Source organism: Acomys minous, assembly GCF_964271855.1.
Source record: "Acomys minous genome assembly, chromosome: 9".
NCBI lineage: Eukaryota > Metazoa > Chordata > Mammalia > Rodentia > Muridae > Acomys > Acomys minous.
Window position 1 is genome coordinate 81,086,264 of NC_140490.1, and position 52,665 is coordinate 81,138,928.

General features: G+C 57.8%; 2 protein-coding genes across 6 annotated transcripts; both read right to left on the reverse strand.

Annotated features, from left to right (window-relative positions):
• Positions 1-4,566: 4,566 nt before the first annotated feature.
• Positions 4,567-26,096, reverse strand: ATP8B3 (ATPase phospholipid transporting 8B3). Of its 5 annotated transcripts, none has more exons than XM_084795479.1 (28): positions 25,948-26,096; positions 23,988-24,043; positions 23,487-23,578; positions 22,167-22,280; positions 21,180-21,278; positions 20,878-20,939; positions 19,747-19,819; positions 19,582-19,652; positions 19,212-19,294; positions 17,756-17,914; positions 17,316-17,404; positions 16,756-16,946; positions 16,400-16,608; positions 15,902-15,933; positions 15,654-15,810; positions 15,264-15,452; positions 15,064-15,176; positions 13,616-13,705; positions 13,370-13,481; positions 12,648-12,723; positions 12,447-12,546; positions 11,970-12,336; positions 11,651-11,874; positions 10,673-10,756; positions 8,490-8,729; positions 6,540-6,678; positions 6,198-6,328; positions 4,567-5,443 (listed from the first exon to the last, which is right to left on the reverse strand). In XM_084795479.1, the coding sequence occupies exons 2-28, from the start codon at positions 24,031-24,033 to the stop codon at positions 4,856-4,858; spliced, it is 3,930 nt and encodes a 1,309-aa protein (XP_084651605.1). In that variant the 5' UTR covers positions 24,034-24,043; positions 25,948-26,096; the 3' UTR covers positions 4,567-4,855. The 5 variants fall into 5 exon arrangements, with proteins under 5 accessions (XP_084651605.1, XP_084651604.1, XP_084651603.1 ...); XM_084795478.1 differs by having other exon boundaries at positions 13,586-13,705; XM_084795477.1 differs by having other exon boundaries at positions 13,616-13,750.
• A 2,424-nt stretch (positions 26,097-28,520) lies between these two features.
• On the reverse strand, positions 28,521-48,250 carry REXO1 (RNA exonuclease 1 homolog). Its single transcript, XM_084795487.1, has 16 exons — positions 47,565-48,250; positions 36,900-38,638; positions 36,000-36,101; positions 35,233-35,446; positions 34,001-34,164; positions 33,573-33,704; positions 32,756-32,879; positions 32,032-32,145; positions 31,752-31,889; positions 30,939-31,052; positions 30,562-30,635; positions 30,237-30,347; positions 29,836-29,951; positions 29,614-29,752; positions 29,413-29,533; positions 28,521-29,329 (listed from the first exon to the last, which is right to left on the reverse strand). The coding sequence occupies exons 1-16, from the start codon at positions 47,722-47,724 to the stop codon at positions 29,241-29,243; spliced, it is 3,651 nt and encodes a 1,216-aa protein (XP_084651613.1). The 5' UTR covers positions 47,725-48,250; the 3' UTR covers positions 28,521-29,240.
• Between the last annotated feature and the right edge of the window lie 4,415 nt (positions 48,251-52,665).

Sequence of the window (52,665 nt, forward strand, 5' to 3'; positions counted from 1 at the left end):
GAAGTGAGAAGATGAAGTTGAAAACTGCTTGCTCCATTGTTTTGCCAAAAGAAAAAAAATGTACAATGGGGAAGGGTCAGAAGCAAGGGGGTGCCCCTACCCCACTGCTCAGCCCTCCCCTCTGAGTGACATTTCAAGACTGGCCTGGCAGCCAGGTCCCAGGAGGCTGCCTCTCCGGCTTCCCCTCTGGGTTCAAGATCCTGGGAAATCCCCTTCTTCTGAACCCCACCCTATGGCTGCTTCCCACGGAGGGGCCCCCCTGTTTCCCTAGAGAATGCAAGAGAACTTTCTAGTGAGAAAAGAAAAAGGAAAGCGCCCCCATCCTGTAAAGGCTACCTCATTGAGCCCACGCTGTGATTCAAAAGATCACGTCTGATACCAAAGATTTCCCCCACCCCAAGGGTTTGTGCTGGAAGCCAGGGTGTCCCCACCCCCACCCTGTGGCTGTTCCCCACCCCAGAGAGAGAGAGAGAGAGAGAGAGAGAGAGAGACAGGAGGACAGCGAGGTCGGCGAGTGCCTTTTTATTGAACCAAAGACGTGTGTAGAGTGTCCTCTGTCCCCGGTGACTTGCTGCTCTGCCATGGGAGCAGCTCAGCTCGGATGGATGCTTCTAGAGCCTTCAGGTGTGAGGCAGAATGCTCAGAGTGAAAAGAGTCCCCTGTTCCTACTCATCAAGTGACAAGTCTCCCCCGACACAGTGGCACACACTGGCAGGTACACACACACACATGCACACACACGCACACTGGCAGGTACACACACACAGAAACACTGGCTGGTACACACACACATATACATGCACACACACTGGCAGGTACACACACACACACACACACACACACACACACACACACACACACACGGCTGGAGAGACAGCTCAGGGGTTAAGAGCATAGGCTGCTCTTACCAAGGGCCCAGTCTGGGCCTCAGCACCCATGTGGAGACTTCCAACCATCCTTAACTCCAGTCCCGGGGCCCTGAAGTCCTCACATACACGATTTTAAAAAAATGTTTGGGTTTGGGTTTTTTGTTTGTTTATTTGTTTGTTTTTTGTATTTTTGCTTTTTAGGACAGGGTTTCTCTGTAGCCCTGACTGTCCTGGAATGCACTCTGTAGACCAGGCTGGCCCTTGAACTCACAGAGATCCACCTGCCTCTGCCTCCTGAGGGCTGGGACTAAAAGTGTGCGCCACCACCACCCCGGCTAAAAATAAATCTTTTGTTTTGTTTTTTCGAGATAAGATTTCTCTGTGTAGACTTGGCTGTCCTGGACTCACTTTGTAGACCAGGCTGGCCTGGAACTCACAGCAATCCGCTTGCCTCTGCCTCCTGCGTGCTGGCAAAATAAATCTTTTAAAACAAACTAGCTCTCATTTGTCAAGACTGAGGTTCCCTCCTCCCCTTAAATCCCAGCACTCAGGAGGCAGCTGTGGCACACCCCTTTAGTCCCAGGGCTCAGGAGGCAGAGGCGGGTGGATCTCTGTGAGTTCACAGAGTGAGGCCCTGCCACAAAAGATCTATGAGTCAGTGACAAGTTAGAAAACATCACACACACACACAGACACACACATACATTTGTAAATTTGTAAGACAGGGTCTTGCTATATAGCCAAGGCTAGCCTGCTCCTGTCTTAGTTTCTTGAGAGCTGGGATCACAGGGAGATGCATTGTCAAGCTGGTTTTCTCTGGCTATTTTGTTTTGTTTTGGGTTTTTTGTTCGTTTTGTTTTGTTTCTGGTGGTGATGGGGATGGAACTTAGGATCTAGCACAGACCACGCCCCCAGCCCCTCACTAGGGGATTCTAGGCGGGGCTCCACCCTGCCCACGCCCCCAGTCCCTCACTGGGGGATTCTGGGCGGGGCTCCACCATGACCACGCCCCCAGCCCTTCACTGGGGGATTCTAGGCGGGGCTCCACCCTGACCCACGCCCCAAGCCCATCACTGGGAGATTGGGGGAGCTCCACTTCTGAGCCACCAATGGAACCTTTTCAAATACCATCATATAGGCGCGCACACACCCACACACAACACACTCTCTCATACACAACATACACACACACACTCTGAAACACAACACACACACACACACACTCAGACAAGGTCAGGGTCTTCTCCAGACCCAGATGGAACCCCGTCCTGCCCCTCTGTCCCACACTACTGTCCTTTCCTACCAAAGCCCCTGCCCTCCACAGGGAGCCCACAGCCCAGCACAAGTCCTTTTAGCCTTTGACAATTCTCTCTGAAATACCTCAAAATATTTAATGTATAGTTTATGTGCTTAAAAAACAACAACAAAAAAAAAAAACCTTAGCTAGTTTTGGGATTATGTGACTCGAAGCTTTATACCGTTCAATTATAATTTTGCAAATAATGGCATGTTTATCTCTGACCGGTTCCGTGGGAGAGACGCATCGAATGTCAGGGCAACGAAGCCAGTGGTCCCCGGGAGGGCGAGTGGGACCGGTGGCCTTCCCAGATTTCCTATGTACAACTCTCTTAGGAAAGAGAGAAAGGCGTGTGACAGCTGTACCTTTCCCTGGCTTGTTCTGTTCCCTCGTTTTATGGAGTCGTGTCTTCTGAGAGTATTTATGATTCTATGTGTTCTGTGTTCAAATGTAATTTAAGAAAAAAAAGAAAAATGAAAAAATGAAAACCAAAGAGGTAATGGACCTTGATTGACACTTGGTGACTTACCTGGGGGGGGCACGGGGTGTCACGGCCACGGGTTGTACTTCGTGAGCCAGCTGGCCTGGCCTGTGGCCCTCTAGGCACCTCTGTTTCTGCCCTGCTCTGTGTCCGGTCAGATGACAAGGTCGCGGAGCAAGCCAGACCTGCACGCCAGGCCTGCGCACTGTCCACTCTGCTCCTCTCTCAAGCCCCGCCCTGTGTCCGGCCTGGCTGAGGACCATGCGCCCACTTTGTGGGATCTGGGACAGATGTGGGTGACTGCCCACCTCTGTGGACTCCTTGCCCCAACTCCCACACACATGGCTTTCACTTCAGCATAAACTTCCTAAGCATCTTCAAAACTGACAACCAGGAAACTTATGAGTGAAGACAGGAAGTGGCCTTGGGTGCACCCCAATTTTCCCAGATACCAAGAGCCTTCCCAAGGCCCACTCGCCTCTCCTGGGATACCCTCAGTCATGGGGTCGTCCCTGAAGAATGACTTCGTGCCCCCTATAGTGGGGAAAGGTGGCTGCAGCCAGTTTGTGAATCCTTGCACCCCCTCACCTCCTGTTCCGCACCCCCACCTCTGCCCCAACCCAACCAGGTCTCAAGGTCGCAAGCTAAGAGCTGGTTTTGAAAGGCAGGTCCCAGCCAGGTGTGGTGGCGCACACCTGTAATCCCAGCACTCGGGAGGCAGAGGCAGGCAGATCACTGTGAGTTCGAGGCCAGCCTGGTCTAGAGTGAGTCCAGGACAGTCAAGGCTACACAGAGAAACTGTTTCAAAAAACAAAACAAAACAAACAACCCCCCCCCCAAAAAAAAGAAAGAAAAGAAAGGCAGGTCCCATGTAGCAGGCTTGGGATGGAGGGCTAGAAGGGCTCCCAGCTGCAGGACTGCACCCCAAGGTGCTGGGGAGAGTTTGCCTTGGTCTCTCAAAATGGTTTCAACCAAAGTTTAGCCACCAGGTCGGAGGGCTTTGGTGGGCGCAGGTGGAGCATCTCAGCCAGGAGTGGCGTGAAAAACAGAAATAGGGCTCTTTCTGGGATCAAAGGCTCCAGACCCCAACTGGAAGACTGAGGGGCAGCCCTCCCCAGCCCCCCTCCCCCGTGACAGGCTTAAAAAGCTAAAGAGAGCTAGAGGAACCTGTCTGTATCGTTAGCCACCGCCACACTGGTTTCCTTCCGCAAATAAGTTCCTAGTCACCCACTGTATGCCTGCGCTGGGCTGTGGACCAGTGCAGACAGGAAAGGGCAGCACAAGGCAGGAGGGGTGGGCGGTGGGGACACGGGCCCGTCTCCCCTCCCCCACTCTACCTTCCCCAGGGGTCAGGTCAGGGCTGTCAGCCAAGCCTGAGATGCAGGCGCATCAGCTCTTGCTTCTAATGGCTCCAGTCAGTGTTTCAGTGGAGGTGTGGCCTGGAGGAAGGTGCAGGCGGGTGTTGGGGTGCAGTTGAAGCCAAGGCAGGGGTGGGGACATCATGGCAAAGGTAAGTAGAGCCTGGGCTCTTCCTTCTCTTTCTCAAAAACAATGAAGTAGTATGCACTTAGAAGAAAAAGGGACAAAGCTGGGCATGGTGGCGCACGCCTTTAATCCCAGCACTTGGGAGGCAGAGGCAGGTAGGTGGATTGCGGCGAGTTCAAGGCCAGCCTGGTCTACAAAGTGAGTCCAGGACAGCCAAGGTTACACAGAGAAACCCTGCCTCAAAAAAAAAACAAAAACAAAAACAAACAAAAACAAAAATAAACAAAAAAAAAGAAGAAGAAAAGGGACAAAGCCAACAAAAAAATTCTCCTGCAATTAAACTCCTTGACCATAGGGGGCAGTGTTGGGGCGTGGGTTTGCTTTTGTTTTTGCTACCCTGGCTTCCCCAAAAGACAAACCGGAGTGAGCCCACAGAAGGCCTGGGGCCAGAGGGACCCTGTTTTATTAGGAAAAGGCAAGGACACGCCCCCCTCTTGTCTGTGGGTGCCGTTTGTTGACTGGCCATGCTGGCTCCTGTAAGGCGCGATTCCACTTGAGCTGTGTGGACAACCTGGCAAGGCGCTGACACCCACTTCACGTGTGATGCTGCCCGGCTCCACCTCAGGCCTCTCTGCTCACCTCCAGGTGGCTTCTCTACAGTCCTGGATGACTGGGGACCTCCCAGCGCCGCGCTGGGGCCTCTGGTTCACTAAAGCTGTGGCTCTAGTGGTTTGTGGGGACTTCCAGGAGGCTGGGAGAGACGGAACCCTTCCAGGGGGCACCCCTCCAGGACAAGGACCTAAAGTCCAAGCGTTCCGGCTGGCTCACCAGCGTGTAGTGGGACGGCACGGTGTGGAAGGTCTGGTCTTCAGAAGAGGACACCTGAAGTGACCCTAAGGTGGCACTTGTGCTGGCAGGGACCTTCTTAATGCCGGGAGCATAGCTGTCCAAATGAAGAGTGGCCTGCTCCTCCACTGTCTGGGTGGCCACACTGTGGACTTCCTCCTGGGACCCACTCCCAAAGCGCTGAAGTCTCTTCTTGGCCAAGAATGAGATCCTACGTGGATTAAACAGCGAATCCTTGCGCAGCGAGGGTAAGTCTTCCTCAGATTCATTCTGGGACTCCCCGCCTCTGTCGCCTCCGTCCAGCTCCCCCGTCGGCCTGCGGAGGATGGTGCCCTGGGTAATGAGACTCGCGTAGCCCTCTCGGTGGGAGAAGGCATAGCTGGACCGGCGAGCTGGGATCCCGCGACGAAGATGCCTCATGGCTGGCTCAATGGCCACCTCTTCGCTGGGGACCTCCTCTTCCTTCTGCAAGTTAGGGGCATTAGGGTCCCCTGCACACGAGGGAGCTTCTGCCAACACTGGGATCAACCAGCTGATGTCTTGGAAACGGATTCTGAGCCAGCATCAGCGTCCTTCACTAAGGGGCCCGGGAGAAGGCTGGGTGGGGAAGGACACTTGCAGCCAAGCCTGATGGCCTGAGTTCAGTTCTCTGACCTCCACAAATGTCCCATAGCATGAACCGCCACCATGCTCACAAGCCCTACCCTCACTACATGAATAAAGAAATGTCAATTTTTTTTCCCAGACAAGGTTTCTCTATGTAGCCTTGGCTGTCCTGGACTCGCTTTGTAGACCAGGCTGGCCTCGAACTCACAGTGATCCGCCTGCCTCTGCCTCCAGAGTGCTGGGATTAAAGGCATGTGCCACCACGCGCATCTGGAACAGTGCTCTTTTTTGGAGACCTCGGTGCAGTCCAGCACATGGATGGGCCACGTGTATCGGAGAGGTCCATGGATGGAAATAGTGGGGCGGTTTCAAAGTGCTTCCAACTTTCTATTTTGCCTAGACTATTCCAAACCCGCCTTCCTGCCTCCCTGGGCTCTGAGCGACACAAGGCAGAAACCCACTGTGTCAAGGAGTATCCTAGTGCTTAGGGACTTGGGCCCCTGAGGACATCGGGAGGCGCCAGGGACCTGCATCCATTCATTGTCCCCAGGGCACAGTGTCTGTGATGGCTGCAAGGGGCTGGGTGGGAGAGCTCTCCAGCTCTGCCTCTCACCTTGGGGCGTAGTTTCAAGACGACAGTTCTATGGATTGTGCGGCAGGCCAGGATGGGCAGCGTGTTCAGGGTCACGTTGAGTAGGATTACCAGCAGGCTGTAGGGCTGGCTGAACACGTTGTAGTCAGCAACTGCGGATGAAGCGGAGCACGGGGAGGTTGGCGCCGGCCCCCTTCCCCTCCCACAGCCTCCTCCCTCCTCCCTCCTCCCTCCTCCCTCCTCCCTCCTGACGCTGGCAGATGCTGGCTGCCACCCTCCTGCTACCCAACAGGTCATCACCTCCTGCACACGCCCCTGACACACACACACACACACACACACACACACACAACGGAAGCTCACACAGGAATGGGAAGGTCTTTGGCGAGATCTTGTACAACCACAGGCTCTGAGTGAGGCTTGTCATGAGGACGTACGAGCCGAGACTGAGCACAATGCTGCCCACGCACAGCAACGTCCAGTACTTAATAATAAGAGTGACCTGGCAGAGGACCGAAGAGAGGGCAGCGATGAGACATGAGAGGCAGGATGCAGAGCCCAGGGGCCGCGGAAGAGAGCCCCTCAACGAAGTCTGTGTGTGGGTGCAGTGTGGGAGGACCAGAGTTCTAGTCTCCAACACCCACACGGAGGCCGAGGGTACAACTGTGCGTGTCTGAACCCCAGCACTTGAGGGCAGGGATGCCTGGTGGACCGAAAGATCCTTGGAGCTTACCGGGCAGCCCAGCCTAATTAGTTGTAATTTCAATGGGAGAACCCGACTCAGAAAATTAAAGCGGAGTCCTGGGGAGATGGCTCCAGAGACGCTGTGTAAACCTGAGGACCTGAATTCAAATCCCCAGCATCCATATAAAGCTGGGTGTGACACCACACACCTGTCACCTCAGCCCCCTCTGGGTAGATAAGAGATAAAGACGGAATCCATAAAACCCCGTGGCCAGGGAGCCCGCTGTTCCATAATACCCCATCCCAGATTAAAACATGCCATCCTCACTGGGCGTGGTGGCGCACGCCTTTAATCCCAGCACTCCGGAGGCAGAGGCAGGTGAATCGCTGTGAGTTCCAGGCCAGCCTGGTCTACAAAGCGAGTCCAGGACAGCCAGGGCTACACAGAGAGACCCTGTCTCAAAAAACGAAAACCAACCAACCAAACAATAACAAAACCACGCCTTCCTCAGGAAGCTTCTTAAGCAGGAAAGTTAAACAACACAAAGCAGCCCCAGGAAGTCCCTGAAACTCCAGTTTCCCTAGGCCCCTCCCTGCCAGAGTGAGCAGCACAAGCCTGAGTCCCCTCAGGAAGCTGAGCTGCAAAAAATGCTGAGATCACCCAAGCTGCCTGGAGGAGGCTCCGACCAAAGGACACTCTGCAGCCTGTGCCATGGCCTGCAAGCTGCTCAGTGCGCCCCATGCTGTGGAGGACTCGGTGACTCGGCTGTCTTTGAGCCATTTCTGCTCCTGTAAGTAACCCCAACAAAACTCACTGGTGCCCCACACTGGACTTTGGCGGTGCGTGAGCTCCCTGGGTGCGGTGAGTAGATGGTGTTGTGTCTCCCCAGAAGTCTTGTCACACAATGGCAGCAGTGAACGAGACTCTCCCTCCGCAAAATCAACACCATCTTACTTCCAAGGCAGCTGTGTGTGCAAACTCACACCTTTAACCCCAGCTATCTGACAGCAGAGGGCAGGCAGGCCTTTGTGAGTTTAAAGCCAGCCTGGTCTAAGAAGAAAGGTGTGTGTGTGTGTGTGTGTGTGTGTGTGTGTGTGTGTAGAAAACAAAAACCCCAACCAGACTTTTAAAAGGGGGCCTGGAGAGATGGGTGCTCTTGCAGAGGAGCTGAGTTCAGTTCCCAGCACCCAGTCAGCTGGCCACAGGGACCTGTAACTCCAGAACACACACATATACACAGTTAAAACAAATCTTTTTGTTTTGATTTGTTTTTTTTGTCTTTTTGTTTTTCAAGACAGTGTTGGACTCAACTTTGTAGACTAGGCTGGCTTCAAAATCACAGATGCACCTGCCTCTGCCTCCCAGAATTCTGGGATTAAAGGCGCCACCACACCCGGCCCAAAACAAACCTTTTTGAGGAGATAGAATAAAAAGTCAGGTTGGGGCAGTGGTAGCACACACCTTTAATCCCAGCACTTGGGAGGTAGAGGTAGGTGTGGTCTACAAAGCGAGTTCAGGACAACCAAGGCTACACAGAAAAACCTTGTCTTGAAAAACAAAACAAAACAAAAAAAAGTCAGTGTGGGGCAGAGGCCTCCTTGTTTCTCAGGGGTTGTGGCCCCACCTACCTCCAGGGTGACGGACAGCAGGCCAGATAATGCCACCAGTACCCCAAAGGACTGGTAGTCACTTGAGCTGCCAAACTTGGACATGTCGTGACAGGCCAGAAGCGTTATGAAGAAGTTGATGAGGGAAGTGAGGGTGCCATGGCCGATAGCTTGCAGGAAGATGCCATAGTTGAACAACTCCTCTTTCTGGCCGGCCATGTACAACTCAGGCATCTTTAGGCTCTTCTCAGCAGTCACATCCTGGACAGGAGGCGGAGGCTCTAAGGGGAGTCTGGAGGTGGGGGAGTCTGGAGGTGGGGGGTCTGGAGGTGGGGAGGTCTGGAGGTGGGGGGTCTGGAGGTGGGGGAATCTGGAGGTGGGGGGTCTGGAGGTGGGGAGGTCTGGAGGTGGGGGGTCTGGAGGTGGGGAGGTCTGGAGGTGGAGGGGTCTGGAGGTGGGGAGGTCTGGAGGTGGGGGGGTCTGGAGGTGGGGAGGTCTGGAGGTGGGGGGGTCTGGAGGTGGGGGGGTCTGGAGGTGGGGGGTCTGGAGGTGGGGGAATCTGGAGGTGGGGGGTCTGGAGGTGGGGGGTCTGGAGGTGGGGGGTCTGGAGGTGGGGGGTTTGGAGGTGGGGGGGTCTGGAGGTGGGGGGTCTGGAGGTGGGGAGGTCTGGAGGTGGGGGAATCTGGAGGTGGGGGGGTCTGGAGGTGGGGGGGTCTGGAGGTGGGGGGTCTGGAGGTGGGGAGGTCTGGAGGTGGGGGGGTCTGGAGGTGGGGGGTCTGGAGGTGGGGAGGTCTGGAGGTGGGGGGTCTGGAGGTGGGGAGGTCTGGAGGTGGGGGGGTCTGGAGGTGGGGGGTCTGGAGGTGGGGAGGTCTGGAGGTGGGGGGGTCTGGAGGTGGGGGGTCTGGAGGTGGGGAGGTCTGGAGGTGGGGGGTCTGGAGGTGGGGAGGTCTGGAGGTGGGGGGTCTGGAGGTGGGGGGGTCTGGAGGTGGGGAGGTCTGGAGGTGGGGGAGTCTGGAGGTGGGAGGTCTGGAGGTGGGGGGTCTGGAGGTGGGGGGTCTGGAGGTGGGGAGGTCTGGAGGTGGGGGGGTCTGGAGGTGGGGGGGTCTGGAGGTGGGGGGGTCTGGAGATGGGGGTGTCTGGAGGTGGGGGAGGTCTGGAGGTGGGGGGTCTGGAGGTGGGGGGTCTGGAGGTGGGGGGGTCTGGAGGTGGGGGGGTCTGGAGGTGGGGGGGTCTGGAGGTGGGGGGGTCTGGAGGTGGGGGGGGTCTGGAGATGGGGGTGTCTGGAGGTGGAGGTCTGGAGGTGGGGGGTCTGGAGGTAGGGGGGATCTGGAGGTGGGGGAATCTGGAGATGGGAGGTCTGGAGGTGGGGGGGTCTGGAGGTGGGGGAGGTCTGGAGGTAGAGGGTCTGGAGGTGGGGGAATCTGGAGGTGGGGGGTCTGGAGGTGGGAAGGTCTGGAGGTGGGGGGGTCTGGAGGTAGGGGGGTTGCAGGTGGGGGGTCTGGAGGTGGGGGAGTCTGGAGGTGGGGGAGTCTGGAGGTGGGGGGGGTCTGGAGGTGGGGGGGGTCTGGAGGTGGGGGAGTCTGGAGGTGGGGGGGGTCTGGAGGTGGGGGTATCTGGAGGTGGGGGGTCTGGAGGTGGGGGGGGTCTGGAGGTGGGGGAGTCTGGAGGTGAGGGCTTAAAGAGCCTGAGCATTATGTGACATACATTCAAACAAAACAACCCAATTTTCCTTTTTTTCTCTCTCTCTCTTTTTTTTGAGACAGGGTTTCTCTGTGTAGTGCTGGCTGTCCTGGTATTCTTTGTAGACCAGACTGGCCTTGAACTCACAGAGATCTGCCTGCCTCTGACTCCTGAGTGCTCGGATTAAAGGCGTGTGCCACCACACCCAACAACAACCCAATTTTCTTCCCACCAACAAAGGAAAAAAAAAATAGAACTAATGGGAGGTGAAATTGTCCTCAGTCTCACTGTTCTAGAATGTTCCCTGTGGTCCTCTCCCCCAAAGGTATTCCCCCCTGACAGGGTTACTCTGAGTCACCAGTAGAAGGGACAGCAGGAAGTTCCCTCTGGTCCCCCCTCTCCACAGCAGATCTGGTCCTCGGAGTACAGGACTCTCTCCAGCAAGGGGGCCCCCTCCCACAGACCCCCACAAGACAGAGCTCTGGAAAGAACAGATAGCATGCAAAACACCACATCCCACTCACCTGCTCAAAGAGACCAATGTACAGGACTGGGAGTGTGGAGTACAGCAGGTTAAAGAGAGCCAGGAACCAGCCTTCATACAGGGGCTGCAAGGGAGGGGGCACCCTGAGGACGTCTGCTCAGGAGCTGAGGCAGCCGGCTGGGGCTGGCCAGGATGGGCCACAGCAAGGGTAGACATGGACATTTGGTACTTGGGAATGTGGGGGACTTTTGAGATGCTAGGAGCAGGCGGAAAATATAAGCTTCTAGAATTTCCTAGGACAGCATCAAGTTTGATTCAGACTAAAGGAGCTAGTGGTTCAAGGGCTAGGCTAGACCCAGGGATGGCTGGTCCCACTCATCTCACTGAGCTAAAAAGCAGCCATCAGGAGCCTACTGCGCAAGCGCTCTGGGATCTCCAGCTGGGCTATAATTGCCGAGCGCTCACCTGGGTTCCACACCCAGCACCACCTGTACGGGGCAGGAGAGTCCCGAGGGTCTGTGCACAGTAGGCCAGCACTCCACACCGAGGGTCTGTGCACAGTAGGCCAGCACTCCACACCGAGGGTCTGTGCACAGTAGGCCAGCACTCCACACCGAGGGTCTGTGCACAGTAGGCCAGCACTCCACCAGCTGGGCTACAGCCTCGGCCACTCATGCTATAGTTCCGACCCAGGCTCTAACTACTAACCTAGCTTTGTTGTTGCTGTTTGGTTTTTCGAGACAGGGTTTCTCTGTGTAGACCTGGCTGTCCTGGAACTCAATCTGTTAGATCATGCTAACCTAAGATTTAGAGATCTGCCTGCCTCTGCCTCCGGAGTGCTGGGATTAAAGACGTAGAGGTGTGTGCCACCCAACCCGATCTGCTCGGGTGGTCCCTGACTAGTGGCAATCCTCCTGCCTCAGCTTCCCTAGGGTTGGGATGACAGGCATGCAACAACCCAGCCAGCTTTAAGGCCAGCCTCTGGGCTGTTCCCAGCAGGCCTCAGGCCCCCACACACCTGCGCAGAGAAGCCGTTGAATAAGGAAAACCATATCTGGGCCATCATGCTGGCCACCGTCTTGTAGAAGAAGTAACGCAGGAACTTGCAGACGCGCATGTAGGACCAGCGCCCGTGCACAAGGAGCAGCCGCTGCAGGTAGCAGAACTGGGCCAGCACGTAGTCGCTGTTCTGAACGGCCTGCATGCCCTCCTGACCCGCCAGCCCCACGCCGATGTCCGCAGCTGCAGGGGCCACGGCAGCCCGCGTCAGCCCTCCGGGATCCGATCCCCGGACTCCTGACTCCCCGCCCTGACCCAGCCACAGGCTCGTCACCCACTCTTGATCATGTTCACGTCGTTGGCTCCATCCCCGATGGCCAGCGTCACCACCTGCTGGTATTTCTTCACCAACGCCACCACCAGAGCCTTCTGCTTGGGGGTCACCCTGCAGCAGATGACAGCTTGGCACCTGGAGGCCAGGTCTACAAAGGCTCTCTCCCGTCGCACCTCCGGGCTCTCGTGGATCTTGCTGGCGGCTGACTGGGACGGTCCCCGGGAAGGCCCAAAGTTTTTCCAAAACTGTGAGATCCTCCGCGCCTGGAGAAAGTCCATGGGGGACATACCCTGCTCCTCGGTGACCTCATCCACAACTGCGTTCTGGACCAGGGCTCGGGGCTCCTTGCGCAAGGACAGAAGCAGCTGGTCCTGGGTGTCAGGGGCTTGAGTCACTAGGCCTGCATCGCCATTTCTTGGCCATGTCCCCAAGCCCGGGTTTCACCAACCGGTCTGCGCACTTCACCCCCAGTGACACTCACCAAGAATTCTCCATTGATGACCAAGGCTATGTTGTGGTGGGTCATCACCTTGAACTCCCTCTGTTGGTCTATTCCCTTACAGTAGTTCTCCAGTAAAAGACTGCGGGGGGGGGGGGGAACACATGGGATGGATGGGATGGCGGCCCTGTTGTCCCGCCCATGGGACGGTGTGAGAGGGTACCAGGGAGGTCACCTGCTTACTTGATGTCCTTATCTTCCAGAATTAACATGTTCTCCGACAGCAGCTGGCACGCGAAGCCGATGTTCACCGCGGTCTCTGCAAACCCAGCCACAACACAGCGTCTCGGATCCCGGAGCCCCACACACCCGGAGGCCTCACCCACCACTGAGGCCTCATCCCTTACTGCCGCCTTTCTGCGGCCGGCCGCAGTGATTGGCCCGGAGCGGCCATGTGTCATAACCAGGCTAGCCAATCAGAGGTGGCCCTGGGACGGGCTTGCTGGATTTGGGGGGTCTGAAGGAGATAGGGGAGCGCAAGGTGGGATGGAGGCTGGGGTCTTGGGGCCCGCCACATTTTGAGCAAACAACGAAAATGTCCTATTTATTTCAAAGTCAGAAGAAGAAAAAAAAAAAAACAAAGAAAACAAAACAAAAATAACCAAAATTTAAAATCTCACAAATTGTCAAAGTGGGCCTATCTATACCATGGGTGGGAGGGAGGCCAGGACATCCCCTCAGCTCTGACCAGGAGGCCAACCGGAGGTCACCTCTAGGCAGGTGTGTCTCCAAGGATGTGAAGGGGTCCCCACCCTGCTGCGTGATGGTCACGATGAATGCAGGAGCGCAGGGGTTGTGCGTGACATGTGCCCCGCTCCTGAGGACAGTACTGAGGGCCTCGCAGCTAACGGGGCAGCGCTCCAACTGCGGCTTTCATTCCGGTGCCGGCAGAGCCGGGGACCCACCTGGCTTGTCCCCGGTCAGCACCCATATTTTAATGTTCCCCTTCTTGAGGCATTTGATGGTCTCAGGAACGCCGTCCTGCAGTTTGTCTTCAATGGCCGTAGCGCCCAGCAGCTAGGGGAGGCGAACACAGCAGATTCAGACACCCAGGCCCAGATGCAAGGAGGCCGCTGGCTTGCGGGTCCCCACGCCGCCCCCTCCCCCCCCCACCCACCCACCTGGAGGTTCTGTTCCATCTTATTATACACCTGGTGCAGGGCCTGCGCGCGGTTCTGCAGCAGGAGGGCGGCCTCCTGGTGCTCCGGTTCCCACTTTTTGTAGGCATCCTCCGACACCTCCTTGTAGGCCAAGCACAGGGTGCGCAGGGTCTGCTCTGCAAAGGCCTGTGGCAGCCCAGCTATGAACAGCCCACCCTGTCCTCAAGGTCCCCAGAGCTACAGCGCCCTCATGCCCTGGACCTTTGTACCAGCAGCAACCTCTCCACTACCACCCTCCCAGTGCATGGCTCAGTCGACTCTTTCTTGACTTGATAGCCTGACAGCCAGGCTAGTCTGAGCTCCTCATTCTCCTGCCTCAGATATCCAGTGCTGGAAAGGCAATTGTGTGTGTGTCTACTCCCCAGCTGCTCAGTGGACTCTCAGGCCCTCAGAGTTGGAACATGTTCATTCCCGGAGGCTGGGGGTCTGGGGGTCCCAGAGGCCAGGGGACCAGGGAAAATGGGGCCGCTTGCTTCTCATGTTCCTCTATCCTGCTATGGCCCCAGAGTTTGGACCATGCTGTTGGCTTACAGGGGTGCGGTGGGGTGGGAGGTCAGGCTTGATTGTCACACCAGGTCTCCAGAGGGGTGGGTGCCTTGAACAGGCTTGTGTGCATCACTGGACCTCAGTTTACCCACCCGCTCCAATGGGGGACTGGTCCATTGGACTGAGCCCCTGGACTTTGGGTCTTCTGCATCCTGGACCCCTTCTCCCCACAGCAGAGAAGGGCACCCAAGAGCCCTCAGCAAAGCCTGTGGACGGACGGACAGACGGACAGGGACACACACACACACACACACACACACACACACACACAGCAGGACAGTGGCACCCCTGGAGGTGAGGATTATGCCTGAGACTTGAGGAATAAAAGAAATAGCAGTCAGCCGGGCGTGGTGGCGCAGGCCTTTAATCCCAGCACTCAGGAGGCAGAGGCAGGCAGATTACTGTGAGTTCAAGGCCAGCCTGGTCTACAAAGTGAGTCCAGGACAGCCAAGGCTACACAGAGAAACCCTGTCTCAAAAAACCAAAAAAAGAAAAAAAAAAAAAAGAAATAGCAGTCACCAGGTGCCCACGGTCTGCCAGTCGCCCGAGCTCAGAGAATGTGGGGTTGGCAGGACAGGGAGGAGACAGGGAGACCCCACTTCATCCATAGAGAGAAGTCTAAAAGGGTCCCAGAGCCCAGCTGCAGCTGGGGAGGGTCAGGTGAAGGGGCATCCAAGGTCAGAGCCCACCCACCCTTCGGGTGTCCCTGTGTGTAGTAGAAAAACACGGCAGAGTTCATCTCTCAGCTTCTGTGTAGGGGATGGGAGTGGAACACGGGCAAACATTTCGCATGATGAACGACCTGCCCAAATGTGGGTGCCTGCCTCTGTCAACACAAATGCGCAGTGGGGCCCTTCCACCCCTCCCACCCCCGCCCCCAGCCGGAGACTCACAGCCAAGACTTCTTCTGTGGTGGTCTCTATGGCACCCTTCTTATGAAGACGCTCCAAAATTACTGTGTCAGCACCCTTCGTGTAGAGGCAGATGGACCCCTCTGGCTTCCGGACTGTGGGGTGGAGGAAGATAAGGTCCTGGTGTCCCCATGCCCACTGCTGTGAGGCACAGGAGCATCACGGAGGGGCCTGGCACTCACCCAGTACGGACATCCGTTTGCGAACGCTGTTGAAATCCATCATGGCCAGAACCTGGTAGACCCGCTCCTCCCCCAGCTCCACCAGGGTGATGGTGTCCTGGGTCCGGGACAGAAACACGTAGCCAAAGTTCCGGGCAGCGGTGACCAGTGCCTCCTCATCAGGGGAGGCGGCCTGGTACAACAGCTGGTCTGACAGAAAAAGGAGGTGTGTGGGTAAGAAGGGGCGGCAAGCCACCTCCTCCCGGCACCTTGCCAGCGGCGGCAAAGCCTAACCCCAGCCTCTGGGGTGGTGGAAAGACACAGCCCCTGGGGACTAACAAGCCCCAGCGGCTGGGGTGGTGGGCCCCTGGGTGGCATGAGGAGAGCCATCTTTAGCGCCTGGCCACTCACCGTCTTTCTCCTGGACCATGACGGTGTGGCAGAGGGCCAGCAGGCGCCAGAACTCTCGCACTAGCCTGTCCTCCTGACTTCGCACGATGGATTCCAGCTCCTCATTGTAAAACTGGAATTTGCCATCAGCAAACAGGTTCCAGGCGTACGGGTTGGGCTAGAGGACGGCAGGGTACAGGGTCAGGCACCTGCCACCTGCCACCAAGCCCATCCAGGCCCAGCGGCCAGGCAGGGGCCACACGGCTCACCTTCCGGAGTGTCCCGTGTTCATCATCTGAATCTGGGGAAAGAAGCCGCTTCAGGATTCAGCTTTCCCGCAGGGGGCCACAATGAGGGATCCCCAGAGCCGGCTTCCAGGGGACCCCACATACTATCAGAGCTTGGGACCTCAGGGATGGTGGTCTGTATCCAGGTGTCGATCCCCCAGGACAACCTCATGACCTCACAGGGGTGGGGGGTGGGGAGGGCCATGGGTGCTGGGGGGGGCAGGGGTGCTGGGGGGGGTGAGGCAGGGCAGGGGTGCTGAGAGTGGGGGGGCAGGGGTGCTGGGGGGTTGGGAGTTGCAGGGGTGCTGAGAGTGGGGGGCAGGGGTGCTGAGAGTGGGGGGGCAGGGGTGCTGGGGGGTGGGGAGGGGCAGGGGTGCTGGGAGGGTGGGGAGGGGCAGGGGTGCTGAGAGTGAGGAGGCAGGGGTGCTGGGGGGTAGGGAGGGGTTGGGGTGCTGAGAGTGGCGGGAGGTGGGGCATCACCATAGATGCAGCCATTGATACAGCACTTTTTGAAGGTCATGATGTTCTGCGTCAGGGTCCCGGTCTTGTCTGAGAAGATGTACTGCACCTGGCCCAGCTGGTCGTTGAGGCTGGTGCTGCGGGCCTTGGCCGGCATGTCCAGGGGCTCATAGTACATGCTCACGTCCCAGTTGATGAAGAAGCTGTTGCCTAAGTAGATGAACTCGGCGCTGGGAACAGCCAAGGCCAACTGTGTCAGGTTCCTTCCCACCGCCACGCCCCATGGGGGGAGGGCACTCCCAAGCCCCACCCCCATGGGAGGGGCACCCAAGCTCCGCCCCGTGGGAGGGGCGCCTAAGCCCCACCCCCGAGCTCACATGATGAACATGGCCATGGGCACCATGACGCTGAGCAAGATGAGGAAGCCCCAGAAAATGAAGAAAGACTCCATGGCCTCCGAGCGCAGGTACAACATCGACAAGTAGAAGTGTTTGGATTTGATTTCTTTCACCATGAAGTTGAAGCCACATGTTAGCAACAGGGACACCAACACCAGAGACAGGAAGATCTGCGAGGGGGAGGGAGATGGGTGGAGCAGGATGGCCTGGGGATGCCCAGCTTAAGGGAAGGTGGGGGGGGAGGCGCCCTCAGGGCCCTAGTCCGGCTCTGAGGCTCTTTGTTTGGAGTCCTGATTCTCCTTTATGAGGCTTCCATAAACCCCCATACAAAAGGAGCCAGGGCAAGTCTGTCAACTCAGTGCTGTGAGCAGGCAGAAGGAAGCGAGTTCAAGGTCAGCCTGGGCTATATAGCAACAGAAGCAAGCAGGAGGAAGAGGAGGGAGGGTGAGGAGACAGCAGGGAATCCAGGGCATCTCAGAAGAGGGAAATCGTCACGGCATCCCTCCGAGGGCGTCCCGTGGGTGCTCCTGGCTCCTTACCATGACCACGAGCTTGTTCATCAGCAGGTCCAGCTTGGTCCTCTTCAGGTGAATCTTCCCACAATTTTTCATGATCTTTGTATCTAAGCCTGCAAGATTTATTTTCATCTGTCATATTCCTGCCCACCTTTGAAACATCCAACAATCTATCCATCCATCCACCCATCCATCCATCCATCCGCCTACCTACCCGCCCACCCATCCATCCACCCACCCACCCATCCACCCATCCACCCACCCATCCATCCACCCATCCACCCACCCACCCATCCACCCATCCACCCTTCCTACCCTCCACAACATTGCATTTTCTCAGCATAACCATTTGATGGCCCTGAGGGCCGCACATCGTGCAGCACATCTGCGGCCACGGCAGCCTTTGGGCCCCTCACTCACTGCAGGCTTCTCCTGCCCCCAGTCAGACTCCCAGGGCACTGTACCAGCGTAGACGACCAGGCCGTAGCAGGTGTCGGTGTTGCGGATCTTGCAGCCGCGCAGGAGGAGGTTCCCGATGTCCAGCGGGTACTTCCTGTTGTTCCATTCCAGGCTCCCCACAAAGTGATGCATCCGGCTGTTGGGTTCCTCACAAGTCACTGTGCCTGTGGCAACCCCATGAGCAGCAGCCATATTATGGCCTCAGTAGTGGTCCTGGTCCCAGACCTCCCTGACACATTTCTATTAAATCCAGCTCAGGCCACCCTACCGGGCCTCTCATGGCACCCAGCACCATCTCAGCTTCCTCTGAAATGCTCCAAAGTCCTCCCACCATGGCCTCAGGGGCCTCCTACACGCTTCCACCATGCAATGACCCAGGCCTGACCCAGCACCTGGGACAGCACATGCTCAGTTAGTGTGTCAGGTGCGAAGGGGACTTCCAGAGCGGACTGCGTGCGGGGCTGCTGTGCAAACAAGCTCTTGCCTTCCCTGGCCTCTGATCTTTGGGTCACCTCCCTCTGAAGGACACGGATGCCCCTTGCTGGAATGCTGAGTGGCCAACAAATCAGGACCCCAGGACACTGTCCATGCCTAACATCCTGGTATGCCTGTTCTCTATGCCTGACCCCCAGGGGTCACATGTGACCATGAGGCCCTGTGCTCTTAGGAAGGCAAAAGATCAAGGCTGAAGCCATCTTCCACCAGAACTGAGCTGCCTCAGATTTATCTTTATTTTGTTGATTTTTAAAATGGTTTGTTTGTTTTTTAACTGTGTAGCCCTGGCTGTCCTGGACTCACTTTGTAGACCAGGCTGGCCTTGAACTCAGGAGATCCACCTGCCTCTGCCTCCAGAGCACTGGGATTAAAGGCATGTGCCACCACCGCCTGGCAAGTTTTCAGTTCCACATCTGTGTGCGGGTGTGTGCACGTGTATGGTGCAGCCTGTGGAGCTCAGAGGCACTGAATCCTTTGGAGCCAGAGTTACAGGCTGCTGTGAACCACTGTGAGGCAAACTTAAGGCCTCTGCAAGAGCAGCGAGTGGTGGTACCCACTGAACCATCCTCCCCAGCTTCCTGAGTGCTGGAATTATTGTAGGTTCTAAGGAAGACTAGCGAAACCAAGCCGGGGGCAAGGGCCAGTGGCCAAGGGTCGAAAGAATGCATCTGTGTCTATGGTGCCATATGACAGGGCAGCAGCTGTGCCTGCTTGCTGGGACACAGCAAACAGTGAGGACAGCAGCACATGGGCCTTTCTGTGGTAGACTAGGGACTGCAGGTGTGTCGGCTGTGGGGGAGGGGCCCCTTTCCATGGGTGACCGTGGTAGAAGACACTATGACACCCCAGCCTGGCAAAAGCACAGGACTTGGCCTGAGCTGTGCAGGACACACACACCCCCACCCTCCATCTTGACCCAGCAAAGGAGGGGCAGAGAGGCCCACAGGGCCACCTCCCATTCCTTACCATGGAAGGAAGCCATTTTCTTCGGGCTAGTGAGTTCATGGTGTGTGACTGTCAGAGCCTGTCTGAACTTCAGGTTGGTCTCCCTGGGGACAAGGGGATGGTAGAAAGCCAAAAAAAAAAAAAAAAAAAAAACAACGCGGCCAGGGACGACACCCTGAAATGACAAGTCATACTTCCTCCGGGTGTTTGACCGCTTTAGAGCTGAGCACCCACCGTGTGGACAGAAGGGAGGGCCTTGTCTGAGGCCTCACCGCACATCTGCCGAAGGAAGGGTACAGACACACTGTTGCCCTGAAGGCTTAGCTGGATGGATGGGCCACAAGGAAGTAGGGTTCTCCTGTAGCCCACACCCTCAGAGAGCCCATCTTACCCGTCGATGTCTGCCGTTTCCACGTAGCACAGGCTACTGGGCTCCGTGCTGGCCAGCAGCAGCAAGTCGGCCTGGGGAGGGGCGGGAACAAGTCAGGACTGCTGCAGAACCGTCCCCCGGGGGTGCTCGTGGAGGGGGAGGGGAGGGGGAGGAGGGCCGGCTCACCGGGACGATGCTGTCTTTGCTGAGACACACCACATCCCCCACACACAGATTCTTCCATTTCTTCCACAGGAAGCTACAAGGAGAGGGGGTCTCCATCACAGCACGCACCGCTTACTCCCTACAAAGCCAGCCTGCACGCCACCTGGTGTCACCCGGGGCTGCGTTTGCCACCTCTGCAGTCACTACTCCCGCTGAGCCATCCTGCTACAAGGCTCAGCTCAGCCGCTGCTGCCTCCAGGAAGCCTTCCGAGACCGCCTTAGGTCCTGCCATAGGACCCAGAGCCCCTCTGCATGTCCTCCTCAGACTGTCCTCAAGGAGCAGCCCCTATGTCTCAGTACCTGTGTTCCCCAGTCAGATCCCCAGACCCTTTGTCCCCATCCCAGAACCAACCTGCAGCCAGGTGCACAGCAAGCACCTAATAAATGCAGGCTTGGGTCCCGGATGTACTTAGTGTCCTGGTTACATATTTTGTCAATTTTTTGTTGTTGCTGTTGTTGGATTTGTTTGTTTGTTTTTCAAGACAGGGTTTCTCTATGTAACCTTGACTGTCCTGGACTTGCTTTGTAGACCAGGCTGGCCTCACAGAGACCCGCCTGCCTCTGCCTCCTAAGTGCTGGGATTAAAGGCGTGCACCGCCACTGCCCAGCGCATATTTTGTCAATTTTGACACAAGTGTCATCTGGGAGGAAGAAGCTCAGTTGAGAAGCCTCCATCGGGCTGGAGAGATGGCTCAGAGGTTTAAAGAGCACTGTCTGCTCTTCCAGAGGTCCTGAGTTCAATTCCCAGCAACCACATGGTGGCTCACAACCATCTATAATGTGATCTGGCACGCTCTTCTGGCCTGCAGATGTACACGCAGGCAGAGCACTGTCTACATAATAATAAATAAATCTTTAAAAAAAATAAAAAATAAATAAATAAAAAAAGAAGCCTCCATCAGACTTGGATGGTTGATGTGGGAGGGTTCCTGCCCACTGTGGGCGGGGCCACTCCTAGGCAGGTGGAGCAAGCCACTAAGCTGTGTTCCTCCATGGCCTCAGCATCCGCTCCTGCCTTGAGTTCCCGCCCCCATGATAGGAGTCCCCTTGTCCCCAGATGTCCCCCATTCCCACGCTGCCTGTCAGCCTCACCTCTTCCCCTTCAGGATCTGACAGGGCCGATTGTTGATGATCTTATCGCTCCTGTGTCGACCCTGGACCAACAGAGTGCAGACAGGCGGTCCTATCCCATGTCCTCTCGGCCAGGTCCATGCCCAACTGCGCCATTTCCTGGCCTCAGAGTGCATCACCATGACAGAGAGGCGGGCAGAGGCAGGAGAGCGAGGCGGCCCGCACACCTGCCTCCGAGCCCCACCCCATTCCCTGTGTGTGTGTGGTCTGTGGACAGTCCCAAGCCCCCATACCCTGGCTAGGGCTGGCCTAGCCCCACTCACGATGTCATCCACGAGGTCACGGGTGGCCCGGATCGTAAGCAGGCAGACCAGAGGTGCAAAGAGCGTGAACCAGGGCAGCGTGGAGACCTCAGGGATGCTCTGTGGGGACCAGAGGGTCACAGGCTCCACCCTCCCCTTCGCCTCATGGGAGCCCCCTCTCAGACCACCTCCCCATCCTATCCCCACTAGGAAACCAGTTTCCTCCTCTTTCAGACCTGAGCCCTGCCTCCTGTCACCTTTCCAGACTGCCATTTGGCCCCCCAAGTCTCCTGCAGACAGAGGTGGGCGTGGGCGAGCTGGATGATATCACCCCCCCACACACAGTAGGGGCTCAATACATGCTCTGTAGCTTAAGGGGGTGACAAACAGAACAGAGGAGATGCTAAGCTGGTGGCTGCTCCAGAGACACTGCTCACAGTCAGAGGCAGAGGCACTGTCCGCAGGTGAGGCATCAACCAGGTGCCAAGAACTGGCCCACTGTAAGGTGCCAGGCTGCCAAGCCCCAGAGCCTGGTCCCGCGCGTGGAGCCGAGGAAATCCTGCAAAGCCCTACCGCTTTTCTGATCCTGCAGAATTCCTGGGCACTTGCTGATTGTAAAGACTTAAGGTGGCGCACGCCTTTAATCCCAGCACTCGGGAGGCAGAGGCAGGCGGATCGCTGTGAGTTCGAGGCCAGCCTGGTCTACAAAGCGAGCTCAGGACAGCCAAGGCTACACAGAGAAACCCTGTCTCACCCCCCACCCCGAAAAGACGTAAGGTAGCATTTGCTGGGTGCCTGCCACATACAAGGCCCCAGGGCACTGTTTGCTGAAAAGCCCCTGCATGCCAGGGACTGAGGGGAGGCGAGAGAGCCTTTAGGTACCCCGTCACACAGACACGAGCACAAGAGTCTTCAGTGGAAAGCCCCCAGGGTGCTCGGGGAAACACCCGACCCTCCTTGGTGGCTGCTGTGACCCTGAGGCCCCGCCCACCGGCCAGCCCCGCCCACCTGCAGGATGATGATGAAAAGGAAGTAGAGATTGGACACACGACGGAACTGCTCGAACAGGTTAAGAGGCAGGAAGGAGAAGAAGTTGTATTTGGCTGTGTGGATGGCGTTGGTCTAGGACAAGAGAAGTCAGTTGTTGGCGCGTGCGCGGTGCAGCCCCGGCGCACCCAGCTGCCCACCGGTCCCAGACGCGACTCCCCGTAAGGCCTGGGCACCATCAGTAAAGCACACAGCAAGCCAACACGGAACATCTGCTAGGCCTCTGGCCCGCGTGATAACCCCAAGGTTTCCAGCCAGATTTACCCAGCACCTGCTGAGGCCACGGTCTTGGTGGAGCGCCAGCTGAATGCAAGGCCTCCTGCAGGCTTTAACTGAGGTCCTACTACTGAGTGAGAGACAGCAAGGGATTGTGGGTATGCCTGGCGGGAGTCCCTCACTATCAGCAGCTGGGTTAGCTCACAGGGAAAAGTGTGAAGTTAGAGGCTTGGTGAGCACAGGCACTGTCATTGTGATAAAAATAAGAAACGCCTTTAATCCCAGCACTTGGGAGGCAGAGGCAGGTGGATTGCTGTGAGTTCGAGGCTAGCCTGGTCTACAACGTAAGTCCAGGACAGCCAAGGCTACACAGAGAAACCCTGTCTTGAAAAACCAAAAAAAAAAAAAAAAAGGGGGGGGGGGGTCTGGAGTGATGGCTCGGAGGTTAAGGGCGCCACCTGCTCCTGAATCCAATTCCCATTCCCAGCAACCACATGGTGGCTCACAAGCATCTATAATGAGATCTAGTGCCCTCTTCTGGCTTGCAGGGGTATATGCAGGCAAAACAATGTATACAGAATAAATATTTTTTTTTAAAAAAAGAAAGAAACAAAAAAACAAAAAGGAAGCTGAGGCAGAAAGACCTGAGTCACCGTCCCCCACCCCCACCCCGACCTCGTGCGTGGCTGGAGGCGTGGTCAGAGGCCCAGCCCCACCCCCCAGCTTTCGTTCCATTCCTATTCCTGCAAAAATAAATAAACTGGGCCAGGTGACACAGTCCTAGCAGGAGGGAAGCTGAGGCAGGATTCTCGGGGGTTAAAGCGCAGCCCAGGTTGTCTTTAATCCCAGAGGCAGGAGGATCTCTGTGAGTTCGAGGCCAGCCTGGTCTACAAAGCCATTCCAGGACAGCCAAGGCTACACAGAGAAACCCTGTCTTGGAAAACAGAAGGAGGAGGAGGAGGAGGAGGAGGAGGAGGAGGAGGAGGAGGACTCCTAGGGTGTATCCTGGGGCCAGGCGCAGGGTGGGCCCCCCAGGGTGCAGCTTTGGGGGGCGGGACGACTCACCTTGTACTTCTTCTGCCTCCAGCACAGGAAGCCCTTCTTCTTGAACTGCTTGTGGTAGGCCCTGTCATTGGCTTTTACCTCCCAGGTGAACTCTGCCAGGAGGAGAGGCAGGAGCTGCTGGGGCTCGACCAGGGACAGCCACCAGCGCGTCGCCCTGGAGCCTGAGGCCTAATAGGCCCCCGGGGGGCCCCAGGTACCGTGGATGCCCATCTCAGGCCAGGGCTTTGGTAAACATCAGAAGTGGACGAGAGAGCAGAGCGCTGCTGGGCGCGGCCGGTCCCTGCACTGGCTGCCAGTGCAGCTCAGTGGACGCTCAGGTGCCCGCACCCCTAAAACCCCTTCCACTCAGAGAACTGGGTCCTTGATCACCTGATTAGACTGAGGACACAGCCCCAGTCGTGGCAGCCCCATTTTTGGTCTGTAGTGCAAACTGGGGTGTACCCCCCTCTGTCCCCCACTTCTCCCTCTTCACCCTGCCATACCGGTGACACAGGACCGCACCTCTGGCATTATCGTCTAGGTCTTCCCCAAGGTGAACATCATCCATGTTGGTGGGGCTGTGGGGTTCGGAAGAGAGACCCAAGTGACAATCGCCCTGTCCCACAGTCTTTCTGGACGGTGTCTGTCACTGCCCTCAAAGACCTGTCTCTAAAATATCGCCTTGCAAGCCGGACGGGTCATCCCGACACCTGGGAGGCTGCCTGGTGTGGGGTGTGCAGCAAGACCCTGCCTCAGAATAAAAGCAAAGGCTGGGGGGGCAGGCAGCTGAGAGGAGATCCCTGTCTGCCTGTCGCATAGACGCTGTGGTGGCGCCTCCAGTCTCCTCCGTGCCCCTCCTGTTCCACCTGCTGGCCCAGCTAGCACCCCACACAGGCTCAGTCCATGTGTGCTGACCTGACTCCACAGGGGCCAAGGGATGGGGGCGTTGTGTGTGTGACATCTCACAGACCATGAAACCACATCAAAATAGATCTGGCCTGGTGTGGTGACACGCACCTTTTTAATCCCAGCACTTGGAACACTGAAACAGGGGGATGGCGTCCATGAGCTCAAGGCCCCACCTGGAGTGTGGTGACAGCTGTCAGCTGATCATCTTTCTCAATTTTTTTTCTTTTTTTTTTTAAGACAGGGTCTCATTATGTAGACCACTCTGGCCTTGAACGCATGACTTTCCTGACTCCTGGAGTAGCTAGGACGACATCGGTGTGTCGTCCCTGGCTGGGAACTTGAGTCTGGCTTTGTACCTGGGGATCCTGGCCTCTGCTGCAAAACTCTACAAATCATACCCAGGCAAAGAGCAGTTGACCCCGCCCTGGCAGTCCCCCCCCCCCCTGCACTCCATCAGTCCCCCAGTTTGCCTCCCCCGGCGCCTCTCCCACCTCCCATCCCTTCCCTGATGGGTGCCTTCCTCACCCTTGGTATCTCATCCTGTACTTGCCAGACCGGCCTGTGGGGATCCTGCGCCTCCTGCGGGCCTCCTGGGTCGCTGGGGTGTCCCCCATCTTGCCTCTGCTCACCTCTTTCCTAGCGCTTTCACTGTCTTACTGTCTGATGAACCCCACATCTCCCCCAGGACAGGGACTGTTGGTGTCTGAGTCATGTGTGTCCCCAGGGCATCTGGGGGCTGGGCCTCCTCCTGGCTTAGTGCCAGCTCTGGGTCCTGGGAGACTGGGACCTTTTTCCCTGACTCTCAGGTGAGGGTAACTGTGGCTGGAGGCCTGTGTGGGAGACTCTGGGGGACGCTGAGCTCATAGGGGCGCTCAAGCCCAGTGGCTCAGGGTGGCTCTCGGCCTGGCCTTCCTAACGCTGCGACCCTTTAATACAGTTCCTCCTGCTGCTGTTAACAGCAACCATACAATTATTTTCATGGCCACTTCATAACTAATTTTACGAGTTGGGCGTGGTGGCGCACTCCATTAATCCCAGCACTCGGGAGGCAGAGGCAGGTGGATCACTGTGAGTTCGAGGCCAGCCTGGTCTACAGAGTGAGTCCAGGACAGCCAAGGCTACACAGAGAGACCCTGTCTCAAAACACACACACACACACACACACACACACACACAGACACACACACAGAAAAAAAAAAGAACTGTAATTTGGCTACTGCTATGACTGTCATGCAAATATCTGTGTCCTCACATGGTCTTAGGTGGCCCCTGTGAAAGGCCATGGAACCCCTAAAGGGGCTTGAGTCAGAATCTTTCCAAAGTTGATCTGGGGCAGGAGCACTGCCCACTCACCAGACACCTCATTAGCAGTAACCCCCAGCCACCACGACGCACAGCCCCAGTGGTCACCAGATCGTCCTGTCGGTAACCCCCAACTCGGTGTCTGGTTTTATGAACTTCAAAGGGGCGCCATCTCCTAGCCCCAGTGCTGACCCCCAGAGCCCACAGAGGTCACGGGGGGGGGGGGGAGGGGGCACCAGGGACGCATAGGTCTGAGCATTGGTGCGCTCACCTGTGAGGGCCTGGCTTGGTGGGATCGGGCTGCCTAGGGCGGGCGGCCAGCGGCGTCCAGGGCCGCTGATGTTGTGGAGCTGTTAGCCCGGTGCCAACGGGTCAGAAACGGGCGGCGCGGGCTCGGGGGGGGTGGGGCATTGCGAAGGGGGCGTGGCCCACCGAAGCCTCAAGGGAGGGGAGAGAGGTGGGACTAGGCAGCAGGGGCGGGGCCTGGGGAAGGTGGCAGAGAGGTTAAGGGCTCAGCCCTGAGTTGTGGGCGGGGTCAGGGTGTATGGGTGTGGTCGGGTCTTGTGGGCGGGGCCATGTCTTGCGCGGTGGGCAGTGTGGCTCCAGGCATGTGGGCGTGGCCAACCTTGTGCTGGGGTTCATACTTGAGGGTGGGGCATCATGGGTGGAGACTAGGCTCCCAATGCTTGGTGGCAAAAGCCCTTAGGGTGTATCCCGTCTCACGGGTGGGCAAGCATCGTGGGCCAGGAAAAAGGGAGGGGGCTTGGGCAGGTAGAAGTAGGGACAGAGGAAATGGACAGATGGCTCAGTGGTTAAGGGCACTGGCTGCTCTTCCAAAGGAGCTGAGTTTAATTTCCAGCACCCATATGGCAACTCACAACTGCCTGTAACTCGTTCCAGGGGATCTGACACCCTCACACAGACATATGTGCAGCACAAACATTAACACATATAAAATAATTTTTTTAAAAGTAGGGACAGTGCCGGGTGTGGTGGCGCATGCCTTTAATCCCAGCCTTGCGAGGCAGAGGCAGGCGGATCGCTGAGTTGGAGGCCAGCCTGATCAACAGAGCGAGTCCAGGACAGCCAGGGCTACATAGAGAAACCCTGTCTCGAAACCACCACCACCATCACCACCAAAAAAGTGTGGGGACAAAGAAGCCTTGCTGAGAGATCAGCAGGATGTCAGGCAGGGACGTGTGTGTGTGTGTGTGTGTGTGTGTGTGTGTGTGTGTGTGTGTGTGTGTGTGTGTGTAGTCTGGAGCCTTGGAAGAGACCAAGATAAGGCCAGACCTAGAATTGTGACAGGGTGAAATCACGATCCAGGGCGCACCCCTGTGGAGGTAGGGAGGTGGGTCAGTGGTCCGGCTTCTTTCTGCAGGGTAGGAATTGATAAGCTCAGGCTGGTCTCAAGTTTGCTGCGTAGCAGAGGCCAGAAAATGACCTTGACCGCCTAATTCTGCAGCCTCCCAGGGACAGGCATGGGCCACTGTGGCCAGCGCTGGTGTGGAACCCAGGGTCTCAGGGTCTTTCAAGGCAGGCAGCCCCAGCCTGCCTTACAGACTGGACATTGCTGAAGCCCAGGTGTCCCGGGGGGCGTGGAGGGGGAAGGTTGCACAAGTCAACTGCACACTAGTGAGTGTGCCTGAGCCAGGCACTTGGCTTGTGTACTCATCTCCCATGCCCTGGTGCCTTCTGGGAAAGGGAGCAGACAAGACACTATGCTGAGCACCTCACAGGCAGAACATGAATGTCTAGGATAAGAGGGGCACTCAGGACCCAGCCTCCATTAAAGCAGAACTTCTGGAAGGTTCCTCAACACTTACTTTGGAAGCTTTGAGTCAAGTTGGCTTGACCCTGGAGCATGCCAAAGAAATTGCTACTCCACTCACTCACTCAGCATTAACTCAGTCAACATCTGATCAAATCTTTCTCCCGTCCTCTGCATGACCTTTATCAGAGACGCCCCATATACGCAGGGAGGGGGTAATCACAGTGAGGAGGCCTCTCTCAAGCACACAAAGGCCCTGAGGTTCTCAGTGTAAGAAGCCAGGGTTAGCTAACAAAGGTCCTGGCTGGCTGGTCTGACCTGGGGCAAGCCTCCAGGGGACCTTGACATGTTCTGGGCAAGGCACAGGCAGACACACACCAACGCGCCCAAGACAGACCTGGGCTTTTGTGAATAATTGACAGTATTTATTAAAAGCCTGTTTACAGAAGGTAGAGGGGACAGGTTGGTCCAGAGAACCCAAGGGTGGATGCCTGGCTTGCCCTAGTAATCCCCTCAGGCCCTGCAGCTCCCTGCCAACCATGTGCATGGCCATGGGCTGCAGCGCCTGCAGGAGGCTTGAGGGAGCATTTGGACTGGGCTCCCCCAGGGCCTGACCCTCACACCCAGGTTACCCTGCATGGGTCTAACCTCAGCTAGCTGGGTCAGGACTCGGTGGCCCCAGGCCTCCTCTCTGCCCCGTAGATAAACACCAAGAGGCAGCGAATCAAGCTGAGGTCACATGTAAAATTGTTTCCTGGCCTGGGTACAGAGTGGCCTTGACAGCCAGGCCCTTTCTCAGGACATCAGGTGGCAGGGGCTCCTGGTCTCCAACTGGCCCTTGTCTCACTAGCTGGGCTCACCATAGGCAAAAAGGAACGAAGGCACGCCACCGGCCTGCACTCGGGACACAACAGCGAGGTGACTAACCCTCAGGGTAGAGCTCGCCAGCACAGCCTACTCAGAGCTCTAGGCGTCACACACGTTCCCCAGAGCAGGATGGCATGGGCCCAGGGGTCACATGGGGGTATGTCGGGGTCCTGCCTGGCCCCCAAAGCACCACACACTATGAAATCTAAAGTTCATACAAACATTTATTCTGCTCCTACCCATGGAGAGAGGCAGCTGCCCCCAGGACTGTGGCCCAGAGGCCCCGAGAGGCCAGGTCTGGGGGGCTGCCTTGGTTCTGAGGTTGGGGAGTCCTGGTGGGCTGGGGTGAGTTCTGGAAGCCACCCCACAAAGCAGGGCAGACATCCAGGCCCACGGGACTGACTATGTGGGGTTTGGCCCCTGGATCCCAGTGGCACAAGGGCTGGACTCCTCAGCTGAGGAGGTGTGCAGGTCAGCAGGTTTAAATTAAAAATTAATAAAAATAACAGTATAAAGTAAAAAAAGACAACCCCTGTCTCAAACCATGAGGTTTGTCCCGTCGCCTGCGTTATATACAAAGGAGCAGAAGGTAAGGTCACAGCCTGGAGCCGTGGGCTGGGGGAGGGGGGAGGGAGGAGGGGGGGAGGGTGCCTGACTGGGCACAGGGGCCAGGCCAGCTCTGCCTTGGGCAGCAGCAGGCTCCAGGGGACAGGACTGGGGAGGAGCGTGTGGGGCTAGTCTCAGGGTCAACCTCAGCCCCGGCTCTGGGCTGCTCTGGACCTGTAGCCCGAGCTCGGATGCGCAGGGTCAGCTGTCATGTTTTATTACAGAGTTTGAAAAGAGGCCTAGGGCATCGGGGCTGAGGCACTGGGGCCGAGGGGTGGGGCTGAGGGCAGCAGGGTGGCATAGTAACGGTGGGGGAGGGGTCATCGCTTGGTCTTGGCGTCTTCTCGGATCTTCCAGATGACAAGGTGCATACAGGCGCTGGCGTCCTCACTGGAGCTGTGCCCATCCACTGCAGGGCAGACGTGGTCAGCATGGTCCTCACTTCCTGTAGCACCCATACTCCCCCACCCCGCCCCAGGCCTGGCCCCTCACCATTGTCCTGGATGATTTGTCTGAGGTAGTCGGCCATGAGGTTCCGCAGGGAACGCTTATAGGGCAGGCCCAGGCGGTGTGGGAACAGCACGGACGTGTCCACCACCGTGCTGTGGATGACCTACAGGGAGGCAGGTGTAGGTGGCAGAGAGCACCGGGCGGGCAGGGCCTCCCATCCTCAGCCAGAGCAGGCACGGCTACCTTGAGGGCCAGCAGGTCGCTCTCCAGGCTATGTCCAATGAGGATGGTGTCAGCGCTGAACATGCTCAGCAAGACAGCCTGCACGTCCCGCAGCGTGATGCTCGTGTCCACGAGGTCGGCCTCTGTCACCCCTGAGAACCTGCAGAGGGTCGGATTCGAGAGGGGCGTCGGGACGGGCGGGACGGGAGTGAGGCCTGGGTCCCGCGGTAGGCCGGGACACACCTGGTGTTGTAGTCGACAACTTCGTTGTCAGGCTTGACGAAGGTGTCATACACGACCTGCATGTCTGTGTCCACGACTGTGACCCGGGTCAGCTCCAGGCCGTACGTAGTGTAGGACTGAGGATGAGAGACGGCGGCAGATGCAGCAGCCTCCCTGGCCCATGGCTCCTGTCCAGCTGGGCACGGCTGCTGCACCAGCCCAGTCAGGGCCACCAGGGTGGCCACGGAGGCAGAGGGAGCACAGGCTAGGAACTCAGACCCTCTCCCCAGCAGGACACTAGCCTGACACGTGGTGTTGGTGGCAGTCTGTGTCTCTGCCAGCCACTCACCTGCCACTTCTAATCGGGCTTCGCTTCCTCAGCCTCCCGGGGTGGACCCAGATTCCTGAGAGCCCAGACTCACCATCTCACAGTCGAGGGCGAAGACCCCCGCGTGGGCATCTTCTGGCAGCTCCTTCTGGAAGGTGCGCACAAAGCCCTCCAGGTTCTCTTTCCGGCCGTCCTGCACGTGTTGCTGGGGAACAGGGAGGTCAGCAGCAGGCCAGCACAGGACACATGGTGCTCGGGGACTCCCACGCCCTGGCTAGGCCTGGGACCAGGCGCCTGGGAGGCAGCTGCGGCCACATGGCCCGGCCTGGGCTTAGCGCTCAGCTGCGTCCCTCAACCCCAGTGTAGTGCAATGACCAAGTCAGATGCGCAAAGCAGAGGTGGCACACAGCAGGACTTACCTTGGCGACCTGACAGCCCACAGAGCCGACCGCAGCCGAGCAGCACAGATACTGGGTCTCCCAGCCCCCGGCCACTGGTGACAGACAGAGTAATGGTGCTCAGGGCACCTGGCAGGGTCCTTGCCCACCCAGCCAGGGACCAGGATTTAGGGAAGGGATCTGGGCCAGCAGTGTCCCCAGATGACACAGGCTTGGGAAGGTCCCCACCACCCTCGGGGACACTGCAGGAGTGAGGCAGGCAGACCCTGTGCTCCGGAAAGAACATGCAGATTACAGAAGGCCAGGGCCTTCACACGGCAGTGGGCAGCAGTGGGCGCGGGGCCTTCAAGGCCAGCAGGGCGTGGGCAGGACTGTGTGTGACAGTGGCCTGGCCTCACCTCGATTGCGCCGCAGCCGTCCCCAGTGGTAGTAACACTCCTCATTGCGCACACAGCGGCCCGAGGAGGACACAAGGTACTCGGTGCCACAGCGACAACAGATTCTGCAGGAAGCTGTGTGTGAAGACAGGCGGACAAGCAGAGAGGCCAAGTGGGTGTGTGAGGGGCTGGCAGGCAGCAGCCCTGAGCGTGGTGAGAGGCCCAGCCCTGACCTGTTTGCTACAACTCAGAGGGAGCTAACTACCCAGACCTCCTGGCTGAGGGCCCTGCTGGGGGCCCTGCTGGGGGCACTGCTGGGGGCCCTGCTGGGGGCCCTGCTGGGGGCCCTGCTGGGGGCACTGCTGGGGGCACTGCTGGGGGCACTGCTGGGGGCACTGCTGGGGGCACTGCTGAGGGCACTGCTGGGGGCACTGCTGGGGGCACTGCTGAGGGCACTGCTGGGGGCACTGCTGGGGGCACTGCTGGGGGCCCTGCTGGGGGCCCTGCTGGGGGCCCTGCTGGGGGCACTGCTGGGGGCACTGCTGGGGGCACTGCTGAGGGCACTGCTGAGGGCACTGCTGGGGGCACTGCTGGGGGCACTGCTGAGGGCACTGCTGAGGGCACTGCTGAGGGCACTGCTGAGGGCACTGCTGGGGGCACTGCTGAGGGCACTGCTGGGGGCCCTGCTGGGGGCACTGCTGAGGGCACTGCTGGGGGCACTGCTGAGGGCACTGCTGGGGGCACTGCTGGGGGCACTGCTGAGGGCACTGCTGAGGGCACTGCTGAGGGCACTGCTGAGGGCACTGCTGGGGGCATTGCTCAGAGGACACTCACAGTCCTTGGGCTTCTTCTCCTCGGCTGTGAAGATGACAGCGCCCCCGGGGCGCTCCGGGTGGGGGAAGGGGTAGCCGTTCTCCTTCAGCTGCTCCTGGGTGAGCAGGTACTCCTTGAGGCGGCTGTACAGGGCAGTCCCTGCGGGGCACTGGGTGTTAGTGTGCCAGAGGGGGAGTGAACAACGGGCCGATGATGATATGGGGTAGGGTGCGGACAGGACAGACAGACAGACAGACACGGGCATGGAGGAAGGCACAGGCCAGCAGAGCCGCTAACTCACCCTTCAGCTCCTCCACTCGCGGGCTGCTAGGACGGCTCAGTGAGAAGCTGGTTTTAGCTGCCAATTTGCCCCCCAGCACAACCTCGTGGGACACAACCCTGCGGCCACTGGCTTCTAGAAGACAGACAGAAAAGTCAAGGAAGGATCGGCCAGCTGCAATCTCAGCCCTCACAGTCCCTCACTGCCCTAGCCCAACAAACACCTCACTGGACACACACTGTCCACTACTGCTCACGGAGGAGTCCCCGCTGGGAAGGGAGGCACTGTTTGGGGTGATGGGACCTCAGAGCAGGTCACCCCAGGGCTGAGCAGCTCCTTCCTCCCCACCCCTACCAGTTCTGGGTGAACAGGCCAGGCCTGCTGCCCCTGACAGAAGGTGTGAGGCGGAGCACGCTGCAGCCACTCAAGCAGGTAACTAATGGGTCCTGAGGTGGGAGAAGCTGCTAATGGACAGGAAAGCCAGCCACCGCGGGGACTGTTGAATGTGGCTCTCAAGAGGATGTAAGGAATGTCTGAACCCTCTCTCCCGTCCCCCCCCTCCCCCCGGCCCCCAGCTTAATGCACAGCCCCAGCCACTCACTGTCAAGAGGCTGTGGAGGGGGAGGGGCATGGGGCACCTCAGGCAGCAGCCTGAGAGTGAAGGACCAGGGTCGGCTGCTGCTGCTATAGCCCTTGAGCACCCAGCTCTGGGTAAGACGCTCCCCACACGGCTGCCCTGACTCACTGCTGAGGTTGGGCCCGGGGTTGGGGACCAGGCCCCTCAGCTTCTTAAGGGTGTTCACAGCCACGTTCAGGTATATGTTCTTGCTGGGACTGCGGTCATATGCCACCTTTTCCTCATTCAGGGCCTGGGGAAGACAGTGCTCAGCCTGTGGTCCTGGCGCCCATGAGCATGGACACTAGGGCCAGCTACACCGGAGACGACAGTGGGCAGGCTGCAGGAGCAGTCCAAGCCAGGCACAGCGCAATGTGTGCACAGGCAGCCAGTTCGGACCAAGATACCCAGAGGAGAGCCAGGAGGACAGATGGGGGCCTTCCCAGCCGTAGCCCATTGCCAGGAGAGCCAGGGCCCCAGTCAGCCCCATGAAGGGCACGTGCACGCCAGGGGCCCCAGTCAGCCCCATGAAGGGCACGCGCACGCCAGGGACCCCAGTCTGCCCCATGAAGGGCACGCGCACGCCAGGGGCCCCAGTCTGTCCCATGAAGGGCACGTGCACGCCAGGGGCCCCAGTCTGCCCCATGAAGGGCACGTGCACGCCAGGGGCCCCAGTCTGTCCCATGAAGGGCACGTGCACGCCAGAGGCCCCAGTCTGCCCCATGAAGGGCACGTGCACGCCAGGGGCCCCAGTCTGTCCCATGAAGGGCACGCGCACGCCAGGGGCCCCAGTCTGTCCCATGAAGGGCACGCGCACGCCAGGGGCCCCAGTCTGCCCCATGAAGGGCACGCGCACGCCAGGGGCCCCAGTCTGCCCCATGAAGGGCACGCGCATGCCAGGGGCCCCAGTCTGCCCCATGAAGGGCACGCACACGCCAGGGCTCACCTTCTCAATGGCCTCCTGGTTGGATGAACAGAACTTGAGGCACTCCTCAATGAACAGGTTGAGATAGCGCTGGCGGACCACAGTGGGGACCTTGCCACCAAATTCTTTTGGGATAACGGGCTTCTTTAGACTCTAAAGGAAAGACACCAGGCCGTTAGGACACAGGGCCTCTGGGGAAGACAGCAATAGGCTGTCCACCACATGAGCTCAGCCATGAATTCCAGAGGGAAAGGCTGGGGGGCGGGGGTGGCACAGCAGAGGGTGGTGTCCTGCCTAGAGCCCCCCAGTGAGGGGCTGGGGGCGTGGCCAGGCGTGAGTAAGCTCATTCTCAGTACTAAGGCTCAAGGCCAACACAATCCTGCTGGGACCATAGGGGTGGAGCGCAGCTCACTGTGAGCAGCCCGGGAAGCTGGCAGCAGTGCGGGTACCTGGAGTGACGGGCTGTGGGCGACGCGCTTGGGGGTGACGGTGCTGGTTGTTTTGGATGCCATTCCTGACAACGTGCGTGTCTTCAGTGGCTGGCTGCCAGGCTCGGGGCCGTGGGGTACCTGGCTGCTGCTGGCAGGGAGCGCCCTCTTGGCACCTGTGGGGGCTGGTGGGGGACAGGGGACATGAGTGCAGGACGACAGGAGGCCCATGACGGAGCTGCGGAGCACCAGGAAGCTGCGGTCGTTGAGTGTGAGCAGGACGCGCATCTCGCAGCGCAGCGGGGGCCGGGGCACCGGGCCCGGGTTGCGGAAGGACATGGGACTCTAGCTGCTCTGGGACAAGTCCATGGAGGTGGGGAAGGGCCACGCGGCTGCGGAGGCCGGCTCAGGCAACGCCACGGTCCGGGCAGTCTGGCAAATGGTGGGGCGTGGTCGGGGCCTCTGCCACATGTTCCAGCCCCCAACTCCGAGACATTGACGTCTGAGGGGTAGCCCTGGCTCCTGGGCACAGGACCAAAGGGCCTGGGATGCCTCAGCCTGCTCATTGTGACAGGCTACCTGCCTGTCCCTGTAATGAGGTCACAAACCACACAGTCTCCGCCCTAGCTACACCCTGTATGTCCACGCAAGGGTGTGAGGTACCTGACATCAGAGCCCAGCGACACTGAAGAAGGTGAGGAGAGGCTAGGGACACCTGCCCTAGCTGGGATCTCTCTATCACAGGGTTCAGGGAAAGAGCAGTCTGGAACCACCCCACAGCTGTTCTGTCCAGTGCTCTCTCAGCCCCCAGGGAGGAGGGCACACCTGCAGGAGTAACTCCCAGCCTGTGAGCAAGCTATGCCATGAGCACTGAGCACTGAGGCAGATCAAGATGTGCCTGGCATACGAGGACAGTCAGAGCTGGCAAGACCTACCCTGGGGGATGTGAGACACACAGCATTGCTCCCTAGGGCTGGAACCACCACTCAGAGCGGACAGGACCAACCCACACCTGACCTTCTGAGCTGCCGCCCACTCCAGGTAAGCACTGCGGGCCCTGGGCTGGAAAGGAGCAAGAAGGCTGCCCAAACCATCCTGGCCATCTTGTCCTTACAAAAGTTAGTCACCAAGGCCCTGGGAGGGTGTGAGGTCAAGTACATCAGGAGTTCTCAGGGTGCTGCTCCCCTTCACAATGTACATGCGGGGTGGGGGGTGGGGAGTAGAAGCGGGGGAGAGGAGGGCCCAGGGCTTACCGGTAGCCAGGCGGGGGTTGGGGACGTGAGCAATCCTCCTCTTCTCTCCGGGGGCTGAGATGTGCACAGAGGGGGGCCTCTCAGGTGGCCGTGGAGTAGCCTGTAGCCAACTGGCGGAGTCCCTCTGAGCCTGCTGCGCTCGCCGATAGCACACCTCCTGAGCAGTCGGGGGCCGAGCTGGGGGGGCCACCGGGACCCTCTTTGGGGCCTCTGCCTGAAAGAACACAGGTGCTGGAGCCCAGCTCCGAGTCTAGAGTGCTCAAGGCAAGCGGAGTGATGTGGCCTGAGCTAGTGGAGGCAGCAGGGACTCCAAGGTGCCACCACCCAGCAGTGCAGGGCGGCAGTGGGCTGCTTCCCGTCCTCAGTTCTCCTTGGGGTTCATGAGCTACCTGTACCCCATGTCTCCTCAAAGACAAAACTTTCCTTGGCAATTACATCTGGCACCCCGAGCCCCACCACCTGGGACATTTGTGTGGGTCTAGGCTTGTCATCAAACCCCTGCACCGGCCTCTCCCAGTGTCCTCACTGAGGCAGCTGGGCTTAGCAGCAGGACAGTCCACTCAGCTCCAATACTCACGAGGACATGCTCCACTCCACCCTGCACTGTTCCTGTGCCCAGGTCAGGGACAGTGGGACAGGCAGTGTGGACGGGACACAAAGCCCTGGGTTCCAGAGGCTAGCAGCTGGGTCCCGGGAGCCAGGCTATGGTAGCAGGCCATCTCCCTCCAGCTGCCCCCGCCCTGTGTCCCCCCAGATCTGAGTCTCACCTCCTTGCCTGGCTTGGAGAGGTGTGAGACCCTCCTCTTCTGCCCTGGGAACAAAGTGGTCAGGCCAGCGTGCACCTTCTCCTTGGCCTTCTCCTTGGGGGGCTGAAAATACACACGCACTCCTCACTCTGGGTGCCGACTGGGGACACACCCTGCCTTCCACCCGGCCAGTCGTCACCAGACCGCAGGTGGTCCTGCAAGTGAGAGCCCTACCCAGGATCAGCACCCTGCGGCCCAAGACCCGGCCTCAGCACCTGCCTCCCAGGCTTCCTGTGGACAGGACGGTGGGCATGGCCCCTGCTGCTGCCCCCACACCCAGCCCAGGGTGACGGCTCAGATACGGAGTGCCAGTCAAGGGAGTCCCTAGGCCTGGTGCTGGAGGGGACTGGCCAAGTTCATCTTTGCTTGCTCAGGGTGAGCTCCCTCTGGTGGCCAGCATGGGGACATTAGAAGGGACACCCAGATGGGTCAAGGCTGGCTGGCCTGAGCCAGGCAAGCCAGGGAGAGAGGAGAGAAAGGGGTTAGGGGCCAGAAAAGGAGCAAGAGCTAGGGGAGGGGCAGAGGGGCAAGAAAGGGCAAGGCGCCGAGGACAGGAGCTGGTGTGAGGCAGGCGTGGGGCGGGAGGGCCCGGTACCCCTTTGCCGGTCAGTCTGAACGGTCAGTCGGACGCTGCCACGGGAAGCCGGCTGGGTGGGCAGCGAGCCAGCGTCCTCGCTCTGGGCAGGGTGCAGGGGGGCAGCAGGCGGCCACCGAGGGTTCCTGAATTTTGAATGGAGTTAAGAGGCCGGTGCTGAAGGAGCGGCTTCTGCCTGGGTTGCAGAGGCTGGAGTCGGCTGAAGATGGCTGTGGGACTTAGTGTCCCCTCGCAGGGCCCTCGCCTGCCAAGGCCAGCGCCCTCACCTGCCGGGCCAGCCGGCCCTTGTCCTCCGTCTTCACACTGGTAGACTCGTTGAAGATCCGCAGGCACTCTTCCATGGGGTCCGCATCGAAGTCCACCTCCTTCTCCAGGGCCGAGTAGTCCACATCCTCCTCCGCACACTGGCTGCCTCCCGAAGAGGAGGAGGAGACCGGGGAGGGCGGTGCGGGGGACGCGGGCGGCGCGGCCTTGAGAGGCTTGGGCACCTGCGTCTCACCCAGGCCCAGGCTGGAGTCCGAGTCTGATTCAGAGTCCGAACTAAGGCTGGGCAGGGTGGGGGGCCAGATCCGGGGTGCTCCAGCCCCAGCCCCCCGGCCCGAGTCCTCCTCCTCCTCCTCACTCTCATCCCCAAACAGTTCAGCATGGCTCAGGGCCCGCTTCTTGAGCTTAGGGGTGTCCTGGGGGGCACCCTCATCCAGGGAGCGGGCCTTGCGTTCCCCTAACTTCCCCGATGGCGTCTTCCTTGAACTGCTGCCTTTCCAGGCTAGTGGTGCGTGGGAACCAGGCCCAGAATCCTGGGGGCCCCCAGTGGAGGGGCGGCCCGGTCCCCCTTTCCCTGAGCTGGCCACTGTGGTGGCAGAGGATGGCTTCTTCTTGGTCCCTTCGGGCCCCTGGGTCTTGGCCCGCGGGCTGCCGGCCTGTGACTTGGTCTTGTCTGCACACACCGTGTCCTTCCCTCGGGCCCGTGCTGGGCTTTTGTCTTTCTTCTTGTCCTTCTTGCGGGCCTTGTCCTTGTGGCTGACGCTGGCTGGGGTCTCACTTTTCTTCTTCTTGGCTTTGCCCTCCTTGGGGACCCCAGCATCTTGAGAGGCCCTGGCTGGTGAGCCAAGCTTGGCCGAGGACACTGTGCCCGGTGCTTTAGGAGGCTGCCCGAGGTCTTCCACGTCATACTGCACGGCCATCTCCTTGGTGCCCCGCAGGCCGCCCTCGCCAGGCTGCGTGCTCTCCTTGGAGGCCGGCTTCCCAGGCGCTTTGCTCCCAGGGTCAGCGCCAGCCTTCAGGCTCTTAACATCAGCCTTTGGGGGGCTGGCCACGTCGTCCTCTGAGTCTGAGAACCTGGCCTCACAGCTGCCGAGGGGGTCCCATGGCTTCTTGAGGGCAGGTGTGTAGGGCTCAGCACCTCTGGAATCCCGAGGCCGCTTGGTGGCCCGCTCGTCCCTGGCACTGGCCCTGCCAAGGTGCCGGGCTGAGTAGTTGGACAGTGGGTCATACTCCAGGTCTGTCGATGGCTTTGAGCTGTCCACCACGTACTTGCCACCGGACACGGGACGGCCACAGCGGCGTGGCTGGCCCACAGCCTTGGGGACATACTCCAGGGCACCAGCGCCTCCGCCAGCTCTGCCCTCGCCCCTTTCTGAAGGAGCCAGGGAGTACTTAGGACCTGGCTCAGCAGGAGCAGCCAGTGGGGTGGGCTGGTAGCCAGAGTCTGGGCTCAGCAGGCCACCCGGTGTGTACGTGAGGGCCAGGGAGAAGGTGTCGTCGTCATCCATGCTGGTGGCAGGGCTGCAGGGCGCCAGGGCTGAAGCCGCGGCGCTGTGCCCCCGGGCGGTCTCCAGGAGCTCCTGGTAGCGCCGCTGCTCCAGCTCCACCTCGCCACGCACAGCCTCGATGGCCTGGTTGACCAGCTCCAGCTCCAGCATGCCGCCGCCCGTGCCCAGCGCGCCATGCTCCCTCTGGACAGCAGGCTGAGGCAGCTCCGGGTTGTACGGGTCATAACCAAGCCCTGGAAGGAAGAGAACACGGAGCAGCCACTGAGCCGACCTGCTAGAGACGTGTAAGGTAAGAGAACCAACCTTCCAGAACTTCCTGCACACCAGGCTTGGGCCTCGACGACATCCCCACTGTGACACTGTGACACTGCCGTGCTGCTGTGTGGGGATCGCACGCCCTATGCCGGGACCTGTGCTAGGTATGTGTGCGGCTATCTCAAAGAAAGGACAGTTGGGGCTAAAGCTCGTGGGGTACGGCACGGCCAGCGGTACACAGGCTTCACGCCCCCATCCCAGCTCTAGGAAGGTACAGGCAGGAGGGCTCAGGAGTTAAAGGCAAGCCTCAGCTACAGTGAGTCCAAAGCTACCCTGGGCTACATGAGATCCTATGCAGAAAAGAAAGGTTCCTGAGGACGTCTTGGCATGGCCTGGAAACCACCAAGGTAGTCACTTTACCCACAGCACCCACCAGGAATTAAGCCCCACAGTTCAAGGCCTGGTCTGCAACACTGTCCCCAGCCTACTGCACGACGGTTAACCCAGCAGCCCCGGCAGCTCAGGCTATGTCTGTGTCACTCTCACTGACACGGGCCTCACTGCGTGACAGTGAAACCTTTCAGGGGGGCAGTTGTGGCACAGCACTCAGGAGGCAGAGGCAGGAAGATCTCTGAGTTCAAGGCCAGCCTGGTCTACAGAGCGAGCTCCAGGACAGCCAAGGCTACCCAGAAAAACCCTGTTTTGAAAAACAAAACAAAGCAAGATCTTTCACCCCCTAACTCCAGGCCCAGTAGATCCCCCGGCTCCACATACCAGCACGCCAGCTTTTTAAATGTGTATTCTGCAGGAACTACTCAGCCTCACTGGGCCACGCGCTAACCTCGCAGAGGGACTGGAGATGGCCAGGTGAGAACGTGCACTGCTCCGGAGAGGGGCCTAGCTTACACCCTAGCCCCACATCAGGCGGCTTATAGACCAGCAACTCCAGTCCAGAGGATGGGCCTGCTGGCTTCCATGGGGACCTGTCCTACACCCACACAGACACACTCCTGTACATAATAACAAGTAAAGATCTTTTTCAAGCCTTAAAGGGATCCGTACCTATGACATACCCACCGATGTAACGTGAACTATGTGCCCCGTAGACTGTCAGGCCCCTGAAGCATGCACAGAAAGCCCACCATGAGCCTGTGGCAGTCGCCCACAGCTGCCTCAAACTGCTCTCCTGTCCCGATTCCTGTGGCTGATGACCCTGAGCTGGGGACTGCATCCTGCATCATCAGGGGCCTAGTAACATCACAGGGTGGTCATGAGGGGGCAGTGGGCCTGGGAGACACAGGAAGGAGCCAAGACAGGGCCTGCCAGGAGACGGGCTGAGGGAGCAGGGGCTGTACCGGCCAGGCGAGCTTCTGCCTTTTGGTTCTTGTTCTGTGACAGCCATCTCTGCAGCTAACACCCCAAAATACAAGCTCTGTGCATGAAAGACGCACCTCAATGAGGGACACAAGCAGGAAGTTCACATCTGCAGCCCGGTGCTCACAGCTGTGCCGAGAGGGGTGCATGCCGGGACAAGCGGCCCCCGAGCGAGGAGGCAGGTGGGGGGACAGAGAGAGGCTGCCTCGCCCTCTCTGTCTGAGGCGGGACCTCACAGTGGGGAAGCCAGGCTGGCCTGGGCATGCAGCCGAGGAGGACCTGGGACTTCGGCTCTCTCTCTCTCTGCTCCCGGGTGCTGGGGTGATCAGGGTGGGATATCAGGCTGGGCACACCTGTGATCCCAGCACTCAGGAGGCAATGGCAGGCAAATCGCTGTGAGTTCCAGGCCAGCCTGGTCTTGAGTCCAGGACAGTCAAGGCTACATAGAGAAACCTTGTTTCGAAAACCAAAAAAAAAAAAAAAAAAAAAAAAAAAAAGCAAAAGAGAGGGGGAAAAAGTAACATGTCAAGGATCAGAGGCGGCCGGCTGGCCACCCTGCCACTGAAGCAGGAGGATCAGAAGTTCAAGGCCGACCTGGGCTGGGGAGAAACAGTCTCAAGAGAAGCTGCCTAGCATGCCAACACCGCCGGGGCCAGGGGAGGGCCGGGAACGGGAAAACTTAAGAGACTAAAGCGTTCACCAAGGCTGAAATGAACACTGTGCCCAGGGCCACCTGCAAGCCCAGCCCCGCGTGAGCCCAGATGGCAGTGGAGGACGGACAGCCAAACGTGGAGCAGCCCTGACTGCCTGTCTTGTTTACTGGAGATCTGCAGTGGAGATCGGAGCCGCTTGGCAGCTGTCCTCTGTTCCCACCATGCAGGCTACAGGATCCAACCAGCTGGTCTGGCTCGGTGGCAAATGCTCAGCCATGCCACAGGTGTTTTTGTTTGCTTGTTTCTTGGAGACAAGGCCTCACTTTAGCCCAGGCTGTCTGGGAATTCACGGCGATTGTCCTGCCTCAGCCTTCCGAGTGTTGGAGTGAAGGTGTGACCCACCATGCCTGGCCTGTCTATAGACTCTGAGCACACAGCTACCAGGAGCTTGGCTCTGATTGTCTGCAGCTCAGACATAGGCACAGGGTGGCCCTCACAGTGGTGACCTGAAACTGAGGTGCCCACCCTGCTCCGGAGGTGGGTTCTGGGGGACTTTGTGAAAGCCTGACTCAGCAGGGACTCAGGACACAGCACAGGTAACCTGTGACCATTGCCAGGGGGATGGAGCTCCGGGAGGGACACTGTTAACTGTGAGGGAGCACCACAGGGAGGGGCGCTGTTAACTGTGAGGGAGCACCACGGGGAGAGGCGCTGTTAACTGTGAGGGAGCACCACGGGGAGGGGCGCTGTTAACTGTGAGGGAGCACCACGGGGAGGGGCGCTGTTAACTGTGAGGGAGCACCACGGGGAGGGGCGCTGTTAACTGTGAGGGAGCACCACGGGGAGGGGCGCTGTTAACTGTGAGGGAGCACCACGGGGAGGGGCGCTGTTAACTGTGAGGGAGCACCACGGGGAGGGGCGCTGTTAACTGTGAGGGAGCACCACGGGGAGGGGCGCTGTTAACTGTGAGGGAGCACCACGGGGAGGGGCGCTGTTAACTGTGAGGGAGCACCACGGGGAGGGGCGCTGTTAACTGTGAGGGAGCACCACGGGGAGGGGCGCTGTTAACTGTGAGGGAGCACCACGGGGAGGGGCGCTGTTAACTGAGGGGAGCACCATTTCACTGGCTGTGAGGGGCAGACACATCCTACACTTGGGGGCACCATTGTATGGGCAGGGGTCCCAGACAACAAAAAAGAGAAAGCAAGCTGAGCACCAGCGTTTGTCTGCTTCCTGACTGTGGGCTCGATGTCAGTGGCCACCTCCCCCTCCTCTTCCCCTCCCCCGCCCCCCCCCCCCCCCGCTGTGTGGACTGCAGCCTGCTGCTGAACCAGAATAAACCCTGAAGTGCTGTTGCCAGGTCTTTTCTCACACAGTCACTAATGTTGATGCCAGGCGTGGTTTTGCACACCTGTTAGTCCAGGACAGGGGAAACTGAGGCAGGGGGATGGCACCAGCCTGGGCCTCATAATGAGACAGGACCTTTCTGTGTAACCTGGATGCACACGGTGCTCTTTGGGGACGGGGACTGGGCACACAGGTGACTGAGAGCGCCCACGGGTTATGCTCTCGGAAATCCCCCCACCTGCAGGGCAGGCTGCACAGGGAGCGGTCCGCAGGCTGCACGGGGAGCGGTCCGCAGGCTGCACGGGGAGCGGTCCGCAGGCTGCACAGGGAGCGGTCCGCAGTCTGGAGCAGAGTGCCTGGTGCAAGCTCAGACTGCCTGCGGGAGGAGTGACCCAGACTCAGGCCGCAGCAGAGGTGGTAGTCTCTCAGGGGCAGCACAGTCCTGGGCCTCTCTCCTGCCAACAGGAAGCCAGCCCCTGGCCAGCAGCAGCACCCGAGGTCTCCGCTCAAGGCCAAGAAACTGATAAAGGCCAAGACACTGCTCAGGCTCTGGCTCTGAGAGCTCCCGGCCCAGAGGCGGAGAACGGGCAAGTAGAGTGCTGGGTGTGAGGTCCTGGGGGCACCAGCCACTCTGCGTTGCCTCAGATGGGTTCTGACTGGCACAGTACTGACTGCCAGCCCCACAGTGGATGACCACACAGCCCAAGGTCTCCACAGAGGACTGTGACTCATCTTTCCTAGGCTGGCCCTGTCCACCCCACACTGGGATCCCTCAACAGGTCACCCAAGCAGGACCAAGCTCCCGGGCTCCCTGAGGAGACTCACACTGCGCACACACACAGCAGCAGGTCAGAGAGCTCTCTGGGAGACGGCACACTATGAGGCCTGGCCGAGGAAGATGGCGCAGAGCCAGGAAGTGCACAAGTCTTACCCTAGGAGGGCACCCTGGAGTAATAAGCCCAGGATCCTGGGCCCCAGGTCACCCTCCAAAGCCGCCTTCTTCCACAAGGCCAGCCCTGTAGGATGACAAGGGCTCCCAGGCAGGTGGGGCCACAAAGTAGGATACAAGGACAGGATGGAGCCACCATGGTCCCCACCAGTCAGAGGAGCCCATGCGCTGACATCATCCTAGGCGAGAACCTCCTTCCCCCTGCCCCACAGGCCAGTAAATACAGTCCTCCAGGACAAGGCTCCCCGTGGAGATGGCCAGGTCCCCTCTGCCCTGCCCCCGTCTGACACCCGCAGGTCTGCAGAGGGAAAAGCACTCCCTACCCCCACTCTACATGTTTTTACTGAGAACTATGTAAGAGTCCCTGGCCAAGCCCCCCTGCTACCCACCCACGTCTGGGCCTTGCCCTGAGTCCCCCCCATAGCTCACTGGGCAGACCCTGGGCCACCAGCTCTCAGGACCTTCAACACATAGATTCATGAGTCCTCAGAAGAGCGGCTCGCTGCAGCTGCGGGAAGCCTGTTAACAGGAAAGCTGGGGTGTGGGGTTGAGCCCCCAATCTCCCCTACACAAGTCACTCCCCCAGAGCAACTAGTAGCACTTCAGGGGCACCCAAACCTTTCCAGAAGGCTGAATATCAAGTCTGCAAGGGCGTCAGCGAGGAGTGCTGTTGGCTTCTTCTAGCCACTGGACAAACTCCTATTGACCCTTCAAAACCCAGTTCCAGAGCTGCCCAACAAGGACTTCCAGTGTGCTGCCCCCGCCCCTCTTCCCATACAGTCTCATAGGTGTACACTGAGCCCAGAATGGCCAGAACGGCAGAGGCAGGGCGTGGGAGCCGGCGTCTACCCACGGCACCCCAGACTGTCATGCCCTAACCTCCTCCCATGTGGCTCCTGATGGCACAGAAGCCCCCGCAGAGGCCGCACCCCTCAGGTCTGTTTAGCTGTCTCGCTGTCCTGGACGGGCTCCCCCTTTGTGGGAGGGGGCCCTAGAACAGGAGGCCGGCTGCACCCCTACTCTAGCGGCTCCCTGCACCAGCAGTCACTTGAAATCCCAAGTCCCTTCGGTAAATGGCGCCAGGGCAGACACAGGTCAGGAGGGCCCGGTGAAGGATGACCCCACAGAGGAGCCATGGCCAGTGGGCAGATGTGGGCCACACAGGATGGGCAGCTTTGGGGCTCTTCGGCACTCTCCAGGAGCCCACAAAAAGGACCTTGAAGACAGCACCTGACACGTGTGGCAGTCGAGCAGCAGGAGGACGTGTCCTCAGTCCTGTCCTTCTTACCCGGGGAGCCCATCAGCCCTCCAAGCAGCCACCTCCAGCAGCAATGGGCAGTGGCGCCAGCTACTGGCAGCCCTGATGTTGCGTGGCCTGCAGGGGAGAGCTGCCACCAGACACCTGTCCAACCAGAGTAGGGTGGCGTGCTACAGTCTTCGGGAAGACCAGGGCCCTGCGCTTCACCTTCCAATGCACGGATGTCTCCCCAAATGCCCAGTGCCAACTCTCCTTGCCTGTCCCTCTTTGGGAGACAAGGGCTGGCCAGACGCTGTGGCCTGCAGCACCCCCTGCTGGGGGTTCCTGGAAGTTGGTCCTTTCCTGGGATGGAGGCCAAAGTGCAGGTTGCCCAGTGGCTTGCTCAGACAAGGAAAGCCACCCCTGGAGTTCTGCCTCTGCAGGCGCCAAAGCCTGACCTAACAGGACAACAGGCAGTCCCAGGTCCCTCCCATGTGTCGCTGGCAGAGCTCGGTGGGAAGGGGCCAGCCTTGCCTGCTCGCCCTGACCCTGCTCACCCATGTGCTGTGGGAACTGGGCTGGGATCCAGGAGTGCGCAGAGGCTCAGAAGGAACTTGGCCATAGGCACAGGCACTTTCTTGTCCCCCAGGACACCCTTCTCCTTTGTTTGATCAAACCCTATTCCTTCTAGAAGCTCCACAGCTACTGCACTGGACTTGCCCCTTGGCACCCAAACTGTCCACAGGAGAATCTGGAAACAACTCCTGCTGGGGTGGGGGGACCCACTGGCACTTCGCTCCTGGCTACCCCCCACAGCACACTGCCAGGGAGTCTCAGATGGAGTCGCAGGGCACTGAGTGGGTGGGGACGGGGCACAGTATCCCTTGTCATTTCTGCTCCTCTCACCCTCCCTCCCTTGACAGGACAGGAACTGTGCAAGAGTGGTGACAAGTGGGCCCTGGGCTGTGAGGTCTCTCCATGTACACCAGCTAGATAGACCCAAACCCAAACCAACAGGAACCCTGAAAGATACCCAAGGCCTAGCCCTGCCACTCACGGGGGCTCCTACGCACTCACTGGTATCAGGAGCAAACTTCCTTTCCCCCGAAGCCCACCTCCCCTCCATGGCACTCAGCCACGCCTCAACAGGGTGAGCACGCATCCCCAGCTGAGGAAGAGCCAGCCGGCAGCATCCACGGCTGTTTGTCTCCAGGTTGCTCTTACCTACAGCTCTGAGGCACCAAAGCCCGCCACATGTGGGTTTGCTTTTCTGTGGGCACAAAGGCCGTGGAGAGCTACTCCAGCCCAAAGGACGCCACCAAGGTCCAAGCACTTGAGCCTTGTCCTCTTCCAGAGCAGTGCAGGCCCAGGCCTCCTCAGAGGCCACCAGGGCATGCAGGACAAAATCAGACCCCAAAGATGCCCTTCTGGGAAAGCAGGTGGACAGCTGTGGCACAGGACAGGACGAGCAGAACAACAAGAGGACGGCTGAGGCCCCGACACTCTGCTCGGGGACGGGACTGTACTGGCACAGCTTGGAACACAACAGGCAGGGACCCAGCCTCCATCCACACAGGGCAGAAGAGCCGGGATGTCAGCCTAGTGATGCTGGCACACACCTTCAGTCCCAGCACTTGGGAGGCAGAGGCAGAGACAGAGGCAGAGACAGACGGAACTCTGTGAGTTCGAGGCCAGCAGCCAGGCTGTCCCCGGACTGAAAGTATGGGCAGAAGCTGGAAGTCACAATCCGACACACTGGCACCGCTTTCACCTTTAACCTCACTTAACCTTTAGCTCCCACTTGGAGTCAGAGGCAACCCAGGACAGCCAGAGCCACACAGTGAGACCTGGTCTCAAAAGTCAAACGAGGGGCTGAAGAGATGGCTCAGAAGTTAAGAGCACCGGCTGTCCTTGCCAAGGGTCTGCGCTCCATGCCCAGCACCCGTGTCTGAAGGCTCACAACTGCCTACAACTCAAGCTCCTCTGCAGATACACTCACACGAGACAGACAGACAACAGACCGACTGACAGACACACACACACTATATATATATATATATATAAAGAAGAGCCACTCCTATGGAACGGGTCACCAGAGAGGTCTAAATTACACTCTATTCAATAAACCCCTCCCTCCAGCCTTTCCTCCCAATGTCTGTCTGTTTCTCTTTCTTAAAGGAGGCCATATGTATATAGCCCAGGCTGGCTTTAAACTCAAAAAGATTCACTTGCCTCTGCACTCCCACCATGCCTGGGTGCAGGGCTGTTTTTTGTTTGTTTGTTTGGTTTGGTTTGGTTTGGTTTTCTTATTTGTAACTTGGTGGGTTTTGTTTTGGTTTTCTTATTTGTATCTTGGTGGGTATGGTAGTTTTGTCTGCATGAATGCATTTGCACCAGACGTGTCTGCTGCCCAGAAGCCAGAATGTGTCAGGTCACCTGGCACGGGGTTTACAAAGCTGCCGTGTGGATGCTGGGAACCTGCGCAACAGCAGCAGCATGTTGTCGCCCCATCCCTAGACAGGGTCTCACCGTCTGTGGATTTTCTGAACAAGGCCTCAGAATCAGAAGGTCCATCAGGCGTTACCCCCAGAGCGCTGGGAGTAAAGGCGTGCACCACCACCACACCCGGCCAAAAGCAGCAAGCGCTCTTAAATCCGAGCCATCTCTTCATCTCCTACAATGTCGTCTTCTGTGCGACCAAAGTTCTCTGGATTGGGTTTAGAGTTATTCCAGAACCCGGTAGATTGAAGCTTGAGGCTCCTAGGTGCCAAGCCAGCCTGGCCTACACACTAAAGACAAACGACAGCTAACAAAAATCCTAATTTCTCCCAACTTCTTTTTTTTTTTTTCTTTTTTCTGACACAATACCTCCTACACTCTGCCGGATCCCCGGGGCCTTCTTCAACAGTGCGGCACGCTCCCTGCCAAGCTGAACGTCTACACCCACCTAAGCCAAGCGGGTTTGCGGCTGGACAAGCAGCTGGTGCCCCTAGAGCCTTTGTGCATCCACAACTACTGGAGGCGGCGACGGCCTCGCCCGGAGGGAAACGGTAGCGATCATAGACAAGGTTTCCCCACCAGCACACGGTGACAGGAGGGAATGGTGACACCTCTTTCGGAACCAGGTGGACGGACGGGCCGGAGGAATCGCACCGGTCGCGCAAGTCCCCCTAGCTCGGTGACGCGCCTGCACCGTCACTCCCCCTGTCCTGTCGGGATTTACGTTTCAGTTTGTGATCGGAGAGGCCTGGGCACTTGTGCACAGCATCGCGACGGCGGCTAAGGGAGGGTGTGCGGCCAGGCGGGCCCAGCAGCGGAGCCCGGCGCGGTCGTGCGGGCTTTACCTGCTGAGCCGGGAGATGCTGCTCCGCCGCTGCCGGGAGCGCCGGGACCCCGAGCTCCGCGGTGCCGGAAGTGGCAGTAGGGCCGCCGGCAAGGCCCCCCGGGAGCCCCCGCCCAGTATGGGCAGTCGATGGAGCGGAAGAAGCCGGTAGAACGTAGCATGGTCCCTTCCGCAGCGGGGCCCCGGCCCGGACCTACCCGGGACCCCGGGACCCCTCCTCACACTCGCCCCGGAGGCCTCCGCTCGCGCCTCTCGGACCCCGCCGCCGCCGCCATCTTGCCCCGAGGCCCCTAGAGGCCCCCCGGAACGTTGTCGCTAGGGACGCCGGGAAGGGCTGCCCGTAAGTGCGCCTGCTGGCAATGTCGACTCCCGAGAAAAATGTAGCTGACAGAGAAGGGGCAGGAAGCCCAAGACAAGAGACGCTCTAAAGAACGCGTTATTAAGCTGGGCGTGGTGGTGCACTCCTGTAATCCCAGCACTTAAAAGGCAGAGGCAGGCGGATCGCTTTGAGTTCGAGGCCAGCCTGGTCTACAAAGGGAGTCCAGGACAGCCAAGGCTACACAGAGAAACCCTGTCTCGAAACACCAAAAAATAAAAATAAAATTTTAAAAACGCGTAAATTATCTGTGTTTGGTCTCAGCCTTTCGGCTTCGGACTTGCGCGGATGCAGCAGCTTCGCAATCTTGAACCTTAAAACCCCTGAGGAGCCTGGGCTGTCCAGAACGCGCCTGAATGAAAATGCGCCTCCAGCCCAGACTCTGCTTATTTGCATTTCGCTACCTAAAGTCTTTGTGCGCCTCCCGGAGGACAGCGAGAGCGTTACCATCGAGTCTTTGTTTATGTTTGTTTGATTGATTTATATTTTATTTAGAATTTACTTTTGTGTTTCTGTGTATGTGCAGCTTGAGTGTCTCTGAGACTCACTGAGGTCAAAATGTTGGGTTCGGGGCGAGAGCCGAGAAAACTCATTTCAGATACAGAAGCTTAGAATGAAAGCTTTATTTTCTGAGCTCAGGGAGGTTGCCAGTTTGGGATCTGAAGTTTCCTCTGCTACAGTACTTAGCTTTAAGTGGGTGCTGGGGATTAGAACTCGGATCCTGGGGCTTGTGCACAAGCCAGATCTCATGTAGCACACGCTGGACGTGGACTTATCCTTTAACCGTGCTGGAGATTCAAAGCCAACGCCTCACGCATGCTCAGCAACTGAGCTACGTTCCCAGACCCCCTGTTTTCTGTTTGTTTGGGCAGGGCCTGACACTGTACCCTAGACTGATCTTGAACCTGGGTCAGTTTTCCTAGATGCTTAAGATTACAGGCCAGAGACACCATGACTGCCTGCTTTTCAATTTTCTTTTTAAATTTATTTGATTTTGTTTTATGGGCATTGCTGTGTGGTTAGTAGATCTCCTGAAACTGGAATTACAGTTGTGAGCTGCCATGTGGGTGCTGGGAATTGAACCCAGGTCCTCAGGAAAAGCAGCCAGTGCTCTTAACCACTGAGCCATCTCTCCAGGCACTAATTTTTTGTTTGTTTTTTGTTTTGTTTTGTTTTCGAGATGGTTTCTCTGTGCAGCCCTGGCTGTCCTGGACTTCCTTTGTAGACCAGGCTGCCCTCAAAACTCACAGATCCGTCTGCCTCTGCCGCCTGAAGTCTAGGATTAAGGCATGCACCACCACACCCTGGCTCCTGAGTACTGGGATTAAGCTACCACACCCATTGCCTTTAAATTTTTTAATCCCTTAATTTGGTGTCTATTTACCTAAAGAGAATCTCCTGTGCTCAAGGCTCAATTTCCTGCATATGTGGCTGCCTGTGTGTATGTTTGGTTTTGTTCTTAGAGACAAAGTCTCTCTGTTCTGGAACTCACTCTGTAGACCAGGCTGGCCTCGAACTCAAGAGAGATCCTCCTGCCTCTGCCTCCCAAATGCTGGGATTAAAGGTGTGCGCTACCGTACCCAACAGTAAAGATATTTTTAACAATTTCGTGAGCCACCATTCAGAACATAGCACAGAGTCACATTCCCAGGAGGTCACAGAGTCATGAGAGGTGTGGAAACAAAGTAAGATGCTGGGCAGTAGCGGCCGGGGATGAGCAAGCGCTAGTGACCAATGGACACAGTGTGGCAAAGGGGAAAGCTGCACGGACGATGGCGGGGACAAAGCCCAGCCCTGTGGGTGAGCTTCGCAGGGTACCCGTGCTAATAAGGCTCAGTGATAGATAGGTGTTTGGTTTTCAAGGCAGGGTCTCTCTGTGTAGCCCTGGCTGTCCTGGACTCACTGTGTAGACCAAGGTGGCCTTGAACTCACTGAGATCTGTAGTAATCTATCTTTTCAACATTTTTAAAATTTGGGATGTTTAGGCCTCAACTTCCCTTCCAACCTCCCAACCCTACATAAGAGAGAGGTTAGTGGGGAGAGGGGGCCCCTTCCTTCTCCCGGCCGGTTAGAGTCGATGGGTTCTATTGAGCTATACCTGTCTCGGGCGACAGCGGACGCAGCCAGCAGGCTCCTCCAGGCCGCTGCTCCTCGATGCCGAAGCGTTTCTCTCTCTCTGCTCCAAACCATCCATCCATCCTTGGTCTCTTCCAACTGCTACAGGCAACACCGCATACCACACCTTGCTCTCTCTGTGCTTGTACTTATATCCTCAGAGGCCTAGCCCACAGGCGTGCTGCACCAGGAAGGCCTGGCCAGCTGGCAAAAGCCACGCCCTTCAGGAGCCGATTAAAAAATGTGGACAAGCTAAAGCTCAACCTCAAATCCCACACTTGGGATTAGAACAAAAACATATTTACCTTTAATCCCAGCACTCAGGAGGCAGAGGCAGGCAGATCGCTGGGAGTTCGAGGCCAGCCTGGTCCTACAGAGCAAGTCTAGGACAGCCAAGGCTACACAAGGAAAAACAAAACAGAACAAAAAACCAACAACAAAAAACCGGATTTAACAAAGAAACCAAAACTTCCATTTCAGAGATCTGCCTGTCGCTGCCTCCCGATTGCTGGGATTAAAGCCACCGGGCAGGCTTAAGTATATTTTCATTTCTGTGTGCATTTATATAATAATTAGAAACAATTAAGTGAACAAAGCAATGAGAGGACAAAGAGAACCAGGTGTAATTTGGGGTCCGAAAGCCTTGGCAGCAGACTCTAAGGCAGGCTCCCTACATAGAAAAACAGTCAGCTTGGTCAGGGCGTGGTGGCGCACGCCTTTATTCCCAGCACTCAGGAGGCAGAGGCAGGCGGGTCGCTGTGAGTTCGAGGCCAGCCTGGTCTACAAAGTGAGTCCAGGACAGCCAAGGCTACACAGAGAAACCCTGTCTCAAAAAAAAAAAAAAAAAAGAAAGAAAGAAAGAAAGAAAGAAAAAGAAAAAAAATACAGTCAGCTTGGCAGCAGGGCTCTGGGACCAGCAAGGGTTCTAGGTGTGGCCTTTTCTCACAAAGTCCTTGGGCAAACACAGCCTGTAACAGTGGCGAGATCCCCGGGCGAGCCTTTAATCCCAGCACTCAGGGGGCAGAGGCAGGTGGGGTCTCTGTGAGTTCAAGGCCAGCCTGGTCTATAAAGGGAGTTCAGCCAAGGCTACACAGAGAAACCCTGTCTCGAAACCTCCCCCCTCCCCAAAAAAGTGGTGACATCATTTCCCATCCAAGGCAGAAGAGAGGGGAGTAGCGGGGAGCCTGCTGGAATGTTCCAGCAGGTGAGGCTTCCAGTCCTGTTTCTCCATGTGACAGTTTTGATCCCTTCTCAAACCTTCACGGATCGCTCGCCCTCTGAGAGTATAGTTAATATATGTCTCACCTCCAACACCACCAGACTAGCTGGTGTACCCTAGGGCCCCACAGAACCACCCTCAGCGCCTATCCATTCATTGACGCGTGACTGCGAAAGAACAAATTTGTTCTGTGTTGGGGGCGCTTGTCCAGCAGCAAGTGCCAAAGGATGGCCACATGACATGACATGTCCGGCTTGAACTCAGAGCCATCCTGCCTGGCCACCCGAGTAGCTGCAAAGATCTGTGGGCCACTATATATATTTATATTTATATTTATATTTATATATTTATATATATTTATATATTTATAAATATTTATATTTATATTTATATATTTATATATATATTTTTTCTTTCTTTCTTTCTTTCTTTCTTTTTTTAAGCTTATTTATTTATTATGTATACAGTGCTCTGCCTGCATATACACATGCAGGCCAGAAGAGGGCACCAGATCCCATTACAGATGGTTGTGAGCCACCATGTGGTTGCTGGGAGTTGAACTCAAGAAGAGCAGTCAGTGCTCTTAACCTCTGAGCCATCTCTCCAGCCTTTCTGGTTTTTTTGTTGTTGTTGTTGTTCTGTTTTGTTGTTTTATTTCTTAGAGTTTAGAGACAGGGTGTGTGTGTGTGTGTGTGTGTGTGTGTGTAGCCTTGACTGTCCTAGACTCACTTTGTAGACCAGGCTGGCCTCAAACTCGCAGAGATCTGCCTGCCTCTGCCTCCTGAGTGCTGGGATTTCAGTTGTATGCCACCACACCAGGCTTTTGTTTTCTTTCTTTTTCTTTTATTCTCTTTCTCTCTCTCTTTTTTTAACTGTAGGCTGGCCTGAACATTGTTAAGTAGTGAAAATGACTTAGAAATTCTGATCCTATAGGCTTCACTTTTCTTATAGTTTATTACGAAATTACTAACCAAGAGTACCTTACTTATAACCTGACTGATCTAAATAATACGAAAAGGAGATTAAAAAATACAATAATGAAACCGTAAGGATATCAGTTCCCAGGAGCGATTCTCCTGGCATAATCAGCAGGATTTCTTCTGCTGGAACCTGGAGCAACCAGAACCCGGAACCTCAGCAGGAGCCGGAGCCCCGAAGCCTTCCCTCGAGCGGTTCTCTCTAGGTGCTGTCTAGAAGTGGAGCGATGAACAGCCAAAACTATCCCAGGTCTCCAAAGGCCCTGCCTCCTGTTTTTGGCTCACATTTATACCTCCTCTCAGAACTTGTTCAAAGATGTTTTCAGCTGTTTAACAACCAGTCTCCCCCACCTGCTCCCTCACGAGTCTTTTTCTCATTCCCCACTTGTGATCTAAACAAAAAAACCATGTTTAT

Bases quoted from the DNA above. Each gene is read 5' to 3' on its own strand.
- ATP8B3 (XM_084795476.1), bottom strand. From the start codon at position 24,033: ATGGATGATGTTCACCTTGGGGAAGACCTAGACGATAATGCCAGAG. The intron at 21,279-22,166 runs GTGGGCGGGGCT...TGGTCCCCACAG, and splicing joins TTTTCATCATCATCCTGCAG to AGCATCCCTGAGGTCTCCAC. The intron at 17,405-17,755 runs GTACAGTGCCCT...TAAATCTTGCAG, and splicing joins CGGCCTGGTCGTCTACGCTG to GCTTAGATACAAAGATCATG.
- REXO1 (XM_084795487.1), bottom strand. From the start codon at position 47,724: ATGCTACGTTCTACCGGCTTCTTCCGCTCCATCGACTGCCCATACTGG. The intron at 34,165-35,232 runs GTAAGCCCTGGG...GTCCCCCACCAG, and splicing joins CAACCCCCGCCTGGCTACCG to CCCCCACAGGTGCCAAGAGG. The intron at 31,890-32,031 runs GTGAGTTAGCGG...AGTGCCCCGCAG, and splicing joins GCGAGTGGAGGAGCTGAAGG to GGACTGCCCTGTACAGCCGC.